The sequence below is a fragment of the Protopterus annectens genome, chromosome 3.part0 (genome assembly GCF_019279795.1).
Source record: "Protopterus annectens isolate FY-2018-M chromosome 3.part0, PAN1.0, whole genome shotgun sequence".
Lineage (NCBI taxonomy): Eukaryota > Metazoa > Chordata > Ceratodontiformes > Protopteridae > Protopterus > Protopterus annectens.
Window position 1 is genome coordinate 822,383,672 of NC_056731.1, and position 72,089 is coordinate 822,455,760.

The 72,089-nt window shown below is 38.0% G+C and overlaps 1 protein-coding gene across 2 annotated transcripts; it reads left to right on the top strand.

The window, feature by feature from the left end:
- Positions 1-23,367: 23,367 nt before the first annotated feature.
- FOXF2 (forkhead box F2) lies at positions 23,368-34,080 on the top strand. 2 transcript variants are annotated; one of them, XM_044065159.1, is made up of 2 exons: positions 23,368-24,988; positions 32,065-34,080. In XM_044065159.1, exons 1-2 carry the CDS (start codon positions 23,998-24,000, stop codon positions 32,235-32,237), a joined length of 1,164 nt encoding a protein of 387 aa, XP_043921094.1. In that variant the 5' UTR covers positions 23,368-23,997; the 3' UTR covers positions 32,238-34,080. The 2 variants fall into 2 exon arrangements, with proteins under 2 accessions (XP_043921094.1, XP_043921095.1); XM_044065160.1 differs by having other exon boundaries at positions 23,382-24,988; positions 32,068-34,080.
- Positions 34,081-72,089: the final 38,009 nt, after the last annotated feature.

Here is a 72,089-nt window from a genome sequence, read left to right on the forward strand (position 1 = left end):
CAGAATCTAAAAAAAAGAAGATCAAGAGTAGAATTATTGTGAGAATTAGCAGGAGTGCTTAGAAAATAAGACTAAAACATATATATAAATATAAATATATATATATAAATATATATATATACACATATGGTCACCATCCAGAAGGATGAAAAGTCATGTAAGAGAATGCTTACATACATACATACAAATATTACAAGCACAGTCATTAATGCCATTCTAGCTTACCAATATACCAAAACACTTGTTCCCATAATGTGTCCAGGCTGTTCTTAAAAATACTTAAACTAGTACTTGCTTTAATGTAATTTGGAAGTATGTTCCATGCATCAGATACTCTGTCAGTAAACCAATTAGTACACTTCTCATTCCTACAGAATCTTCTACATGGGTTATCTGATGATTCTCTAGTACTTTTTAATAACCCCAAACCGTCCCACAGATAGTTCTCTCTAAATGCCCTATATACCTGAATAAGGTCTCCTCTTAGATATCTATAAGAGACACTGCACAAGTTCAGATATTTTAGTCTTTAATAATAACTTACATTTTTACATCCATGGATGCTCTTGGTATATGTCTACTGTACTCCTTCCAGTTTACTCATATTTGTTTTATTATAGGGTTTCCATATTGTTATTCCATATTCAAGTTTGGGTCTAATGTAACTAACAAGCAATGACTTCATCACTTTTGATTTCCTAAACTTTATAAATCTTTTTATACAACCTATACTTCTATAACTATCATTAACCAATTGGTTGCTATGATTAGAAAAACTCATATCTGGATCTACCCATATACCCAGGTCCTTAAATGAATCTACAGTGTCAATTATTGTGTGCTGTATTAAATATTCACCTTTCAGTTTATGCTTACTAAAACTCATATGTTTAGTTTTTTTATGTATTTATCAGCATATTATTTTCCTGTGCCTAAATGGTCAATTTAGTCAAGTTATTTTGCAGACATGCCTTATCTGTAATACATGTAATCAATTTACCTAATTCCAGCTCATCTGCATATAGACTGTAGAATACCTCAGATGAAAAAGTTAGGTCTGAAAGATACAATCTAAACAAGTAAGGGCCCAGGACAGAGCCCTATGGGACACCCTGACTGTAACCAATGATTTCACCTATCCAGTTGCTGTATGATACTCGCCATGTCCTCTTTGTAATCCATACAGCTATCCATCTTATCAAGAGTACATCTAATTTATTGATCAATGTTTTGTTTATGCCCCTGTTAAATGCTGAAGTTAAATATATATAAATTACATCACAGCACAATTTTTCATTCATAGTTGTTATATTGTTATAGAACATCAGGTTACAGGTGGTAATAGTTAGTGATGAAAAAAGTGAATGCCTTTTATGAGTGAACATTCTCCTCAGTGGTAGTTCTGCTGACAGCTTTTGGTATGAGACTGCATTGCAATGGGGTAAGTGAAATTGTCCTTACCCCACTGTTGTGATCTCAGGGTTGATATATTTATAATTAGCAAGGGCGTAGTATGTGCAGGTGGGCTTGCCCCCTGCAAAAACATTGCTTTTAGTTTGTGCATTTTTTTGTTTGTTTTAAAGTTGCTCTAAAATTATCACTATTTTACGATTCACTCTTTGAAAGTTCAATATTTTTGAGGCAATTACACACACACACATTATATATATATATATATATATATATATATATATATATATATATATATATATATATATATATATATATATATATATATATATATATATATATCCTGCATATAAAAACAAAGAAAATATATGAGGACAATGAACAGGAGTTAAAAGCCTTTAAGGAACTACATAGAGAAATTTCTACCCAATAGGGACAGGTAGCAGAAGATATAGAATATATAGTGAATAGTCCTTTCCAGTAGTATGTAAAAATACCTAAAATAAAAGAGTACAATAGAAGGGTCTATATTAGATCACCGAACACTTAAAAAAATGAAAGTGATTAATCGACCCTATGTAAGCAAAAGCTTACAACGTTGAACTGTCAGAACAGTGATTTTTTTTTTTTCTAGGGAAAAAAATTGCAGTTCCAACCAAAAAAAATAAAAATAAAAAACAAAACACTTTAAACATTACATTAAGTGGGGGGCTTTGCCCCCCACCCCCCCCCCCAATTTAAATATACCAACTCCGAGACCACACTACAGTGCCAAAAATGGCAAAGTAATGAAGTGGCCAAGCAAATTATTTCCCAGGGAAAGAATTTGCTTAAAAGCCGCTTCGATATTTTGGCATTTCAGTCTTATTAAGTTAGACCAAGACGCATTTGAAAGAATGTATCTTCGGTCTTCTAATAGGAACCCCAACAGAATAGTTGAATAGAGTTAGTCATACCAATAACTAAAAAAAAATCAGTAAAGGGTCTCAAAGATTACAGAGCCTCAAAAATTAAAGGAATTGTGTTTTGATACATTAAATATACCAAAGGCCAAAGTGGCCCAATTTTTCATCTCATTTTCCTAGGAGACAATCAAATAGAAAGGATTTTTCCATGAATGTTTTTGCAAAAATCAAATTAATACTGGCAACAGATAAAATTCACTGGATCCCAACAACTGCAGATCAATATCTCTATTAAATTTAAATTTAAAAATATGAGAATAGATGGGCAAATATGATAAACATGACATGATTTTATTCTAGTAGCTCAGACAAGCCTCATGAAAGGCAAGCAGGTATCTGATCATTTTAGAAAAATAATATACAAAGTATATAGGCCAGAAAGATAGTAACAAGATGTCCATGCTTTACTGGGAGAACTGGATGCAGCAAAGGTATCTAGCACAGCTTCTTGAAGTTATATGTTGTGGTTGTTACAATAAAACCATCACTACAATTAATAAACAACCTAAAGGCTTTCTACCAAAATCCCACAGCACTGTTTCTATAAATGATAGGTTTCCCAGATATATAAAACTTATCAAAGGTACCAGGTATAAGATTCATAACAGTAGAAGGCTTATGGTCAGACAGTAATAGTTAGTGTAGGATGACCAGAAAAGAAGATACCCAAATGATAACAAATTGTACATGAACACTATTAACAAATTATCAGACACCTAGAAGTATGGAAAGCAAATGTAAAAAGTAAGACAAACACTGATAACAGTGAAATATGTGGAGCAGTAGAACACAAAAACTGTATCTATTATTACGTTGTCACAAGGCATTAACACTTTATTTCAGATACAGAAAGAAATTATAAGTAGTGAGTGGGTACTAAACTACCCAGAGATTTTACAGAGATCTATAAAATTAGTATGGCAGGCCACAGGAATAAATGTTAAATGGAACAAAATGAAATGAACTACTGTGATATTCATGTTGGCACGTATACTACACTTACATACAGTTGAGATTAAGGGAAATTGTGGTTGTATCAAAGGCGAGGAAGAGAGTTCAGATTTAGAAGACAAGTTCTGGAAATATTAAAATAATAAACATTTTCTGGAAAGACATATTGAACAAAGTGTTAAAATACCACAAACGGACAGTTTAAAGCAGAAATGCATCTTTTGGGGAAGGACTGGACTATCCGTATGTGGTAAGTTACCTAGACCCCTTAAGGATGTGTACCCAGAAATATTTTATAAGCTATTGCACAGCCACATCAATAAGGAGACAGATGGCAATGTTTGTTTTCTGAAGGGCTTGGTTGTTTACAATGAATGGTGCTGCAATACAGAATGCTAGGAGCTATAAAATATCATAATTTGTTCTGAATATATAACTATTTGTTCCACTATTTGGTTGCACCTGGAGTTGGAATAAATGTAGTCATTTCTCTCTCTCTTCTGTCAGTGCTTTCACTTTGTACTGTAATATTCAAATTTGGTTAATCGGATTACTTGCTGTTTGGTTGTCAGATGTTAACAATTTCTAACTCAAAAAGAAATTATTTGAATATTACTGATATAACTAGCTGCTTACAACAAACTGTATTTTTTGTGATGGTGCCTTTGTATAAGAAGTCATATCTTCTGATTTCAGTAGAGATTCCATGTACAATGAAAAAGCCAAAAAACAAATCCAAACCCACAGTCTGGAAGGAGAATCGAATGAAAACGCTGAAATGGAAAGAAATAGCGTAGTAAACCCTTTATTTCCGCTTTCGTCAACAGACTTCATCTGTTGACGAAAGCGGAAATAAAGGGTTTACTACGCTATTTCTTTCCATTTCAGCGTTTTCATTCGATTCTCCTTCCAGACTGTGGGTTTGGATTCCATGTACAATGCCAACAATTCTGTGAGTTTACATCACATTTTGACCTTTTCTCTAATGTCAGATGTAGTCCTGGTAAGGCAACAGCTGCCTAACATCATCATCATTCAGTTGTTTTATTAGTGAACAGACTGTCAGTGGGGGGATTGGTACCAGATGTCAACTTTAGAGGTGATATGGACTCATATTGAATAACAGGATCTAGAAGAGCAAGAAGGCAGCCACAACTGAAGTCTTGGGCCTAGAAAACAATTTATCTCACAAGAGTACTTACTACATAAACGTTTAATTCATAAAGAAGACTTGTACATTTCCTTGCATGGAATATGTTTATGAGAAAGCATACAACCATCCATGGGCAGAATCACTCCCTAAAAAACTGGTGTTGATGCCCTGATCACTGGAGCAAGAATAAATTGGTACAGCATACCTGAAAAACTAGGTGTGCCCTCGTAGAAGACCTTCCACTTTATAGCGACCTTCTTCTCCCCATAATGTTAGAGTCTGTAAGTAATAGCAGTAGCAGCCTAGCTCCCTCCATTTTGAATGATACACTATACAGTGGCTTTTGTGAAAGGGGGCTATTCCTACATATTTTGTTTGTATGCTTGCATTTATATAGTAGATCATCTTCAACTTAACAGAAAGACAGCTTTTGCCAGGAATAAGAATGGTAATTTTCTGTTGCTGTCCCTTGTGTTTCAGATCATTTTGACAACTATATCACAATCTGTATAATGCCATATTGCACCACAGAATAAAAAAATGTATAAGTCAACCCAGTACCCAAAACAATGTCTACTGCAAAATATTACAATGCCATATGGCTGATGTGTGGTGTTGGCAGTCCTCAGAGAAGATGTGGCCACTGGTATAGTTTGCTAACTCTGAATGTTGGGGCACTATGCATTACCTACAGGCTACTATCCACTACTTATTTGTTTCACTCACTCCATTGTATCCTGTTACAGCTATATTCATTCAAGAGATTTGGTGTGTGTGTGTGTGTGTGTGTGTGTGTGTGTGTGTGTGTGTGTGTGTGTGTGTGCGTGTGTGTGTGTGTGCGTGTGTGTGTGTGCGTGTGTGTGTGTGTGTGTGTGTGTGTGTGTGTGTGTGTGTGTGTGTGTGTGTGTGTGTGTGTGTGTGTGTGTGTGTGTGTGTCTGAGTGGGTTTCACTACACCCAAGGTGACAAAACTGATATAACTTCACAAGACAGTTGGCACCATACCTTAACCCCAAGCTCTCCCAGAGATTATACGGTTCGTTAGAGTAGTGTGTTGTGGAATCTCGTTATCTGTTCATGGTGGTGTAGATGTGTGGACAACATTTCTGCATATGGAGTTCCATGCAGGGTTCCATTATCAACTTCTTTTTTTTTTTTACATGGATTGGAGCAACGACTACATCCTTGCATTCTGGTAGGTAGTCTCTGCATCACTGACTGATCATTTTGGGTCCAGAGCTCAATCAAAACTTGAATTAGGACATTTGGACAGGTAAAATTTAAAGAACGAATGTTTAAAAACTGCCAAATTTGCATCAAGAATATTTCTTAGGAAGAATTTAAATTGTATTATCTGCCTGTTGCATACGTTTTGTAGATTTCCATGTGAAAAAGATGTTAGCAATGTCAGTTTCACTGAAAATGAGAAAGCTGCTTGAAATGTATTTATGGTGTCTTTAATGTGGAAAGCTTCTTCCTCTCTGCTGGTGAACACTGATACCACCATTTACAGCTTATGTCAAGCTCTTAGTAACAGAAATTAAGATGTGTAATAATTTTGCCATGTTTCCTATAGCTAATTTATTTCTGGATTTAAAATATGTGTTGGCTCCATACTTCTTTTGTCAGTCATCATTAAATCTTTTTAGTTAATAGTTCAGGAAGACTTTCAAAATAGTTTTGAATAAGTATCAAAATCTGTCATTTTTTCTGAAATACTGTTTTCAATTAATTATTCATTATGAGATCTTGGTTTCTGTTAAAAAGCAACATTTCATAGAACTGTCTGGACTGCCCCTGCTGTTACAGCTGTATGTAACGACATGTCCCTGCTACTCCATAACACATATTACTGTCCACAATAAATACTGAATTAAACCAGCGGCATTTGCCATTAGCAGCCAATTAAATGCAAAAGCACAAATACACAAAGTGCAGTTATCTTTTTTTAAATATACACTGAGCTTCTTCTTCTGGCTTTTTCCCGGTTAGGGGTCACCACAGTGGATCACCTGTCCACTCATGATTGGAAGTGGAGTTTTACAGTGTTTAGTTGCCAGCCTGGCACCAAACCTTCCACAGAAGGCACACACACTCATGCATGCACTCACTCCTAGGGCCAATTTAGAGTGTCCAATCCACCTACAGAATGTCTTTGGGATGTGGGAGGAAACTGGACCACCTGGAAGAAACCCACGTGACCACAGGGAGGACATGCAGACTCTGCACAGAAGGCACCCCAGCCAAGGATTGAACTAAAGAACCTCTTGCTGTGAGGGGGCAACACTAACTGCTGCACCATCGCGACCACCCTAAATATACACTGAGCTAATAATGATGAATACCATTATAAATGCAAATAACTCATTTTCATAAAACTGTACTACATCTAATATTTATTATTTTATCAGAAATAGCAAAATTATAATCACCCAAGCAAGAATATCAAACTGTAGTGATTAATACTGTTTAGTATGTTTTAACTTTACTGCAATTTCAATGATGTCTTGCTATGAGCTTGTTACATCTGAATAGTATGCATTTTTTTTTTCTAGCTGCTTCCTTTCATTTGTTATATTCATGCACAAACACTTTTATCCTTGGCTTATTTTTGCAATTGTGGGCATAGTAAAGGATTATAATAAAGCTATTCTTTTAATACCGTGTGTCTTTTGGCTTTTCCTGATTAGGGGTCACCACAGCATTACTCCGGTCTGCTAATGATTGGCAGTGGATTTTTACAGTGCTGAGTTGCCAGCCCAATGCCCAACCTTCAAAGAAGGTACACCCATTCATGCACACATCTACCTGCATGTCTCTAAATGTCACTTGATCGCAGGGAGGACACAGAAGGTGCTGCAGACAAGAATCAAACTGGAGAACCTCTTGCTGTGAGGCGACAATGCTAACCGGTGCACCACCACGATCTTCTACTTTTTTTAATACTAATAGTATATTATCATTTAAAATAGGAAATGTCTAGATAACAAGATGTCTTATGCATGGTTTTACAGTTACCTTTTTTATTATTATTTTCTGGAAGTCCAACACTAATGCTTGTGTCTGTACAGCAGTTCTCTCCAAGTGGATCTTATTCTACTGCATACTACATCTTATTTGGCGGGGGATAACTGTACTGACAATGCTTCTCTAAGGAAGGATGTGTCTTGACTTTTGACCTTTATGATTTGTAGTGTGTCATAACCCCATGACCCCCGATGAAACAATAAAAATTTTATAAACTTGGCACCTAGGGAACAATCTTCCAAATCCAAAGGAAGGAGACAGCAATTGTGATGGTCCTGCATAGACTTGCGATTACAAAACACTGGATGAAGAATATCACCTTATCTGCAAATAATGGGCAGACATTTTACAAGCAACAATAAAGTCAAAAGAAATATGAAGTAAACTGAATGTTAAAGGGAAATTTGGAGGGGACTAGGGTTAGAATGGATGACAAAAGTAAGAAAAGGAAATGATAAATCCTGAAACAACAGTTGCATATAGAAGATATCATCTGTAGGCAGAGAAGGAAAATGACTACAAAGAAGAAAACAAGCATGCTGTAAATAAAACTATATAAAATAGGCAAGATGAGAAAAGATTCAACATAATGAATGCTAAGCACATTACGGAAGAGTGCAATTTGTGAATTATAGGTAAAATATGAGTGAATACAGTACAATAAGCAATGGTCTTGTTTTCGGTGTTTTACCATAACAAACAATAATCAGATGTGCTAATGTAATCTGTCATGTAATGTGGATTTCCGTGAAATGTCTTACAAACAAATACAGTTATCTTATGCTTACTGCTGTCATTATAGGACAGACATGGAAGAGAAATCAAGTTTTCGTTTTTTTTTAATGGCAGGTGGGCCACAGTCCCGTATCTTATATTTAGATTGACTAAGAACATATTTAAATAAATACTAAAAATGATATATGGGAATATGAATATGGATGTCACAGTGGCACAACAGTTAGTGTGGCTCCCTCACAATGTTTTGCTCTCCAGTTTGATTCTCAGTTATGTTGTCTTCTCTGCAGAATTTGCATATCCTTATTTCAGTCAGGTGATCTGGTTATCTCCCACATCTCGAAGATGTTCCATTATGGAACTGGCATCCCTCTAAACAAATCGAAAATAGTGTGAGTAATACCGTGTGTGTGTGTGTGTGTGTGTGTGTGTGTGTGTGTGTGTGTGTGTGTGTGTATGTGTGCGGATCCTGCAATGGACTGGCACCCTGTTCAGGATTAGTTTTTCTGCCTTGTGCACTGCGAGTCCACCTCCCTTGCAACCATGAATTAGATTACACTACTAATCAGGGGATGAAAGAATAATGTTCATGACTCACACAAAATGTGTTTTTAAAAAGTTATGGAAATACAAGCATATGCATGACTTTTCCATCAGGCAATATATTTAAAAAGCTACTATTAAAAATATAGATAGATATATAGCTAGATAGATAGATAGATAGATAGATAGATAGATAGATAGATAGATAGATAGATAGACAGGTAGACAAATAGATCAATAAATAGAGATAGACATAGCTATAGGCATATAAATGCATGCATATATGATTTTTGCCACCAGAAACAGATTTCTATCTATTCATGTATCACTGTCCTAGTATGTAGTTAGCCCCTTAAATAACTTCTTCTGTTATCTGTTCTCTTCCCCTGCTTTATTATTACCATCCTCTAATTAGATGTTACCCTTTTCACTCATAGGAACCTCAGCTACTAACCAACAAGCCTCTAGTCAGACAGATTTTCCAATGCAAAGTATATCAGAGATTATCCTTTTATATCCTGTAATGATGTAACATAACTGGCAGTACCTTACTGTAATATTTGCTTACATGTAGCCTTTGCTCTACATGATTATGGTTAGCACATATGGGTGTGTGGTGGGGGTGGTGGGGGGGGGCTGAGAATACTATTTTGCAAGTTCAATCACTCTGAAAGGTAAATAACTGCCACTGTCTTCTGCTTTCTAGTGTTAACTTTATTATGAAAAATGATTCCATTTTCAGTAAAACATTATTTTACTCAAACATTTCTATATGTTCCTAATGCTCCATAACTTATCTTGCTTCATCTAGTCCTTCCATTTAGTGTAGCTTTTCAGTCCACAGCCTGTCTCCAGCACAGCTATTATTAACATGTTCAGTCTTCCCATTTGTGCAAGTAATGCCATTAAACAGCCTAATCTTCCCAGTTAAGTAAAATACAAGTCTGGTTAACATACAGTTTAGTCACTTCTGCTGTAGCTGGATACAAAAACTGATTAAAATGTGATGCACTTTTTTTTTTTTTTTTTCTTATTTCAGAATGCTGGCTCCTTTGTAAATCTGTATTTAAGTATTTATGTTCTGTAGTGTGCAATGTGTGTGCTTTCCATAGCATAAAAATATGTGTAACCTGTGAATGAAAGCAGGTGAGAGGCAAAAGAGAAATGCACGAAAGATGCATTTGAAACGTAAGTGTAACTTTCCAGTTTCTCATAAAGGACTCAGTTGTTTGCATATAATTACGTTATACATGAACTTGGAGACAGGTTCACAGGTTCATAGATCAATGTGTATTTACTTGGCATGGCATCCGGGAGACCACTAAGGAACCTAGTAGAAAAAATTTCCAATTATTCCAAAGCACTGTCTGTTTAAGTGACTTACTCAAGGACATAGAGTAAGCAAATGAAGGTAGACAAGAAAACCAAGGATCATAAAAATGAATCATAACATACTTCAAAGGGATAGCTGGCCAAAACTGAACAAGGAAATAGCTATTAATATGCAAAGAGTTAAGAGGTGTATCATAATTATTGTAAATCTGGACTAATGTAATCTGATGTATTACACCTGTAGTGATGAGCTGAAGCATATATGTACATATATATGTGTGTATATATTTTTCTGACTTAGAATGGTTAGGACCATTTTTTTCTGCAAGAAACAGCTGGGACCTTTATTTAGCAGTATATCAGATTTTATTTGAATATAATGTCCATAGAACTAACTTGCATGACTGGTATAGGGGAGAGATACCTGATATGATGGACAGAAGGAAGGTTGATATATTGTATGTGCAAGAGACCAGATGGAAGGGGAGTAAGGCCAAGTGTATCGGAGGTGGGTTCAAATTGTTCTATCATGGTGTGGATGGGAGGAGAAATGGGGTAGGACTTATTCTGAAGGAACAGTATACCAAGAGTGTTTTGGAGGTGAAAAGAGTATTGGATAGAGTGATGTTTATGAAGCTGGAAATTGATGGTGTAATGATGAATGTTGTTAGTGCATACGTTCTGAAAGTGGGATGTGCAGTGGATGAGAAAGAAAAATTTTGGAGTGAGTTGGATGAAGTGGTGATGATACCCAAGGGTGTGAGAGTGGTGATTGGAGCAGACATCAATGGGCATGTTGGTGAAGAGAACAGAGGGGATGAGGAGGTGATGGATACATATGGTGTTAAGGAGAGGAATGCAGAAGGTCAGATGGTAGTGGATTTTGTGAAAAGGATGGACATGGCTGTGGTGAATACGTATTTTAACAAGAGGGAGGAACATAGGGTGACATACAAGAGTGGAGGAAGATGCACACAGGTGGATTATATTCTATGCAGGAGGGACAGTTTGAAGGAGATTGGTGAGTGTAAAGTGGTGACAGGGGAAAGTGTAGCTAGGCAGCATAGAATGGTGGTCTGTAGGATGATGTTGGTGATCAAGAAGAAGAGGAGGAATGTGAAGGCAGAACCAAGGATCTAATGGTGGAAACTGAAAAAGGGTGATTGTGAAGTAGAGTTCAGGGGAAAGTTAAGACAGGCACTGGGTGGCAGTGAAGAGTTACCAAATAGGGGAACTACAACAGATCTAGTAAGGGAGATGGATAGAAATGTGCTTGGTATGATGCCTGGACAGAGGAAGGAGAACAAGGAGACCTGGTGGTGGAATGAGGAAGTACAGGAGAGTATACAGAGAATGAGGATGGTGAAGAAGAAGTGAGATTGTCAGAGAGATGAAGAAAGTAGGCATGAGTATAAGGAGATGAGGTGCATGGCAAAGAGAGAGATGGCAAAGGCTAAGGATAAGGCGTATAGAGTGTTGTATAAAAGGTTGGACACTAAGGAGGGAGAAAAGGAACTGTACCGATTGGCTAGACAGAGGGACCGAGTTAGGAAAGATGTCCAGCAGGTAAGGGTGATAAAGGATAATGAGGGAAACATGCTCACAAGCGAGGAGAGTGTGGTGAGCAGATGGAAAGAGTACTTTGAGGGGCTGATGAATGAAGAGAATGAGAGAGAGAGTGAATGTTGCATGATGTGGGGATAGTGAATCAGGAAGTGCAACAGATTAGCAAGGAGGACGTAAGGATAGCTATGAAGAGGATGAAGAACGGAAAGGCTGTTGGTCCAGATGACATACCCATGGAAGCATGGAGGTGTTTAGATGAAATGGCAGGGGAGTTCTTAACCAAATTGTTTAATGAAATCTTGGAAAGTGAGAGGATGTCTGAGGAGTGGAGAAAAAGTGTTTTGGTACCAGTTTTTAAGAATAAGGGTGATGTGCAGAGCTGTAGTAACTACAGAGAGATAAAATTGATCAGTTACAGTTTGAAGTTATAGGAAAGAGTAGCGGAAGCTAGGTTAAGAAGAGAGGTGATGATTAGTGATCAGCAGTATGGTTTCATGCCAGGAAAGAGCACTACAGATGCAATGTTTGCTCTGAGAGTGTTGATGGAGAAGTAAATAGAAGGTCAGAAGGAGTTGCATTGTGTCTTTGTGAACTTAGAGAAAGCATATGACAGGGTGCCTAGAGAGGAGTTGTGATATTGTATGAGGATGTTGGGAGTGGCAGAGAAGTATACAAGAGTGGTACAGGATATGTATGAGGGTAGTGTGACAATGGTGAGGTCTGCAGTGGGAGTGACGGATGCATTTAAGGTGGAGGTGGGATTACATCAAGGATCAGCTCTGAGCCCTTTCTTATTTGCAATGGTGATGGACAGGTTGACAGACGAGATCAGACAGGAGTCCCCTTGGACTATGATGTTTGCAGATGATATTGTGATCTGTAGTGAGTGTAGGGAACAGGTTGAGGAGACCCTGGACAGGTGGAGATATGCTCTAGAGAGAAGAGGAATGAAGGTCAGCAGGACTAATACAGAATATATGTGTGTGAATGAGAGGGAAGGATAGAGGAATGGTGAGGATGCAGGAAGTAGAGTTGGTGAAGGTGGATGAGTTTAAATACTTGGGATCAACAGTTCAGAGTAATGGTGAGTGTGGAAGAGAGGTGAAGAAGAGAGTACAGGCAGGATGGAGTGGGTGGAGAAGAGTGTCAGGAGTGATTTGTGACAGATGAGTATCAGTACGAGTGAAAAGGAAGGTCTACAAGAGGGTAGTGAGACCAGCTATGTTATATGGGTTGGAGACAGTGGCACTGACAAAAAGGCAGTAGTCAGAGCTGGACATGGCAGAGTTAAAGATGTTAAGATTTGTACTTGGTGTGACAAGAGTGGGCAGGATTACGAATAAGTATATGAGAGGGTCAGCCCAGGTTGGACGGTTCAGAGAAAAAGCCAGTGAGGCAAGATTGCTGTAGTTTGGACATGTGCTGAGGAGGGATGCTGGGTATATTGGGAAAAGGATGCTAAGGATGGAGCTGCCAGGTAAGAGGAAAAGTGGAAGGTCTAAGATAAGGTTTACGGATGTGGTGAGAGAGAACATGCAGGTGGTTGGTGTGACAGAGCAAGATGCAGAGGACAAGAAGAAATGGATGATCTGCTTTGGTGACCCCTAACGGGAGCAGCCGAAAGAACAAGAAGATGAATGTCCATAGAACTAGCTGTTATTTTTATTCTCTATGTGCATTCTGTTGACATTTGCATAGTTAAACCGTATCAGCATTGTCTTCACTGTTTAAGTTTAATTTATCCACTTTTTAAAATCTTGTGGCCAAATTATTTATTTATTTATTAATTAATTATTATTTAATATATGAGAAGAGGACATTATTATTTAGTACTGTAGGTTGGCAAAGCTGCTGTATTTACCTTCTGAAATAGCAGATTGCTTGACCATATTACCAGAATTAAATTTATTCAGGTCTATATTAGATGAGTGACTGCTCTGATGTTCGAATCATAGACGGTTGACATCATATGATTGAACGTCGGAAAGGTTGAAGGTAAAAGTCAATGGCTTTTCACTCCCAGAATGGGAGATTTTCCCTTTCTGCACTGAAGTGCGTTCTTGAAGTTGGTATATTTAAGTAGGGGGGTGTGAGGGGTGCAGGGGGGCTTGCCCCCCTGCTCAGAGCAGTAAGGTAGTTTTTTTTTTTAATTTTTTTTTTTTTTATTATTATATAGTCGATGTTTTGAACTTCGCTCATATGAGTTCACTCATGTGAGATTCAAAGTTTTGAAACTTCGACTATATAATATAGACCCAATTTATTCTATATTCAAGAGTAGTCAGGTAACTACTGTGGGTGGTCCCTAGCCAGATCTAGCGTGATGACAGTACTACCATGCCAGGAAGAATGCTGTGAGTAATTATGGAATTCTACCAGCATTCCCTGCAAAATTGTGTGTGTGTGTGTGTGTGTGTGTGTGTGTGTGTGTGTGTGTGTGTGTGTGTGTGTGTGTGTGTGTGAATAATTTGTTTGCAAAATAACTACCTTGTGTAAGGAGTACTGGAAGATGTTGTTGTTTACAGACAGAGTGGTGAGAAAGGGACTTGGGATGCTAGACCAAAGACTCAGTTCTGTAAATGATGAATGTACAGTCCTAGTGTGGATGCTTCAAGCTCATGCCCAGGACTACAGTACATATTCCCTCTATTCTCGTAGACCAGGTTACAGATGCCATTGTGGTACGGTGGTAGCGTTGTTACCTCACAGTAAGAGGTTCTCCCGTTCGATGCTTGGCTTGGGAGTGCCTTCTGTGTGGAGTCTGCATGTCCTCCTCGCGGTTAGGTAGCGTTTGAAAGACATGCTTGCATAAATGGGCGTGCCTTCGTTGAAGGTTTGGTGTCGAGCTGGCACCTCGACGTTTCGTAAAAATCTACTGCCAATCATTAGCAGACCGGAGTTCCGCTGTGGCGACCCCTTAGCGGGAAAAAGCCGAAAGACAAACAACAACAACTCGTGGACCAGGTTGCATCTGGTGAAGTGATTATTGAATCAGACTTCTGTGTATTTTTACTTTTCTATACTTTAATCTCTTGGGTTCCAATGGTTTGAGTCAAAAGACCAGCCCTTCAGTAGCCATCATATCTCTGGGACTGTAAAATGGATCCCAGGACCTTAGTCCTTTTCTTCTCAGACACCCAGGTGGCACACTAATTTCCAGTGGTAGGATTTAAACCCTCATCAGTGCTAGATATCCATCATGTATAGGTGGCAGTATCAGACCATCACTGATAGCTGCATGTAAAAGGTCATATCATGTTGAACAAAAAATAAATTAAGATAACATTTGCAGTACAGGTATAGCATGCAATTTGGTAAGATATTAACATCTGTTGATACACTCAAGTATGAAAACTTGCACGACTCCCACATCTCCTTTAATATTTCATAAACCAGACAACTTACATTAAACTGCATGATGCCAAGTGAAAGGACACACCATGATGGGCAAGTCTGCAAATTATACTGGATGGGGTTTAAAATCCCCTAATGTGTAACTCAAGAATTATGCTCTGTGTTGCAAAAGTAAAATGCATTGTATTTATAACATGTTGCACCTCATTAATATTAAAGATACCCACAGCACCTTATTAATATTTAAAAAGTACCCACTCCACCATAAATGTGTGTGACATAGTGGAATACTCCTTATATACTTCTTAATCCAAATAACTGCAGTACTGAAGAGTCTAGTTTCATTAAGCATTACTCAACACTTCAGGTACAATGCTTTCATGTGCTGCATTATGCAGATGGTTTGCATTATGTGGATTGCCATAGCATGGTACACCTTACATATTTGTATACAACTTGGAGGTATGTTGTTTGACAAGCATAATGAAGCTGCCAGGGTGGGACAATCACTGAAAAGAACACAGAAGTGAAGCTGCCCCCCTCCCTGTAACTCTATCCACAAAAAATTAATGGCATTACACATACAACAGCACAGGGGCCACTGGGCCTCTGGGACTGCATTACCTGACTCATTGTCATAATCCGATGGTTTGCAGTTGGCCTAGCACTATGTTTCTTCATTCATCAACTGCTGCTAAGCAATTTGTAGTGCAGTGTAATGCTCATTTTCATTCTATTGCGCAAAATTATATTATTATTAGTAGTAGTAGTAGTAGTAGCATTATTAGCATTAGGATTAGGGTTAGAAATTTTTTTTTCTACTTTTATTCTTTGAAAATCAAAGTAACTTCCTTACACTGATCTGTGTTGTGTAACATTAGTGATGGAAGGATATTAATGAATCACTGTCTTGGCACAAATGCTACTACTACGTAATGTAATCCACATAAAGGACTCTAGACAGTTTAAGTCGACTGATCTATAAAATAGCTTACAGTGTTACAGTCCGACTGTATGTGCCCTATGGCGGCCTGTTATTCCTTGCTCCTTATACAGCTTTTAATGGGAATGCGCATAATTTCTGTACGATATAAATATTTTAAGACGATGAAGCGACTTAAAATGGTATAGTATCCCAAGAAATGTGACATAGAGATAAATAACACTGTCGCCCCAACCTTGTAGGTATTATGTAAGTCTTTGGCGATAGGTGTTCTTAGGTCTATGTCTATTTATTACACTAAAAGATTCCCAAAACGTTATTAGTTTCAAGAAGTACAATTTGCAAAGTCGAACCGAGTTAGTTAAGAGAAAGGTAAAATCGTTCCTTCATTCAGTCATTTATTCTAAACTTACCAACTCTAATCCAATACTGGGTTTGTGGGGTGGGAGAGACACCAGAGCGTATCCCTACACTCTGTGGGTGCCAGGTATTGAACCACATTTGGCACGGGGTGCCAACCCATCGCAATATGTACACACCCACGCACAAACAAACATACTACAAGTTGTTCGTCCTTGAGATAGAAGAAACTTTCTGTAAACTTTAGTTCTTTCTCAATGCCGGCATTTATCTTTGTCTCTCTCTCTCTCTCTATCTATCTATCTATCTATCTATCTATCTGTCTCACACACACACACACACACACACACACACACACACACACACACACATATTTTTTAATACTTTATACACCCTCTAAATACTTCAAAACTAAAGGCCTTAAATTACTTAAATTGACATATTTTGAAATATCGCACTGTGCAATTAAAACTATCACTAATACAAAATATGTAGTACCTTGACGGATTTCCAAATTACTCTCGTGTTTTATATGACTATGAATAAAAAATAAGCTTATGCCCCTAATGTCATTAATATTTCGTATATCGGATGACTTAACAAGGATTTTCCTATGAAACGTCACCGTAGAATAAAATAGAAGCTGGAATTGAAGTATTCTAACCTTGTTATGGGTTTGAAGGTAGTAAAATTCTATATGCGATTTAAAAATAAATGGGGTGTTTTGTTACTGAAAAGTACTTGATAAATGTAGTAATAGCATTGCACTAGCCCTTTAGGCAAATGTATGTTTCCACAAATATCTGCATTTGAGTTGTTTGCGATATATTTATTATAACAATAATTCTGAGCTGATAGGTTCAGGGGGCACATGTACAGTCATGTACAATATACCTTGTACTAGCTCTCAACCTCTTACCTCCTGAATCAGGGACAATTTCAGAAATAATAATAAAGGGCAATAGGGGCACTTTTTAAAATAGTACTACTGTTAACATGAAAAGTTGAGAGAAGAAGAGAAGGTGAATTAGCATACATTCTCTGAAGTAAATAAGGGTTATAACTAATAATTGTCATTATATATTAAGTGTAGTCTAGCACCTCTTTTCTTGAAATCGACAGTTTTAGAGTGATTTAGGAGCCAACATCAAGGACGTCCCTGAAAATCCGGGACAGATGTGAATGAAAAGTAGAACTTGTGTTTAGCTTCTCGACAGAGGAGGAGCATTTTAGAAAGTCAACAATGTGTAAAGCTGCAGTGTGTCTCCAGCCCAAATTGAAACGCACCAGCGCAAGGAAGCGATTACAAAGCCTGAAATCAGTTGTCGTCTAACAGCCCTGCATGAGGAAAGTCTTGAACAAAACAGTCAAAGTGACTCCAAACTCAGAGTATGGGTTGTAGTTTAATAACTATCAATGGCTATCCATTTGGCCCAATCTTGGTGTCCATCTTTTAAAAACAGTATATTGAAAATATCAAGGTTATTTTTAACTGAGAAAACAATGCAAATGAATTCAACAGAAAAGAGTGCTTTCACCGCTACTGACATATAACGGTTTTAACATACTAAGTTCATTTTTACTGGATATAGGGCTTAATAATGGTACATTATTTTCTGCTAAGGTATGAATGGTGCAGTTGTTCACACTTCACTGTGATTTCATCTGCCCAGTCTGAGGTCATAATACTCTGGTGTGACACCACAGACTTGCGATAACAGTAGTAATGCAAAAACCATTAACGTGTGACCCGGGTTTCAGGGAGCTCACGGTCAGAGGTAGATCCATTCGACAGGAAATAATATATGTTTTAATAAGCTGACTTTTTTCGTGAATAATATGAAATTGGAGTGCGGTTGTTATGGTAGGATACAAGCATGTTTATGCATGTGTTGGTTTGTTTTCTCATGTTAACTGGGGTGATCCCTTGAGACCCACTTGACCATGGCTGATCTACAATGTAAAATGTGATACAATGGAGGCTGCACCGTGCAGTAAGAACGCACAACATATACAATAGACACCTCTGATAGAACTGGTGCTACCGTGTTGACTGTGATACAGCACATTAGAAGAATGCAGACTTCCACATGCTGGTATTTATGGTTATTCGGGGCAGTTGCAAACTATCAGCAAAGAGAACTGTAGACAAAGTGTTTGCTCGGGAACTTGGATAAGTCAAATATAGGCTCTTGTGGCTAGACCCGGAGAGAGGTTATTGCAGAGCTAGTTGCGCAACTGGTAGCACATGCGCAGTTGAACCATTGTATTCCTATTCCAGGTAGACAGATTGCATAAGTGAGTGCTGCACTCTTGAGTGTAACGTCATTCATATGAGGCATTAAACTGAAGCCTTATCTGTTTGAGTGGGTAATAGTTTAACTGGATATAAAAGATCCCACAGCACCTGCCGGAGTAGGGGAAGTTACCCAATGTCCTTGTGAAGTTTTCCCTAGTAATATACATGCTGCCTTGGGCCTGCCCATAAAAAGACATAACAACAGACTGGAGACCGATGATGGCGGTGAAGGCTTTCACCATCTGCTTGTTTGTGGGTAGGGATGGACAGCTATATGTTGACAGTTAATGAGAGTAGAGGCTTGAATGCACTGTACTGTAATGTGTAATGTTGTTCAGAAGAATCTGACGTAAGCAGAACACCAGCATGCTTGACTGATGCTGTTTTTATCATCTTAGAAGATATTTTAGTTTGCTTTCTCAGAATGCTGCTGAACAAATCCACTTGAATAAAGTATAACAAGCAAATGCGTTGAAACAGATCAAGTAACAGAATGTGTTTAGAAAAAAGAAGAAATACCCACTCCATAATAGTAGCAACAGTAATAATAATAAATAATAATAATAACGACAATAATATTTCGTTGATAATAAGTTTTAAAAAGCAACGCAGAAGGAGATCTGAAGAAATGACAAGTTGTCTATTGGCATCTACAGTGCATGGATGTTTACTGGATGTATGCATGCAAGCAAACATATATGTAGGCATCTACAAATTTGTAGAAATAATGTTATATCGCTTCCTCATCTAGGTGCACTTGAACAAAACAAAAATGGTTGTTTCAAATCCTGTTGCAACAGCACACACAAAACCTGAAAATAACGCATGTAACACCAGTGGTGAACACTGCAGTCAGTAAGAACAGCAGGAGTTTCAAAGTACTTAGGCTGATTTTTTTTTTCTTTCTTTACAGGCGTTATAAGTGTACTCTATTTCTGCTGTCAGTGAAGCAGCAGCACAAACTAGAAATGGAAAAAAATTATAGCGAGGATGTGGAACCCTACCAGGAAAAAGCATGAACTCGCCCTATTAAATAGGACCCGTTTATTTCATTTTAAATATGTGTATAGTCTATGTCAGCCTGGTAATAAATTACCATTAAGCCCCTATTTTGGAAGGAAAAGAGAGCTTTGGCCAGTTAACTAATTCAGATGTTCACAGCTCTCGACCTCTTACCCCGGAATAAGGGCCAAAGCTAAAAATAATCAGGGTAATTAGCCACGCTTTTTAAACATGAATAGTATTAACATGAAAAGATGACAGCATAAGAGAAAGTGAATAAACATCTATTTTCTGAAGTAAATAAGTCAGTAAATCTAATTAATATTACTGTTTATTAAGTGTAATCCACCGCCTCTTCTCCGAAGCTTGCTATTTTTTAGGGGAATTAGGAGGGGCAGAGCAAAATGCTGAGCCAAAATCAGGGACATCTCAGAAAATTAGGGACAGTTAAAACGGATGTAGAAAGCCACAGTAGACGCCCAGACATAAATGGGAAAAGAGATTAAAGAGGGTTGCAGGCAACTTGACAGTGAAGAGCAAAATATATCTCAAATTAAGAACAATAATACTTTCTTAGAGTATGTACTGCATTAAAATGGGATAGACCAACACAGAAAGGTATAAAAATCTCTGGAAGATTGATGTTGAGATATTAGTGCTGCAAGTTGGAATGTTAAAGACAGCAATTCAAGCAAGTATCAAGCAAAAGTTGTTTAGAAACAGCAAATAGACTTCAGAACATATGCGCGCGCGCGCACACACACACACACACACACACACACACACACACACACACACAATTTCCCCTCGAGCAGCAGTTATTGATGCTACGGAGACGTTCAAGCCAAGGTTTTAAACAAAGTGACCCACCAGGACATGCCAGTCTCCGGATTGCATTTAACCTGTGTGTGTGTGTGTGTGTGTGTGTGTAATTAGAGGTTAATCGAACCCTTGGAACTAATGTAATTATGCTTTGCATTTTCCTGCACATAACTGCAAAAGCACTTACTGGCCACCGAAGCACAGAAATTTACAAAGGTGCAACAAAATAGACGCTGCCTCTGAGGTGGTCTTGCCTGAACAAATAAATCAAAAGAGGAAAGGGGATTACTGAGCAGAAAAAGCTAAAAAAAAGTATACATAGTAATCTACTGTGAGAGTGGAGATATGACAGCAATGTTATCAACAAAATGCTTAAAAGTTCGCACAAAACGTTCCTGTCATTCAGTAAAGCAATTAATCACTGTGCAACAATATGCATTATACAGCATATTAGCATCTACAGACTGCACTTATATCATGTAAAATCTTTCAACACACCACATTCCTATATCAGTCCATAGAAGGACCCTCCACACCGTTTAACTGCAAGGGTATCTCGGACTGCTAAAAAGCCACATTGTTCAACTCAGTAATCCCTTTTGCTAAATGAAGTTGGTACACAGCGAACCTTGGCACGTACTCATCTGCATTTAGGACACCGAATGACCATAAATATGTGCCTTTTCTACTGGTATGAATATGTGCAGTACTGCAGATTGCTGAGAATATCATTTAATTCCTATTTCTTCCACCAAAAATCATGTTTCAAAAAGTCATGGGCAATAACTAAACGCTAGCTTAGTCAAATAAATATAAGAGAGAAAACAAATAATTGATAAATGTTTGAAATTGCAGGTGCGTGTCGCAAAGTCGTTCGTTATTCAGTGATTGTAATACTCGACTCCTTGTTATTGATTGTTTTTCATACCTCTTAACTATACAATTTTTGCAGACTGCCCAGTTTTTTTGCCTCATCCTTTTGCTCTGTTCCTCGTAAAATTCCTGTTTTTCTGTCAAAGATTGAAGCCATTTCAGACTTCATATCCTTCAGAAAATGCACCGTATGCAACGCTTGTTATTTATCATTTTTTTAACTTTGAAGAGAAATATTTAAAATCGTTCTCTGATCTAGGTCCTTTGCGCCCCAACGCACGGGTGAGCGCGCACACACGCTCACACACACACACACGAACTTACGCATTATTTTGGCTTTGTCCAGATTTCTTAGAATCGGTTCATCTGCCCACAAGCCCATCAATAACCAAAGCATTGCATATAAAATTGAGAAATTGCACTAAGCAGCTAGTAACCATCATTTTATTTGGAGCGGGGAGTCTAATGTTGTGGTAAGATCCAAAGAACTGATAACATATTATTTATGAGGTTTATAGTCAGTAATATGTCATCCCTTACCGAGTTAAAGACACATTATTTAGAATAATTCAGTGCAACCCTCTCAACCTCTTTGACCTAGAAATCAGGATAAACAATGGGGGAACAAAAGTACAAAATAGAGACAGATTTAAAATATTGTTTTTATAAACTTAGAAAGTTGTTAGAATAATAAGATGTGAGTTAGTGTGCATTTTCTGAAGAATATGAAGTCTGAAACTCAAAAGTGTATGTCGTGATTTTAGTGACTTCACTCGTAAATGATTGGCCATAAAACCATAAATCTGATGACGGACAGAGCGAAAATATGTGGCGAAAACCTGGGCAGTTGGCAGGTATGATCCGTGTGATGTGAATATGGGTTTGAAATAAAGTCCCGCATCTGACAAGCATAATAATGAATAATGTAGCCTTCCTATACGTTGGGACACAAGCCAAAATGAATTGTCCTTGCTGTTTTGTTTTCAAGTAAAACAAAACTAGGAATGAAGAAAGGTTAAAGCTCCAGCAGCAATGCAGAGATTCTATTTTTGTGTTCTATAGACATATATCGACTTGTGACTGCTTAATTACGGTGTTCTTTAAGTCTAATTACTGGAGAGCAGTGGGACAAGCAGCTGGGCAGAGGGCAGTAAACTGACACCGCAACGTTGTGGGTGGTATATGCTGCAGGATGGAAGAAGGCAACACTTGATGGAAAAAGTCTGCTTTTACTCAACGGCAGAACCCTGGGGCTCTACACTATGCCATACCCAAATCAGCATTAAGAGAAAAGGATGCACATAAGTACTTCAAGTATAGTTTGCCACACTTCACCTCTCAAAAGTGTCTTGACCGTTATCCTTCAGCAATAACATTACATACTTATTAGCTGTCTCACCAGAGACGCCCCCCCCCTTCCAATTTATTAATTCCACACAATCACTATTCAAAATGTTCAGTTAGAGCGAATGCATTTCTTTTTCCTTTTTTTTTATCCGACAGACAAACCTCAGTTTGAGATCAATACCACCACAGGTCTTTCTGCTAATTCAACAAAAGGTGCGCATAGCTAACAAGTGTTTATTGTGTAGGAAAACTCCATGGTAGCAAGTACATGTACCTTATTTTATCATTTTTGTAGTGATAAGGAATCCGACAGTCATCTCCTATTGGGTCAGAGAGTACGTATACAGAGAACATCATAGACCTAGAGCAGACTACAGACATCAATACTCAGAAAGCTAAACGGTATGCAGCTTCTATTAACCCGCAGACTTGGATCTTAAAGATTACTGTGCTCCACAAAAGAAGCGCACAAAGTAACCACTATTGCATTAGGCTGGCTCTAGCATAACTGCAGAATGCCACATTATATTCCCCAGTCTGTTAGAAAATTGCATAAAATATCCCTTTGTATGAACGCCATACTTGCTGGATGATGTAGAACAACAGGGCACGTTACCTTGGCCATTTTGGCAAAGAAGCGTGTGCCTCTTGACTGGCCTGTCTCAGTGAGCTTGACAAATGGTGTTATTGCGTGTATGAGAGATGGCAGATACAGAAAACTTCTACTAAAGCTGCTGTGACTGCGCCTCCTGCCCAGATGACGAGTGGACAAAGAAGCATGAAAGGGGTGGTCTCTGACTGGTGCTGAGTTCTTTCATGGATCTGGGGGTCTGCAGTGCAGACAGATTTACTAACTGATAGGTGGTCGCGTTTTGTTTGGCGGGGCAGCTCTCTTGTAAAAATATTGCAGTGAAACCCTTATAGTGCTTCCTCTTTACAGGACTGAGGGGAAGACATGGCTTCCATGTAGTCCAAGGCTGCAGAGGCTGCAGAGAGAGAAAGAAGGAGCCATACCGAACAAGTAATTACGAGGTGATGAACTGGAGACAAGACAAAGTCTAGCATTCCTCTACCTACAGCATCTGTACCCAAGCTGCAAAGTCAGGAGAAAGGAGAACTGCGCAAGCCCTGAAGGAAGTTACCAAAGCCTTCCCCTTATATCTCTTTCCTTGAGCGCAGGAGGTACGCCACCCAGGAGACGCGTCTAAGCCGCTGTGGAATGCGTCTGCCTGTGGTCAAGTGGAGTTAGGTAAAAGGGACCCTTCCGAAGACCTTGCTTCCTTGTGTTTTATACAGTGGCCCTGCCTTTTCTTACGATGACCACTGAACCACCGCAGCCACAGCTGGAGCCCCCAGCGACACTCAGATCGAGTCCGACACCTGGAGCCCTGCAGTCTGTGCTGCTAAGCCAACAGTCCACAGCAATGGACACGTCGGCGTCCTCGAAGGGCAAAAAGAACAGCTCTGGGCTGAGGCGCCCAGAGAAGCCTCCCTATTCGTACATTGCTCTCATCGTGATGGCCATTCAAAGTTCTCCCACTAAACGGCTGACTCTGAGCGAGATCTACCAGTTCCTCCAGGCCAGATTCCCTTTCTTCAGGGGTTCATACCAAGGCTGGAAAAATTCCGTACGCCACAATCTTTCCTTGAACGAGTGCTTTATCAAGTTGCCCAAGGGGCTTGGCCGACCAGGAAAGGGACACTACTGGACTATTGATCCGGCGAGTGAATTCATGTTTGAAGAGGGCTCGTTTCGCAGGCGACCTCGAGGCTTCAGACGAAAGTGTCAGGCTCTGAAGCCCATGTATCGGATGATGAATGGCATCGGCTTTGGCACCTCCATCATACCCCAGAGTTTCGATTTTCAGTCTCCTTCAGCCTCATTAGCTTGCCACACAAATGGGTACAATCTGGATATGATGAGTAGTTCCATGGCGGGCACATATGATGGACTTAGTAGTGGCCACCATGGACTTAGCAGTGGCCACCACGTTCCCCACATGTCTCCTAACCCTGGCTCTACTTATATGGCGAGCTGCCCCGTGTCTTCGAGTGGTGACTACGGTCCAGATAGCAGTAGTAGTCCTGTACCTTCCTCTCCAGCCATGGCTAGTGCCATCGAGTGTCATTCGCCCTATACCAGCCCTCCAGCCCATTGGACGTCCACTGGAGGTACTCCATATATTAAACAACAGGCACTGACAGGTAATAACCCATCATCGTCCAGCATCCACTCCAGCATGCCCTCCTATTCAATTGAGCAGCCGTACCTCCATCAAAACACAAGGGAGCCACCAGACTTGCCAGGTAAGGGAGATGTTATCACATCTACGCTATTACCGTGTAGGCAATGTATATGGGGGGGGGGGGTGGACTTGCCTAAAAATTACGATTAAAGTGCTATTTTTGTTTTTATTTTGGTATGCAAATTTTGTAAAAAAAATGCTATCGTTTAAAAAATAAATTTCTACAGTTAGTTCTGCATTAAATGATAACATCTTAACCTGCGGATTCAGAGATGTCAGCATAGATAATTTAACAAATCCTCAATACGTAAAAGGTTTAGTATTTCCACATTTATGTACTGAGCGTAAATGTGAACAAGCAAGGAGAATACTGTATAACAACTGAGTACTATTAACAAGTGGTCTTACTCACTTTGAAATTTAAATATTACTAGTGATTCGGTGCTACTAAACGTAGCCGTTTACTCAAAATATTTTGGACAAAAATTCTTAATAACACGATAATAGCGAGTTAAAGATTTTTGCATGAACAGCGGATGCAACATTCACTTATTTTTTTGTTCTGCAAGGGAACTAAAAGCGTGGGTCGGAGAGGTTAACTAAACAAAGACTGTCTCGGCAGGACCACACGGAAAAAGGATTTTAGGCTTGCTTAACGCTATGAGAACAGCACCTTGTTAACATTTTATGAGAACTGAGAAGAGGAAGACAGGCCTCTGTTTTATTTTGTTTTGTTAACTGCCAATTATACTGCCGGGAGCGCGCACAGATCTCTCTCTCCACACACACACACACACACACACACACACACACACACACACACACACACGCACACACACACACGAGAGAGAGAGAGAGAGAGCAGTAGTTTCCTGACAAAAAATGTAAAAAAAAGTAACCATATAAAAGTACACCGAAATATTCAGTGATTTACTGAAGTGCTGTTAATCTATTTGACACCTGTACATATTTTCCAATATTAAGTGAAGTCTCACTAATGCCTACACCTCTGAGCTGTACCTTATTTATGACTCTCAACCAGTCGGTGACCAATGTCAACAGAATCCGGGACAAATCCTAAAATAATCAGGGACAATCAGAGACACTTTTAAAATACTAGTGCTATTAACTTGAGACGTTGACATAATTAGAGAATGTGAAATATACATTTTCTGAAGTAAAATAAGTCTATAACTCTAATTATTGCAATTATTTATAAAATATAATTCAGCATTTTCTTCTACAAAAGTCACCAGTTTTAGGAGGGATTAAGAGGGACAGGGCTAAAATTTGAGTCAAAAGGGACGTCCCTTAAAATCAGATACAGTTGAGGGGTATGAACTTGTTATCAGAAACGTTATTTTGAGTCTTAAAATGTTACATTCCACAATGTTCCAAACTGAAAGGGTGCGCCACACATTCATTTGCATTTTTTACAAACTTCCGTAGTAAATGATTCTGAATAGTATTAATTCATCAAACGAGCTTTGTTAAATATAAACTAAGAATTTCTTCAAATAGTGTCAATGTTATTTCAGCATTTGACAGAAAGGCTTATACTTCTTGCTGATACCACAGTCATTCTTAGGAAAGACTTGTCTAGTTTATGGGGCTACAAAGGGTACAAGTAGTCTGAAAATTCTTATACCTCAATAAATCAAGCAGTCCAGCTAACACTAGTAACAGAGATCTAAATCTACTCCAATAAATAAATACGACTAAAACAAGAGATAGATGTGTTACGCAGTGCCTACCCCCTTCCCTGGAACAAACTCCCTCTCCAAGTTAAGCTGTGAGACACATTGTATGCATTTAAAAAGGAGCCGGACAACTGGATGGATGTTTATAAATTCATACATTATATGACTTGCCTGGCCTCCATGAAATAAGAGGCAATGCTTAGGGTATTTACAAGTCAGAAATAGCCTCGAGGCTCAGTTGCCATTTAACCCCAATGATGCTATGATCCTATTCTGTAATCCCCACATTTAAGTAGGGCTATTCTGTTATGAAACTGCCCAAGCTGCATGTGCAGCTTCCCTACTCAGTTTTGTTCAGTGCACCGTTGTGCAAAGTACTTGGTAATGTATTAGGTTTTCCCCCAGACAAGCTTCATATTTAGTCAAAATCACAAATGACTGAGCCAGACAAATAAAGGAAATACAGTCCTTTTACTGTCATATCCTCTTGTTTGCTCAATCCTAGTTTAAACTATGAGCCAGTCAAATCCAGCTAAAGCACGCAGTTAACTGAATCTATGACCCGGGATTGCTTTTTATATACCGATTAATGTCAAGGAAATTTGAGGTCACCAAAGAACATGTGTGGGAGTTTCAATGTTTCACGCAAAGAAGAGGTGTGTGTGTGTGTGTGTGTGTGCGCGCGTGTATGTGTGTTGGGGGGGAGTGAAACTAACCGTCAGCAAATCTAAATGTTCACTTTTTAATAAATCAATCAACATACAAATATGACAACAAGAGCAATTATATTTAGAAGGTTTTCCATGTCTAGCCACTTTAGCTATAATATATGCAATGATTTCAAGAAAGATAAGTAACAGGACAGAAGGCAGGCAGTGTGTTTAGTATCTTCATAATCAGCAAAAATTACTGTGACCTTGGAATAATATAAGTCCAAGAGCAGATGCATAAAACCCTGCCAGAAAGACCCTAACAATACACAGAACCATGCACAAAGGCATCTGAGAACCTGCCTTCCTCCAGGCATCATTAAGATACATGTATTCCCATTGTTAAGGGAAAAAGGACTCAAGAAAATTAATAACCCTGCTTTAACTTATGGCATATAACATTGCCTCCACACCATACCGCTGCAATTAAAACAGGCTCAGTAAAAAAAGCCTTTCACTTGTAAACAGTATATGAAATGCAGAACTGCAACAATCGAAGCTTACTATTTACACATACATAAAAGAATAGCATAGCCAGCCATTGTAACCCATACGATAGGCCTGTGTTTAAATATTTTTTAAAGATAACATTTTAGTACTGATAAACATACATAGTCGGTGGTTTACATAAACATGTTCAACATGGTGCTATGGATTATTAAATAAACGATGAGGCTCTCGGTAATAATTGTATTCTTTAATATTTCTTAAAGTTTCAAATTTCCACACATCACTAAATATTAAGCGCTCAGCCCATTCTGTATTGTTTTCCTGTTTTTTTTTTATGTTAACCACCAATAATGCAGTCACTGAGTATTATTATTATTAGTAGTATTAGTATTATTATTACTATCATTATTATTATTATTATCATCAGCATTGTTATTGTTGTTACTACTATTATTATAAGCGACTAGAAGACAAAATTATTCCCATTAGGCAAGTTTAATATAGAAGAATACGACAGTGGAAATTGCCGTGTAGCTGCAAAATCAAATAACTGACATTATAACATGAAACTAATCCTAGTGTCAAAGAATGCCATGGCTCCCAAATGACAAAAAGTGGGCAAGAGATGGGTAGCAAACAGGCAGACATCCAAACAAAAGTTGTCTAGTACCATATTCAACCAACCGGGGGAAAAACTGCCTTATCTATCAGGTGGTTAGAATTCACCGGTATTGTATACAACTGACCACTGAACTAAGACATTTACTAGTAGGTTCACAGCAAACTTGCGCTGGCAGCAAGTTCTTCTATGCACTGTCATTATTACAAAAATAATAGCGTGAGTTCTGCTAACCACACACTAAAAACATACTACACGATTGTCAAGACTGTCCATTCTTTCCATTATAAATAGTGATAAAACAGCGAATATCACTTGCATCGATCTCAGACTCGGAGGTTTGGATACTTCTTAGTTTTCACAAATGCATGTAAACATAAATTGTAGTAATCTGTCAAGTAGGACTGCAGCCTATATATTGCAAATGATCCGTGAGCTGAGGAATTTGCACCCGTTATTTTAAGCATGATTTTGATTATTTTAACAACATCAATATTTTATTGATGATAACATTGAGAAGTGGTTAAAATAAGCATTTGTGAGTTATAACATCTAGCTAAGAAGTAAAAAAGTTTAAAAGAAGTTTCAAAATGGGTGATTAAGGGAAAGAGACATAGTCACTGGAAACTATTAAACTGCTGCCTCAGAAACGCCATAAATAAACCTGTTAAATGTGTTGTTGACTTAGTTAAGCATATTGCACGAAATAAATAGGCCCCTGAGGCAGTACACGCGACTTAAATGCAAAAAGAAGAAAAGTTGTTCTCAACACTTTTAGTAAAAACTTCCAACAAAGTGAAAAAAGAAAGGCGAAACAATAAAAAAACAGAACAAAATGTCAAAGTGGTGCAATGCTAAATTATCTTGAAGTCTGTGTGTTGCAGTATGCAATCCAGCAACTACACTCATAAGATTATTGCTTTAAAGCGGGTGCTTTGAAGGTAATAGCGACATCTTACTTGTAGCTTTGTCTACCTTACCTGTCCATAAACATTTATGCATTTTTCTGTGACCATTTAACGTGGTATACTAGAGTTCAAGGGTGAGTTTTGTTAGCAAACTGCACTTATACAATTTTGTTTAAAGTCATAAATGCATTTTTATATCTATTTAGTTTATGTATTTTTACATTTGATAACCAGTTAAGTACCTGATCCAAGGATCCATTTCAGGTACGACTTGGGCAGTGGTGACACAACTATAACACAGAAAGCAAGGCGCACAATGCATATAAACAAATCAATAACAATTAATCAACAATAAGTATTGATGCATGTAACCAGAGCTAAAGGAAAGTTATAGTGCCAGCGGTGAAGCGTGTAATAGATTAGGATAAATCATTTTAAAGTATGGAAAAGAAAAAAAAAGTAATAAAACAAAGCGAAGCTGGAACAAATATGCTTAGTAGGAACAGGACATTAAAATACTAGCTTCATTGATTAATATATTTCTAATTATTACTTACATCAGTATGCCAGCACTGAAAAGCCTCATTAAGTAGGATTGCATGCGGTAAATTATAGCTATGCAATTTAACCTGTTGAGTCAAAGCACAAGTACCTATAGATAAGGTGCTCAGTGCATTATTTTCATGTGTGCGATTAATATGCTAAGCATATAATCATTAAAGGACAAAGCCGTGATCATAATAAAATATTCTTAAATGTATTTGATTAAAAGGTTAAAACTGGGATTAAAAAAACTAGTGTTCCTTCTATATGACTTGCTAACCTTTTAAATTGTATTTGTTTATATTATTTAAGTTTCAGTGTATTCATTTTATTTTTGATTTCCCTGAAATGCAATGTGTTTTGCCAGTCCAAGAGAAAACTACAAGCCGAGGTGGCCTTTGCATTCAGAACATGCATATTAAAAATAATAATAAAAAGTCAGTCTCTCCTCGGTTATGAAACGCCCTTTCTAATTTGTTCGGAATCCTTTTTGCTTAACCAATGTTTTGTTGGAAAATAGGTGTGATGTTACTATCAAAGATATGTTCACCTAGCTATGAGCGCCTTGCAACTTGAGTGTTAGATGACTTTACAGAAGGCAGGGGAATGATCCAGAAATATGCACACTGTCCCCAAAGACTGTCGAGTTTTATAGGGAGAATAAAACGTTTAGCAATTTTGATTCTGACGTCACTGCCTTGTACAGTTAGATATGTATTCACATTATTTACTACAGGGTACAAACAATAAACAAAAATGCATTTTTTCCTGCTAGTTAAACATAGGCGTACTAACTGGGTTTGATATTCTGGTACACATCACATTGCCCAAAGCTAAAATTAGCTGACAACCTTCTCTCTCCAAAATGTGGACCACAGCCTCTCACAATGTGGAACAAGTGGGCAAATGTGGAACATTTACTAAGAGCTTACTAACAACTTCAACAAGGAAGCTCATCGGGAGGTTAAAATATGTTACTTTAATTTATGAACATTTTTTTTTTATTAATTAATATGATCTAGTATTGTTTGCTGTGGATATCAGTTTGAAAAATGCTAAACTGAATGTGACAGATCCTTTCTATGTGGAACAATAAAGAACGAAGATTTTCTAACACTGAAACTGAGGAACATTCTTTATAATACTGTAAACTTGAGAAGCATTGGAAAAGAAAATGTGTGACCAAGCAACAACTTTCTTATGTAAATCATCATTCCATGTGTTATTGAGATGGCCTGTGAATTATAGTACATACTTACTATAACACTGGAAAAATGTATTGAATTGTCGCATTCAACATATACGTTCCTACATTTTAAGCAAGCATTCTTGGATTCACTGTTAGTGTTCCATTCGATCCATATCTGTGCAGTTTATGTCTCTTATCTGATATCTTTCGTTTTTTTTTTTTTGTTTTTTTTTTATTTTCTCCCACAGAGTATTTTGTTTATACTGCAAATTTGTTTAATAAGATGATGATGATGTTCAAATAGTTTCTCCAGCGCTACAAGTGTGTCTCTTTGCTCAACATTGACAGAACCACTTATAGATTTCGGAGCCTATTACTGCTTCTTTATGTTGCTGTATTGGCCGGGATCGTGGCTGAAAATGATCTTTTACATCAGCTCATCCATGTACTGAAAGATGGCTCCATTCAGTCTGACGACCATTTGTCAAAGCATTGCATTGCCTGGGCCGCAAAGCTTCAGCTTCTGTTTACAGTGCGTAACAAATAAAAATGTAGTTAGGATTTAACGCATTTGCCCAGATTTTTGCAGAATGCCCAGATTTGTTACTCACATTTTTACTCCACTCCTCGTAAAATCTGTCGTTTTCTAGAAATTCTCTGAGGACTGAAGTCATTAAATAACGACATACATTTGAGATTCAAACTTCAGATCCTCCAGAAAATGCATACCAGTGGAAAACCTATTACTTTTAATTTTCTAATATAAAGCTGTCCCATTTTGGGCCTTTGCCCCCACACCCCATCTCCGTTATTTTTGCCTTTGGACAGATTTCTTGTGCTAAGAGGTACTGTTTGTTAATTTACGTATGATTCAAATAGAAATTAGATACTTGTCTTTAAGAGAATAAAAAAGTGTGAGGAGAGAGTGAATCATCGAAGTTTGTAACATGTCTGTTACTGTGCATTGGCAATGTATTGTTATCACTTGTATCTAACTCGCAGTTTCTGTTTGTCCTAGTAGGTTTGCCTCGTTATCAGCACCACGCTCCATCTATGTGCGACAGGAAGGATTTTGTACTCAATTTTAATGGCATCTCCTCCTTCCACCCTTCTGCCGGCGGATCTTACTACCATCATCACCATCATCACCATCAAAGTGTCTGCCAGGACATCAAACCTTGTGTGATGTGATTCAGTGACTCAGATAACTGACTCACTTGACTAGCTATAGGGAGTTAAACCTGAATGCCCACTTACAGCAGCAAGAACAGCAGGACCTGCCACCCCGGGGCAAGCAGAGATTTGTAACATTATCTCCTCAAAAGAGAAGCATCATAGCCATGGCATCTAATGGACTTATTTCTCCTGAGTTTTGCGGTCCTATAATCTGGCCATATGGTTTGTGGTCAGCACTAGTTCTGGAACTAGTCATTAGCGTTGCCTGCATCATGGCACTGGGAAGATGTCCTACTAGAAATCCGTATTCCTGGACTACTAGCAGATATTATAACAATTAGCTGTGGCAATATTCGGATCTGCTCTCCGAAATGCTTTAGTCCAGTCTTACAACCCCTGAGGATTAATATGATCAGCTCTTTATCTATATAAATGCTGGAACTACTGAGGCTTCTGTGAATAAAATAATCATGGAAAAATCAAGTTGATCTTCATTATAATTCTGGGACTAATTCTTCCTGCTACTGGCCAGTGGACATAATGTACACGTGTACTTAGTTCTGCTATCAGTATTTTTGCCTGTGAGTATCGGGTCAGTTGTACTGAAAATCAGGGTCACTGTTTTGGAACTAATCCGATCTTCTGAGGGCCTATGAACAATCTCTGTTTTGACTGAAAAGTATAATTATTAAAGCAGACATGTTGGGACTAGTTGTGATCCTGAAAAATAATAATAATAACACGGTGTTAGAACTTGCTCGTTATCAAAACATCAAAACAAATATCTTCCGGTCAACGTTATACCCAGTAAACTCCAGTAAGGCGCAGTAGCAAACCAGTAACTAGAAGTCAGATCAGTTATGTCTGGTACTTAATCGTGGAAAATCAGATTTGCAGTACTGTAATGCATTATCGCTGCACTGGAGCTATCAGATGCGATGGAATGAATGGAATATAGGGCTGGAGATAAAGCGCGCATAGTGACCCAACAATACTGATTCATTTGTGCATTTGACAAAAAAATGACATACTGACCCAACAATAATAATTCATATTGTGAGTTTGCACTGTGTGAGGGAGTGTTTAAAATGGTCGTCATTCCTCATTGTCGAAATGTCTTTCCCAGTTTTACTGAACAAATGCAAGGAATCACAGTGATTAAAAAAACAACTGAAACTAACCATAGGCAAGGTTTCATATTAACTTCTGATAAAAGTACATTTTTCAGCCATATTTGTCCAGTTCATATTACATTGTTATAAGTTAGGATAAAAGTGACTTTCTCCAGCCATACTTGTCCATTTCATATTTCATTGATATAAAGCATATTAGTCTGTAACAGTATTAACTATACTTTTTTTAAGTAGAGTGCATTTTCAGTTTCATTCTTGTATGAACAAGCCCACCTTTTTGTATCAGCACACTTAACGCTTTTATCTTGCAGTTTGGGTATATTTGCACTTAAGTACTATTTTTGTCAAACTATTTTGATGTACAAAATTGACAATAAATTTGTATCTGAAAGTTAAAAGTTTTGTATTCCCTTTCAGTTTAGTCTGTAGATTAACGCTTGAGTGCTGTATACTTACATAGATCTCTCCCCCCTCTCTCAACTGACCCGTTCTTACTTTCAGGCCTGATTTAGGAGTCCTTATTTTTGGAGATGCACCCCTATTTTCAGGCTTGATTTATGCCTTCGCACAATTTTCTAAATCCCTGTCATCACTTGTGATTTTGAAGCAATCATTAAAAAAAGAGGACACACATTTTACATCTCCCTTTTCATAAATAAAAATAAATGACTTTGTGTTGGTGGAATGTTATGGTACAGTTGATTAAAGTACAGATTTTAAACGGACACATTGATAATGTGCTTGTATTTTTTCAGTCATTCTTGTCACTTTTTTAAAGCGTTTCTGAATATTATCCCTCATTCCTATCGTAAACGGGAAGAATTATGTGCTATTTGGTTTTCACAATATGCTAATTAGGCGTTCACATTTTTAGCTGGATGTTACTATTTTTCAAAGGCTTTTGTTCCTTTTTTCAGTGTCTGCAGGCCATATCCTTCAACCTCTTAGCGCAAGAAATCTGGACGAAACCTAAATAATGGGGGACAAAGGTCCTCAAACAGGGACAGATTTAAAATATTGTTCTTATAAACTTAGAGAGTTGCTTAGCATGCATTTTCGGAATATATGTCATCATTTAGTGATTTTAATCCTCAGAGGTTTACTAGATAACCACATAGTATATGAGGAGCAAAGCAAAAAATGAGGCAAAAATCTGGACATTCTCCGAAAATCTGGACAGTTAAGAGGTATGCTGCTGGCTGAGAGGTATGCATTTACAGAAAATGTCCTGTGTACAAAAAAACATCTTTTCGGAGTTTAGGTGTAAAGGATGTGTAGGAGAGGGGTACCAGGCGTTCGATTCATTTTGTCATGGAGGGGTTGGTTTAATATTTCATAGGACCTCGACATATTAGGATAAATTTAATGACTCTCAGTAAGACTGATAAACTTGGATTAATCCACGTTTATTAAATAATGCAAAATTCAAAAAGAACAACGTGTAATATTGAAATCAAAGAACTGTAATAATAAAACACATTATATTAAGAAAAAAACACGTTTAAAACATAAATCTTGTACGAAGTATATGAACAATAACAAGTATATTAAATTAGAAAATCCTTAGTCTGTTGGGCCTCCCATGTCTCAAAGCTCTGACCATTTTAATTGAATCTACAACAGTAAAATCACACCAAACGGCGCTCTAGGGGCGAATGAGATTTTCAGTACAAAGGCTAGCATCCATTGTTGAAAAAACCCGCAGCACCTGCCTTAAAATTTATGAACTAACGTCTCGTGTCCCGCTTTGGGCACCCTGTTGTGTTTGCGCACGCGCCCGTGTTGGGGGGGGGGGGTTTGAGGTGGCAGTCATACAAGGGCTCTGATTTAAGCCCAACGCTGCAATTAAGCCCTACGTTTACAGTGTCCTTTATAAAGTCAGACGTCTACATGAACGCATACTTTATTAAATAAATTAAGCCCATATAAAGATTCCCTACATTAAAGTATATAAAATGTAATTTGTGAAGACCTTCTATTTTGAAGGATAAAAAAGTGCACTTATTTATGACCCTATTATGTTTCTGACTGATTTTTTTATGTGGTCAGACTTTATGATGTAAAAGTATGATGGCATAGCCTCGCGTTCTCTGGCAACAAAAAATGACCTTGAGTACAAAAACTAAAATAGGTCATCAAACGAGGAAAAGTTAGGGTTGCCACCCTTTCAAATGTCCAAAGTGGGACTTTTTCGGGGCAAACAGATTTTACAGGCCAACACATACCCACGGTCAGTACAAAGGACAGAACTTAACTTTTTTGCCTAAATAATAGCTTATTCTTGTAGCATTTTAGTTGCTTATTCTGTTTCTTATAACATTTAGGTATTTTAGATACAGAATAACTGTTTTATGCAACTATTACATACAATATAGGACAAAATTATGTCCTACAATCTCAGGACATTTGCCATTTTTAATATTTTTTATCAGGGCACAACTGCCCAAAGAGGGACTGTCCCTCGCAAAGTGGGACAGGTGGTAACCCTAGGAAAAGCAGTGGGTGAGAAAGTAACATTTTCAGTAACTAAAACCGCACTTTCAACTAATAAATTCAAGCACCAAAGTTAGCTACTTCGCGGACAAATTCTAGACGTCTTTTTTTTTTTTTTTTTTGCATATTTCAAAGCTTTAGGTCAGTCTAAAATATTAACCAGTCCTTATAACTTGTGTCTAGAAGTCAAACAAAATGCACCTTTCCTTGCTGGCTATGTGAGTCCCATAGTTAGAAACAAAATCTCTTAGGTGTTTAAATATTTTAAATGTCCAATTATCGATCTTTATTGTAGCCATAGCTAGTCACTGTAGTAACCATTTGAAATGTCGTGACCTGCTAAAGCGTGTCCAGAAAGACAGAGACTGGATAGCCGAAAAACTGACATATTAAAACTGAGATGGCCATTTCCCGGAATATTCCCCTTTCCCCAAAGTTTAGCGATCTCGGAGTTGGTGTGTGTATATGTGTCTATCTATAAAAAAATTGGGTGATGTTGGGGTTTGTCTCCCACATCAGGGGTGTGTGGGGGCCTGTCCCCCACTAAAAATGAAATTTTAAAAGAGAAGAGCAATCTTCGATATGTGTTATTTTCCTTGTCGCCCTAATTTAGCAGAATAGCCATAATTTTGGCTCACATTTTTGTCCTGCCCTTAGAATGTTTTTGATTTCTTGACAAATTACTGAGAATTGCAGCCAGTCAATAATGGCAGGCATCAGTGCTTCATACTTAGTTTTCAAATGCATGTGATTGCAAATTCTGTTTGGTCTGTTAAGTTTCTAAGGGAATGGGAGTAATATTTAAACATCGCGACCATAGCTCTCAACCTCTACCTACAAAATGAGGAATACTAACTTTAATAATGTGGAGCAAATGGGCAATATGTGGAACACATGCTAGTGGCATACTAACAACTTCATCTGGGAAGATCATAAGATGATTAAAACATGCTGATTTTACTTATCTTTTAATGAATTATTATGATTCATTTCTATTTACCATGGATATCAGTTAAAAAATGCCTAACACTGAATGTGTGACCAACCCTTTCTATGTGGAACTTCGAGGAACATGAACGTTTTAAGACCCCAAATGTGGTACGTTCCTCATAATGAGGTACACTTGAGAGGTATGTGACTGATTGTGGGTCTTTGACCATCATTTTTTTTTTTGGCTTTAGTTTTTGTTTCTTGAGCAAAAGAAGTCTTGAGTCGTGATGACAGCGTCTTCATCAGGACCCGCGTTTACTAATGTAAATACGAAAAAAGGTCATGCATAGAGATGTGTGTGTGTCTGTATGTGTGTGCGCGCGTGTGTGGATAAGATACAGCAACATATATCGATAGTAGGCACACGCATATCGTTCTCTCTGTGTATATCTATGTGTGTGTGTGTGTGTGTGTGCGCGCGCTAGGCTTAGCTCGTAAAATAGACTTGTATTAACATATTTTTGTGATTAACATAGCTGTATTTTTTTGCCATTTTTTAACGTCTCTAAGCTTCTTTGTTTGTCCATATCGCACATTTTACGGGGGACAGTGTGTGTGTGTAAAATGTTGCAATTAAATATTAAAAGACTTTCGGATTTTCCCTGTTAAGGGTCGCCACAGCGAACTCCGGTCCGCTCATGATGGGCAGTAGATTTTTCGGGTGCCGAGTCGGCAGCCCGACGCCTAACCTTCAAAGAAGGCACGCACATTCACGCTCGCACCTACCTGCATGTCTTTAACGTCACTCGACCGCGGGGAGGACATGCAGACTCCGCACAGAAGGCGCTCCAGCCGAGAATCGAACGGGAGAACCTCTTGCTGTGCATTTAACACTAACCGCTGCACTGCCGTAGCTACATTGCAGTAAAATAAATAAACGAATGTACTGTCCTTAAATACCAAGCTAATTTGTATCTCCAGTGGTGCTTCGAAGCTTTACTATAAGCACTTTGCCCCAAACATAAACTCAGGGTATAGTAGAAGGGAAAACGAGTAGATAGAGAATGAAGCAGGGTGGTTTACTGTGAATTCTTGTCCTGTTCAATCGACATGCAACTTTTGAGATCAGAACAATATTTTGGAAGATCGCTACCCTAAGCATACTTTTTTATCATTTTTTTGTCAAACAGGCTGAACGTTTTTAAGTTGACATCGTGCAGGGGCCAGGGCAGCATACCATCCCCACCCTTTACTTTCCTCTGGGGTGTAAAGAGTAGGCATAGTTGCAGGGTAACATTTCCCTTCCTCTTTGCTTGAAGCACTTCCTGTTTTCGTTGTCACAGGACAGTCTCGTACTGACTAGACGGAAATGAACTGATGTTCATCAGCGAAAAGGGGAAAGAAATGAAGCACAGTGGGAATGCCTAAACACGTTAGAAGTGGTAACAAAAGTGCAGAAATTCAAGTATAAGAAAATATTAACAGTTCATAGATAAAACATATTACAACTCATAAAATAGGAATAATCTGGAGCGTTAGGACGTAAGGGCATACTTATTTTCTTGGAGTCCTGATGTTTTAGTAAACTAGTTAACTGCATCATATATTGTGATCAAAGACTTGGTTTAAAAATATGTATTACTTTACTTACAATTTATTAAACGGTTGGTTGTCACTCGTGGTAGGGATGGACCTTAACAAAAATGCATGCCTGCTTCTTTCCAGGCTCAGAATAGCCTCTATGTTTTATTCATCCTCAACCCCTTTTCCCATGTTTGCACATGAGGTTGGGGTGTCGTAGGTTTATAGGTAAGTACTAGGCTATCGGCCTTGGGGCCTATACAAGCCCAGCCAAAAAGGTACCCTGGCTTTTGCCACCCAAGAAAATTATTTTCCTGTGCCACTGTCGACCAGAGCCACAGTGACAATCATCTAGAGTCAATGTTTACACCGCCGGGTGGCTAGTCCCTCCCGCTGTGCTAACTCATTCGTACCACACACTGACACTTAGACATGTTGAAAAGTCAGTGCATTACAGGTATATGTTAATTAAAGACCACTACAGTCTATTTATTTATTTATTGGTAAGGGGTGTTTGACTATTAAGACTGCGCTTCGCGTTAAAAAATATATATGTACAAGCACTATTTGAACTCTCCAGTTCACCCTGTTTCAAAACGTGACCATGGGAGTTATTTGCCATTTCACACAATCTGAATAATGTGTGTCCTAACTACATATAGCTCTCACCCCTCCTAATTTCCTACAACTGGCGATTTTAGGAGAAACGATCACATTTAATAAATAACAACAATCATTGGAGTTATAGACTCTTTTTTTCCCTGCGAATAATGCACGCGAATTCACTTCCTATTAAATTGTTAGTTTTCAAGTTATTAGTACTAACACATTTCTAAACTGTCCTCAGATTAGTTTTTCTGGAAATGAGAGGTTGAGAGCTATGCGTGCACATTGCCACCTTACGTGTCTCTGTGATCGCAGTCATCACAAGAATTGTTACTCCATTTTATCAGTATAATTATATTTTTTTTATAAAGGAAATGTTTATCTGCAATAACAAGCGTTAAGCGGCTGTAGCTGGTAAGTTATACATGGACATTTACATGTTGTGTGGTTTATCTGACTCTTGGGGTTATCTGAAGTTACTGACAACAACACAATAAATTGAAACACACATCTTTATACACACTTCAGTGTAAAATTGCAAGGTAAGTATTGCTAATTACGTTTTCAGCCAACGTGTCCACTTGTTTTATTGTAGACAGAATATAGGTGTGTGTTTGTGTGTGTGTGTATAAAATGTTGCAGTAAAATATTGTGGTAAAATAAATAAACAAATGTACTGTTCTTAAATACCAAGCTAATTTGTATCTCCAGTGGTGCTTCGAAGCTTTACTATAAGCACTTTGCCCCAAACATAAACTCAGCAGCAATGCAAATCTAACTTTTGATTCTTGAACTAACGGCCCTCTGTTGCCATGGACATAGTTAATCAAGCAGTGGGACAAGCAAATGCTTGGAATAACGCGCATAACATTAAGACATTGAGCATGAAAAACAAAATATATTCACTGGTGTGGAGTTTGTTTCTCACATCTTCAGTGTATGACTAAGCAAGTTTCTTTACCTACAGTCCTTCTGGGGTGAGACTGAAAAAGGCCCAGGGAGGTAAGTGCTCTCTACCCTGGTTAACAAAAAAAGATAAGATTTGTAACTCTGGTAGCACGTTTTTTATACTTATTTGCGTACAGCCAGGCTTGTGTGCGTGTGTGTGTGCATGTTAGGGGTTACCGTCATACATGTCAAATGTCCCGATTTTCGCAGAATGTCCAGATTTTTGTCGCATGGTTTGATCTGTTCATCATAAAATTTGTGTTTTTCTGGAAAATCACTGAGGATTGAAGTCACTAAATAATGACAAACATTGAATTTAAGGCTTATATCTTTCAGAAAGCGCATATTAATGCAATAATGCTATTCTAGCGACTTTCTAAGTTTATTAGAGCAATAGTTAAAATTTGTCCCTATTTTGGGTCTTTATCCTTCCATTATTTTGGCTCTGTCCGGATTTCTTACGCTATGAATTTGAGAAGTATATGGACTCTGTAACCACATGGTGCATACGTCTGCTGTAATTTACATCCATCTTATTTTTTCCTAAGTAACTGGAATGCGTACAATGCTTCTGCACTAACCATGAATGTATTCATTTTTAACTTCTGCAGTGAGGAGGCTGATGGACAGTCCAGGTCGCTGCAGCCATCATCACTGAGACATTGGCTCGCTTTCTATCTCTTCATCCTCTCTTGACGGGAGACCTGCTCTCGGTTGCCTGGCTCTTGACAGCAGCCTGCTATAAATTAAAAAGTCAGCGAGCAGTTTGCTCCGACCACAGGGCTCTGTTTACATTCCTTGTGAGGCAAGACTTCATGGTCGTAATTTATATCCTAAACACTAGCCCGTAACGTGTTTATACAGAAAATGACAGGACCTCTGAGTAGAATCTTGCTCTGTGGGATTCTTGGGCCATATGCGATCTCAGAGTGCCCTCTACTGTTCAAATCTGATTTTTCACGCAAGCTGGTGCAGTGGGCATTAAAAAAAACATAGAGTGGGCCTTTACGTATTTAAATCACTGTTTTCATGCATAAGGAAGCGAGTGCTGATGTAGCTAACTAAGGTGGCTGCCCCAGAAGTCGATCCCTTGACATGTAGATTTATCCTCCACCCCCAAAGTGCAAGAGAGGACCATTCCGCTAAACATGTTAAGATGCGTTTGTCACACAACCAAATTCCACTTTTGACCTGTGAAGTTTTGAAACTGTAGTCTGAAAAAAAAGGACTTGGTCTCCTTAAAACTGTCAAATGAAGAGACTAGCCCCCCCCCCCCCTTCCCCCCGGTCTGTTTTAAGGAAGGTTCAAGCAAGTCTGAAAATGTTGTATAGTTAAAATATTAACCAGTCCGTGTTCATTTTATGCGAGGTTAGACTACTTGTAGAAGAATAGTGGTTGATTGATGTGTCAAAATATTACAAACCTGTAGGATGATAATAACACCGTACTATTAAAAATCTTGACTATTTAAACTGTAGCCTGTTTCTGTACCCTAAAATATATGCTTTTTGTGAGGGGAGGCCCAAAATACTTTTGATGTATACAGGACAGCTGCAAAGTCTTTTCTGTGGTGTGCCTTGAGGAAGGCCAGCAGCTCCGGAGTCCCAGATCAGCTATAGTAGTATATGTAGTAGAACCAAATACGAGTGCAAATTATAGAAAAAGAAAGTCATAGTATCCACCCCTACGCCCTACCACACACACACACACACACACACACACACACACATACATACATATACACACTGGTGGAAACTGCAGAGAGATAAAATCCCCTTATACCCCCTACACACACACACACACACGCACGCACGCACACACACACACACACACACACACACACACACACACACACACACACGTCGATAAGCCTGAATGCATAACCTGGCAGGATGTGTCAGGAATCCCTTGGGTAAAAGGAAGAAGCAATATAATAAATACATACACTATAAACACAAGAAAACATCATTATTTGAAACACAAATGATGACTGTAATGAAGTGAGCATAGAAGGAAATCATAAAGTGATTTGGGATGATGCATTTCTCATATATAACATCAGTTCATTTTCTTTGTCAATAATACATGGCAGGACTGTGAGTTATAGTGACATTTACTCAAAAAATGTCTTCACCCAAGTGTTCAAAGCAGTCAAGTCAGGAATGGGCAAATCCCACCATGTTTTATTACTATTATTATTTATTTTAATTGAGAAGGAAAATTATATAGAAACATGTAATCCAGCTTGGTTAATGAATGTTCTATCCTGAGGTGAGCAGGATTTGCTCCCGGTTAAAAATGTTCTTGGACCAGTCGCATTGTGTTATATTTTTCAGCTACTCCTATCACTGCATAATTCAGAATTAATAGATGTTCAAGGTGTTACTTATGGTCTGCTCACAGGGCACTGTTACCAAGCACAGTGACAGCATATATGAGTATATTCCAGCATAGCTATCTAGCAGAAGTGCAAGATACAGAAGTATATGTCTTGACATTTTGAGAAAAACTAACTGCAATTCAAGTGGGAAATGATGAACCATGAAGCATGCTATTACATTTTGCAAGGGGTTTTGCTGGGAACATCATCTTCCTGCACTTATTTGCATGTTGCATTGTGCCTTCCATACCCTTGCAACTTAAATATTATGAGTAACTGCTCCATCTCAGAATGAGGGAAAAACTCTAAGATACTACAAATTTAAAATTAATGTACACCCATGATTTGCAGTTGTTATTTAGTTCTAAATATCACATCTAGTATCCTAGTACTTTCAACATGCACCATCCCATTGTAAACCACACCATGGCCTCTTTTGCCATTTATTATTTCCTTTCTACAGTGGTTAACTAATTATTGCTTTTAAATTGTTTACGATACTTTGTAAATGATGACAGGCTGCAATGCAGTGTTCAACACACACACACACACGCACGCACACACACACACACACACACACACACACACACACACACACACACACACACACACACACACACACACACACACACACACACACACACTTACTTTAAATTTAATTTACTTGAAATGTTATTTTACTTTTTACTTTATTTCTTACTAATCTTCTATACAGTACAGTATATAAGTCTTCAGTTTCTATTGAAATACACATCTCAAAATAGAACATATTTCAAGTAGTTCGGCATGAACATACATTCAACATTAAAGCCCCTTTCAATAATATCCATTACCGTCTGTTCACTACCTTTATATGTCCAGATCATACCAGACTCCACCCCATCTTCATAGTATTCTACAGAGATGCTTTCCTGTGCTAGTTCCCCACTTTTTCTGTCTAACTCCTCCTAGACCTGTCTGCCATATACTCCTACCCATTTTGTCACCTATAGCTAAATATCCTGTTCTTAGCTTCTTCGTCCATTTTTGTAGACTTCCCATCACCGTAGGTAACTGACTCACACCCTCCAGCCTTTTGCAGTATATTACTTTTAAACCAGCCCATCATCAGTAGTCCCTTTCCTTAAACCCTGTGCTACCCAAACAAGTAAAACTGTGACCTATAATTTAACAGTCATTCTCTCCAACACCTTCTTTTTCCCATCTGAGAACACGTTGATCTCTGAGCAAGCCCATTACATATGTAAAACACCACTCCCATCTGCCTCATACCTCTAATGTTTACTATCACCCTTTCATTCTACACTAAACTTAATGGATAAAAATGCACCACTGATGCAGGATTTGCATTGTTTAGTCAAATATAAAACAAAACCTCTCAATTTAATGTAGACATATACCCCCTTCCCTAACACTTAATCTGTCTGACCTATATCATCCTTCTCCAAGCCCTTCTTCTGCCTGTCAGTCCTCCATATTTGTGCCTTCTCCTTAATTTCCTATGAATCCATCCTACTTGCTCTTTCCAAATTACTCCCCCCCCCCACACACACACATACATAAAACTGTAGGCTGCTTTGCCTGTTTCTTTCAGGTGTTGCCCCCCACTTTTCAATAATCTTAATTTTTATCCCTTCATATCATAGCCATTCTCCAATACAAGCTTTCCTTCTCTCTTAGTAATTCACCCATTTTCACATGCACATTTTCACCCTCCATCCTGTTCATACTTTATTCCACCTTTCTGGACTGCTTTCTCGTGTCCTTCCTCCAGTTCTGCCCTCATGTCCCAAATTCCCCCAGTGCCCTTCCTCATTTATCAGTTCAATTCTTACTATCTTTCTTTGCTATTCACATGTATTGCTTCTAATCTATCCATCTGTCATTTGCAGACAAATTCACAATCCACTGATATACTCTGTTCCACTTCCACAGCTTTAGCAGAATATTCTCTAATGCAGAAGTTTAGTATGTTGTGTTCTTTCACCTGCAAATTATTATCTGTGTAAACTGCCAACCCGTGTCTTTTTGCTGCTTTTGACCACATTTCTGGTATTGCCTACGTGTTACTTTTAATGCATTTGGGCATACACGAGTCATGAGTTATTTTTTGCTCGATTTTGGTTATATTAGGAAAAAAAGGCTTCTCTGGAATAAAAAGATAAGATGGGTGTATATACAGGAATCATGCCATAGCTATTTTTGCAGGACCTCTCACCATGTTCAGTTCTTAAAAAGAGTTATTAAATATTGCATACAGCAATACCTCTTTTTAAAATTATTCTGCAGTTTATGTAGCTATGTTGTTGTTGAGTTGGTTGTCTGTGTAATACATTCCAGTGTTTTAAAGCTTCCAGAGAAATATATCAAATTACAAGACTTTTTATGCTGGTACATAGCTAGGAAAAATCATAGATGGCATTTCTTTTTCCTTGCCAAGTAATAATAGTTGGTATGTCGGGAAAGTATTAAAGGAGTTCTCCTTGGGTTATGCACTTATGTCACCTTTATTTTAGATCTCCAATTGGTTTTCTAGATTGCATAAAACACCATTGTATAACAGATAACAGAGCTGCTGTCACTTCCTGCTGGAACACTGCACAGAACAATAAAGCTCCAATAAATTAAACGATAAAGCTCCAATAAATTATTGTCTGTAACATTAATATGATACAGTGAAAGCTTAGATCAGGAACATCGGCTATGGCCAAACTATGGCCAGGATCTCTTATGAATGAAGGAGTAACAAGGATAGAGAAAATATATATCATTTATAGTTTAAGTAGCTTATTACCTTTTATAGTTAATGCCAAAACTGGTCTATGGCAAAAGAAAGCAACTACAAAGGGGTTTTAAATCTATTTCACTTTCACACCAAATCACTGAACAGAAGATGAGAGGAAACATTAGTACGTCTGGTGTCCTAGTCCTTAATATATGACATCAAAAGCCTTTCTGGTCCTATATGTTCAAAGGTCATACAGTCTAACTGAGTTACAGTAAATTAAGAAGAACATGAACATTGTGTACTGATGATTGGAAAATTCAGTCTTTCTAGACATCATCAAAATGTGGAAAAATACAAATGGAGCTCTTTCCTTTTTGTCAGTATTTCATCACATACAATAGGAAGATATCCTGTCCCACTTCTACTCTACTGTGTCACTTCATTGTGGATGCTGAATGCTGTATCTAGTCCTGATGAAGGGCAGAAAGCTCCAAGCACAGGTTCCAAGCAAAATTATGAAGGAATGCCATGGTTTAGCCTCCAGGAACTCACCCTGGAGAACAGGCAAGATAGGGAGAGGTATAACTGAACCCTTTTATTATCTTCAAGGTTGATGTAGCAAACCTGACAACTTATGTATAATCTTAGAATACCTGGCCTTGGATAACATGGGATGGCAGTTCATAATAACTGAGCCCCAGAACTTTTTCATACCTTACTCTCAGCATCAGGGCCACTGATCAGTTAATATATTCTGAAGTGTATTGTATAGAATAGGGTGTGAGGGGGTTAACAACATTATTAAATAAAAACAGCATTTTGGTGGGTAAATCCCACTTGCAATGTCTTCTTTTCCAAAGTAGTCTTAGAAGGCTATCAGGTTATAACTCACTGACTTCAAGTTTGTATATCTGTTTACAAAGTAGTACAAAGTAACATGTGAACTCTGATAATGTTGGTCTGTCCCTTTTCAGCTATTACCTTTGTTAATTTTGAGACACCTATTTTTCCACTAATTAATTAATTTTAATTAAGTAGCTGCTTTACAAATTAAATCTGCTGAATGAGATGGTAATAACAATAAAACCTAACCCAGTGGTATCAGACAGTTAACTATGTTGTAAGTCTAGACTCCGGCTGTTGATATCTAAGTTAAAGAGAGAAGTGAAACAGAGCATGATGCCTGTGGCTAAGGTTTTGGTTTTATTTTTATTTATTTATTTACACTTTTTTGACTGGGTTAGTCCCACTAGGCCAGTAACGTATTTTCAAGGGAGACACAAGATGGTATTCCTAGTATAGATGTCAACACTATGTTAGTTGTTAGCAAATGTCAAGTCAGTTTTTAACTGTTACACAATACAATAATCACCTTTTTAAAGTTAGTTTTCTATCATCTGCTCACTGATTAAATTTTTGAGTAAACATCTGTATGGATGTAAGGAAGCACAGCACAGTGAAAACTCGGTGTAGTCTAAATGTTACAGTAATAAAGTGTGAAAGAACCAAGTGCATTCAGCAGGAACTTTGGATTTAATTCTTACAGTCACCACGTTCATACTCTGTAACACTAAATAGGTAACATAGTCCCACAGAAGAAGCTACAAAGGCTACACTTATCAGGAGGCTCTGTTTGTGAGCAACATAACACTTGTGGTTTGAATCTGTGTAGTGGTACTCATTTCGGTCATGATTTTGTCACATACTGTCTCAGGCAAAAGGCGTGTTCTGCATTCTGCAGTTTTGATATCCATGATTACCAGACCAAAATCCATAATAATGGTTTATTAGAACATTTAGACTGCAGTCAACTGCACAGTCATTTTAATCAAATAACAACATAGCAGATGGCTAATAATAATTACAGATTTAGACGGCTGTTTATATTTATCAAGGAAATGAAACATAAAAGTTGTCTGATGAAACATTTAGTTTTAGGTTTTGTAGTTGTTTCATTGACACAAAGGTACTTAATTATGAAGCAGACCACTATTCCCTCCAGTTAATAGAATATTAGAAATATTCATAATATATTCAAAGCAAATGCAGTATTTGTGGTTTTAAGCAGGAGCAGTGCGCATCAGAAAAAAAAGCTTATTTTGTATGTGATTTGGCATTAGATGTTCTTCTTTTTATCTCTTAAGAAGTCAATTGCTATAAATGGAAATATTCCTTCCACTAGATTCACTGCAACTCATACGCTAAAACCTAAGGAGTATATCCGTAGCATTTCTGAATAGACCTATCCATCCCTTGTAGACAGAACTATTCACTGTGGGGAAGGTTACTATTTCATTCAGCTGATGTAAGCTTTACAATAATAAGAAAGTGTACTCAGCTGTGTTTGGCTCACTGAATTCCAAAAACAAAGTGTCAGGATACTGTAGTGCTATGCCAAGATGTATTTTATTATTACATCCACAGATAGCTAGACTCTTGAGGTACCTTTAAAAGAACTACCCGTGACCTTCAGATTATAACTGGTAATGTTCATGAATGTCTTATTTTATGCGTAATATTAAGGCATGCAGACACACGACACATTCAAATGGAAATATTTTGCATTTTGGTGAAATAGTATGCAGGCTACTCGGATATGACCATACATAAATGAACACAGGAAAAACAGAGCATGTAACAATGTAAACAGAGATATGTCATTTGAAAAGCATTTGTTGAGACCGATAGCACAATTTCTGCATATACTTGTTCTCTAACTTTACCAACGCACTACTTCAAAATATTAACAGCAGTGCACAACATCTACAACCAGAAGCATTCATTTCAGACAGGATATTTATCAGTTGTTATTTATTTATTTACTTCTTTTATCAGTTATTATTTGTTTGTTTGTTTGTTTGTTTGTTTGTTTGTTTGTTTGTAAAGCAGTTTTATTGAAGAAAGGAGAAGTTAAACAGCCATGACATCCAAATCTGACAATATAGATAAACATTTTTATATTACCAACCAAGAAAACTATTAGAAACCTATACGATCTGTTTTATTGAAACAAGGAGATATTGACCAGCAGTTATTACACCCAGATATAAACACAATACATTAACAAGCTAATAATCTATTACTAATAAGCATAATGCTCTAATGTCTCAGAGGGTGCTATTGAATCATAGCATCCTTTAACAGTTTTCACTTAAAAAGCAAAAAAGTCGAATCTGAAAACTGACGTTGCCCCTATACAAGAGGCATCCTTCTCCTTGTGTGAAGAAACATCATTGATAGCAATAACTCAGAAATGTGGTGGAGACTCGTATCTTTGAACACATGATATATACCCACATCGTGGAATGCATAAGTTGTTAAGGTCTCCATAGTAATCTTAGTAGTATATTTTCAATAATTAGTGAAACACAGAAGTGGCTTATTAAGTGTCTGTATTTTCTGTGAATCTAAGGAGAGTGGTGAGCTAAATCTAATGAAAGAAAAGACATGGATACAGGAAGTCTGAATCACAAAAATAGTAATCAGACTGGAAAAAAAATATTATTTACATGGCAGGGGGCATAAAAAAAAGCCCACAGGATAAAAGCAATTGCTGGGAGGTTACCTAAGTAAGCTTACTGTTCCACCATGGGCATGTAGTAGAGACAGCTGTGGCTCTAGAGTCAGAGCGGTGTGTTTTTACCTAATGCCCAAACTCTCTGCTGAAACAAACCCAGTGAGATATGGTTTGTGTCTGCTATGGAAGATGGACAACTGTCATGAGCAAACTTTTTAACAGAGCATCAACTGTATGTTGCATTCTTATCATATGCATGCAATTTATATAATACTGAGTCTATATCAGAAGCTGGAAGTGTAAAAAGAGTGAACACTCTTTAATCAACACCAAATACGCGAAGTCCCTTAAAGCCGAACAGCCGGATCAGCGATTTTTTTCCCAGGGAAAACAATCGCTGGGCCATTCTCGGGACTTTGCTGTTTCCTCCACTGTGGTGCGATCTCGGAGTTGGTATATTTAAGTAGGGGTGTGTGGGGGCACAGCCCCCCCACATCGGGGATTGGGGGGGCAAAACCCCCCACTTTATATTGTATTTTTTTTTTTTTGGAACAGTGATTTTTTTCCCCCTGGGAAAAAAAAACACTGTTCTGCACATTTGACTTTTTGGGATTTCGCATATTTGGTGTCAATTAAAGAGCATTTGCTCTTTTTATACTTTGAGCTTCTGATATAGACCCTATAATACCATGCTTCATTTTGACATAAAAAATTACAGACATTTCTGTTCCGTTAACACTCATCTGCAAAATTAATGAGCAATAACACAGACCAAACTATCACCTCTTTATAATAGGTAAGTGATCCTGCAAGCACAGATGTAAGTTACAAAAAGCACCATGTCTTAGAGAGTTGAATACACACACATGCATGTGCACACACACACATGTGCACACACACACACACATGTGCACACACACACACACACACACACACACACACACACACACACACACACACACACACACACACACACACACACACACACAGTCAAGTATGACTGTATATGTGTATGCATGTATATACTCATACACATACATATACATGCATGCATGCATATTATGTACAAACGCGTGTATGAGCTATCATTTCTTTGACATGTTTGTGGTTAAAATACCTGAACAATGTACATATTTCTGAATTTATCATTTTAATCTGTAGTATTTACACTAATTATTTGTTGAAACAGTAACATATAATTTTTAAATAAACATCAGTTCCACTGCTCTCCAGAAGGTGACTTACAGAAAGTTGAGATACTCAGTATTTGTATTTAGATATTAACATTTTAGGGCATTGCTGAACGTTTATTCCACAAAAAGCAGTCAGGTATCTAAATCAACCAAGAAGCAATGTACAAAAACTGTAGATGTAGTTATGACCACCGAAAACTGTCATATAGATGAAAGACTGATGTCAGGAGCAATGGAGGTAATGATGTGAACAGGTACCAAGTAGCCAGATCCAGAAATGGCAACTCCTTGCATTTATAATTTATTAGGCTTTGTCTTTGGTTTTAGCTCTCCGAGCAATTTCTAGTACACATGCACATACCATATCTATTCTTCATTGTCGGAGGCAATAATTACTTTTTTTAGGATTATGTTATTAGGAAGCTTACAAAACTAATGTTTTAAAATGATTCTGCATTACTTGATATTTACCTTCTAGATGATAGTTGACTGCAATCTTTTCCACTAAAAAAAAAAAAAAACTTGGTTATTGTACCCCCCTCTTACAATAAAATGCATTCATGAATCTTATATAGCTGGAGTGAGACACTTATATAAAACCTGTCTCAAGTGAAATGATATAAAGGTGGATTTCCTGAATAGCTACTGCTCTGCAATCCTCATCCACCTGTACATTATGGTTAGACCGAATACCTTTTAGCAGAAGGTCTGTCAGAGCACATCAGGCAGTTCTAGAATATGACCCAGCCATTACCCCGTGCCAAAAGTTGATACCTACCAGTAGTCTGTCACTGCATGGATCCCACCTTTACCATGACCCCTAAAATGGACAAATATGATCGTCAACCCCATCTCTTCTGCAATAGTTATTGAAGGTATTCCTGCAACACTCCCATTTGTCACTGATTGGATTCCCTGGGTCAACCTCCTCCCCACCCCAACAACCAGCAATCTGAGTCCTGTTAGCAGACTATTATTAATTCCTTTCCCTGGCCAAACTTACAAATATATCAAACCTATGATGCCTCATTTTTACTAGCCTCACCTTCCATAAGTGATTAGTGATCATTGCTGGTTACTTCACCTGCCAGAGCTTCAGCACCACAGTTCACCTGTTTGTGTTCAGTGTCCACAGACTCCACCCACTGATTTGTCAGTACTAAGTACTGTAACTTTCCTCCACTACACTTTTAGTGACAAAAGTCCTTAAATTATCACGTATGCTGACCGCAGCTGGTATAGACATCTGAAACCTTAGTTCTCTTCCAGTGGTAGGTGGAAGACCAAGAATTCTGCTGGTCTGCCATGAAGACTCATGTCAACAATCCATAAAGGCCTTATCTTGTCCCAGTGGAATCCCACATATAGTAAATCATGCCGGCCACAGCAGGAGACCTAATTCAATACCACTGAGGTGTGTAGTGATTCTCTCAGAGGATCATTTCTTAGTGACATAGTAGTCAGTATTTCCTTTGATGTACAACACCACACCCTCACATTATACTTTCATTATGACTTCCCTTTCTTTTTGCCTCCTAGAACTACTCCACTATGCTCTCTGGAGCCTGCAGCATGGTGAGGCCAGGTTCTACTGTGCTATGACAGTGTCTGTGTAAGTCTTGTCATTGCAATTATTAGTGAGATGTTATTCCATCTGTCTTCGTGTAGACTGTAGACTTTTACAAGCTTATTAGAGATTAATAAATTGTCTTAATATTGGGATGTGCATATTTATTTCATTATTATAGAAAAAGATCAGCAACATCTGTAACTCTGCTGCTTTATCAGTAAATTTGCAGATTATTTATCATTTATCAGATGTTAGAATGTACTGACTGACAGTAGGAACATGTAATGTGAGTATCACAGACAAGCACACACTTATACACATATGCACGGGCATGCACGCTCATACACACATTTTGCACACACACACACACACACACACACACACACACACACACACACACACACACACACACACGCACACACGCAGAAAAGTGTCAAAGTAGCATAGGCATAGAAGATATTACATGTCACTTCACAAAAAAAAATAAATAAATAAATAACTAGTAAGAGCAAGCAAAATAGTTATTTCAAAGCCATAAACTAGTAACTTACTCTTTAATGAAGATTTCTAAATTTTATTACAAAAATGCTGGTTTTGTAAGATTCACATTTTATAAATATAATCATTTCTTAAATTGTCAAAATGCCTGTCTAAGATCTGAACAAATCTATTTGAAATTGTACCTCACCTATATGATACTAGAGAGAGTAAATTTGCTAGCTTCACCTTGTAAAGCATCACCAGTCCAGAAAAGTTAACTAGCACTTGTATAATGTAAGTATTCAGACTGCAAATGATCTGTTTAAAAGATAATTAGCATGTAAAGTAAAATATGCATATGTTAGATATCTTTAAAGAAGTTATTTGCCAAAAAGAAAATAAAAGTAGACTAGTTCATGAAAAGGCATTATGGTTTAAGAGCAGCTGTTAATTATTATCTAAACAAAAAAATGTATAGATTATTAATACAAGCTCTTTTACTGAAATAAAGTATACAAAGGGAAAACAATTTACTTAATAAATAACAATATAATAATGTTTCTATTTTGGGTTATTGCAAAAAAAAAATTCAGTTTCATAAGTGTAGTAATACATGCTAGGGAATGCACCATACAGATGTTACCCTAAAGTGACGCCTGTAAGGTGTTCACAATACCTTGGGTGTGGGTAAGACCTGTGCCACAAACATTTCCCAGCAAGTCATATTCATTTGTTAAATTTATAAGCATACTAGGTACAAACGTGTTTATTCATTTATTATTTTATTTTTTCATTTTTATTTTTTGACTGGAGAATTATAAATAAGCAGAATCTGTTTCCATGGACACCTGGAGACAAAATCCCCAAATACCTAAAAAGTAAAACAATAGTACATGCAAGCAACACAATAGTGGAGAATTTACAGCTATTACAAATTATGACTACAAGAACATAGATTATTTCTGTAATATCATGCACATTATGTAGAAGTTTAAGGGCGTGAGTAGGTACTACTGAGACACTCGTGAGCAGTACAATATATTGTCTTACAGAAAATAGTAAGACCGATATTCTACAAATGCAACATGGCTCTTGCACAAGGCCGAACCTGAAATGGTCTGAGTAACAAAAAGGTCGCTTAGAGCAGAGTTACTAAAATGCAGCCATGCAGTACAGTAAATTTCAGATAGTGTAAGAAGAGAATTGTTTATGCATCACTTTTCTAATTGATGGAGTTATATAGAAATAACATGTACTGAAAAGCTTCATCTTACAAGACAAAGGAAGTCACACAAATCCAAAGGTAATTTATTAATAATGGTGCACACACTGCGAGGCAGCAGGAGTGAAAAGCAAAGGTGAAACTATGTGATGCTAGATTTAAACAGAACAACAGAAGATTGACATTAGAAGTTACTGGGTAAGGAATAGAACAACAAGATAATATTAAGAAAGAGGAAAGAAAGTGAAGGATTTAGAAGGAATGCGTATTGATGAAACTTTGATATTTTTCAAGGATTGGAAGGAGCTGGTTCAGTAGCTGAAAGTGAGGGAAGGAGTAGTTTTAAGCTGAGAAATGAGACATAGACAATTTGTAAGGGTATATAGAGGAAAACATAAGTATTACCTTTGGACTAATTGTCTAGTGAACTATTTATCTATCTACCTGGATCTAGTTGACATGATTGAATGGCCAGAATATCGAAACCCACTTTGTTGAGACCACAACATTGAGCATTACATTTGTCAAAAGCTGACACAATCGAAGTTCAACTCATTGAATACCATGGTAGGCCACCAGCTCAGACATCCACTCATACTACTATTTAAATACACTGTGCTAACTAGATAAATAGTATACATACATGCCTTTATACACGGGGGCATCTGAGCTGCTGGCCTACCATGGTGTTTGAGGGTCTATGTTTAGGCATCAAACAAAAAGTTAATCAAGCGGCTGTTCAATGAACACTAATCCTCAAACATCCCTTTTACTGAATAGTCAGATCATCGCAAAGACAAAGACATTCATCCAACTGTAGTAGCCGGCCAACAAGAAGGAAGTAACACACTACATAATGTAAACTAAACAAAACCTGCTGCAACTCACCAAGGTAGGGGGTTGCACCCCCACACTCCCTGAAGTGGGGTGCTGCTCCCCTACCCCCCAACTGTATATAGCAACTCCAAGATCACACTACAGTGGGGAAAAGGGCAAATTTATAAAACAGTTTGTTTGATTTACGTCATGCAGTGAAGTACTTTCTTCTTGGTGGCCAACTATTACAGTTCGATGAATGTCTTTACAATGCTTTGACTGTTTGATAAAAGGGACGTTTGAGGCTTAGTGTTCATTGAATAGCCATTCAATTAACTTTTCGTTCGATGGGTAAACATAGACCCGGTTTTTGATGGGTTGAACTTCAATCATGTTGGCATTCGACAAATGCAATGTTCATCATTGCAGTCTCAACGGGGTGGGTTTTGACACTGTGTCCATTCAATCAAGTCAACTACATCTATTTAGTATCTACCTATCCATCGTCTATCTTCTATGTAGCCATCTGTTTAACATACTTTTAGGTAATGCATAATATAAACTGATATTATCTGAGCTATTTTTAAAAATGTTTATTTGACAAATTATAAAGTCAGCAGCACTTCCCAGGTGAATAAATACAGACTACATTTAAAAGATACAATGACAGTTTATTTAGCTAGAAAAGCTTAGCCAAAGTACTGCCTTAATTTCACTGGGTGGGCTTAATGTTAGTCAGTTTAAGAAAAGCTTGACTTAAGCACTGACAGTTTAGATGGTTTATAGCAGTACGTCAGAATGGCTAAAAATTATAATTTGTATAATGCTTTTGTTCAATACGTAACAATAAAAGACAGGATTTAAAGCTTTGTGCGTGTGTGTGTGTGTGTGTGTGTGTGTGTGTGTGTGTGTGTGTGTGTGTGTGTGTGTGTGTGTGTGTGTGCATGTGTGTCTGTGTGTGTGTCTACAGGTGTATATGTGTTCAGGTGTCTCCATCTCTCTGCCTATCAATTAAGCCTGTCTGTGTCAAAGGCTCTTTGTCAAAGGTAGTTGCTTAACTTTCTGGCAACATACAGCTGAAAAGTATAAGGAGGCACTCTTGTAAGAAGCAAATGTAATTTTTAGATTTTGTGAACATATGGGGCTAGATGTATCTAACACTTTAATACTTTGTGAACATCAAACTTAGAAAGAAATAATTCAAGCTCATGTAGTGTATACCTTGAGAACAGAAGCATCGGTTCACAAATTCTTCAGAAGATGTCTCCAAAAACAGGAACAACTGAATGTTGATAAAATATTTATTTATTAAATCATCAGAACAATGCTATCACATCTGAGTCAGTTTAAACAGCTTTTCAGTCACATGTTTACCTTATCCAATAAAAAAACTGAAGCCATTGATTAAAATCATTAACTAAAATTCAGTGATTAAAATGAAGATGGTGTTGTGATGACAATAAGATATCAAACCATTTTTCAAAACATATAAGATATACAATGCATGATAAAAATCTTGTTGTTATAAACAGTTTAAAAACAATATAAGAAAGTTTGTTTAGAAAAGTCTTTAAATAGGCTCTCAGTTTTAATATTGAAGCTATAGAGACTTGGTCATTAAGTCCCAGATCATGTATTCCAGATTCTACATAGGGAAAACAGAAAGGGAATTTAGGAAAAGAATATACAAATATACATATACAGTCTTGAAAAGTAACCAAAATAATGCCCTGTACAAACATACTTTAGTTTGTGAAAATTCCAAATTCATGTTTGCACTCTTGGAAGTAGTTTCCCCTAACATAAGGGGTGGCTCATGGGAGACAAAGTTGCAGCATAGGGAGTTGATATGGCAATTTTAGCTAGGTGCAACATATAGGTCCAATATTAAAATTGAGGACCAGCGCCATTTAAAGTCTCTTCTAAGCAAATGTTCTTATATTGTTTTTAAGTTTTTATAACACCAAGATTTTTATTATTCATTGTGTATTTTGTATGTTTTGAAAAATAGTTTGATATCTAATTGTTCTCACAAGATCATCTTCATTTTAATCACTGCACTTTAATTAATGATTTTAATCAATGGTTTCAGTTTTCTTACTGGATAAAGGTTAACGTGACTGTTTGAAAAGGATATTTAAATTGACTCAGATGTGATAGCATTGTTCTGATGAAGTCCTATATTGTATTAGGGATGAAAGAACTCAACCTGTATTTTAATATTTAATAAAATGAACATTTTATCAGCATTCAGTTGTTCCTGTTTTTGGAGACATCTTCTGAAGAATTTGTGCTCCAATAGTTCTGTTCTCAAGGTATACATTATGTGAGCCTGAATTATTTCTTTCTAAGTAGTACTTTGGGTTACTTTGTGAACATATTTTATGCATATTAGTTATTTCTCTATAAAAAAAATAATAGTGCATAGTGGTTACACATTTGTTTGCTTTGTCACTTCCAAGTTGCAGTATTTATTAATCAATAATTTATTTTTAATTTTTAGTATGTCTGGCTAAATAGTCAATCAAAGTAAATTAATCTATTACACATTCTCCCCAACGTTAGGCTCGTATGATCTAATACTCCATGATGCTTGATTGTTTTTCACATTCAAATAAATGGTTTTAATAAAGATTACCTAAATATGATTTTATATCCCTGATTTCAATCAGTGCAATTATGAACTTGCATGGATGTGTGGAAATATAGTCTTGCTTCATTTTATAAAGCATATATTTTTGTTCAATGTTTCACTGTAATTGTTTTTAGTGGCAACTTATTTGTGACACACATTTTTAACTTTCACTCAACATGCATTTGTTCACTTCTGATAGTTGAATTGCATATGGAAGTACATCAGGTTTAACCCAGGTGCATACATATTTGCCAGGGCCTTTGTCAAGATGCAGTATAGCTGTATTGCAGATATATAAATATTTGCTAAGTGTTTTGGAAAATGCAGATTAATAACAAAGCAGAATATGCAACCATATTTAATATTATTACAGAACAGTATGGCTATGAACTTTATTGTATTTTTTCTGGCCTCATACTCTGAAAATATAACTTTATTAACAGCCCTTTTGCTCTGATGATACCTTGTCTGAAATTTTGTAAAGGCTGCACTCATATTACAATTCTCTCTGTAGTGTATACCGCTAAAGACTGCTGTGAAACATACCAACTAATAGTGTGTGTGTGTGTGTGTGTGTGTGTGTGTGTGTGTGTGTGTGTGTGTGTGTGTGTGTGTGTGTGTGTGTGTGTGTGTGTGTTATACCTCTCAACTGTACAGATTTTCAATTTCACAGAATGTCCAGATTTTTGCCTCAAATATTTGACCTGTTCTTCATAAAATCTGTTGTTTTCTGACAAATTACAGAGGATTGAAGTCACTAAATAATGACCAAATAATGACATACATTTGAGTTTCAGACTTCATAACCTTCAGAAAATGTATGCTAACACAAATCCTGTTATTCTAGCAGCTTTCTAAGTTTGTAAGAGCAATATTTAAAATCTGTCCTTATTTTTGGTCCTTTGTCTAGATTTCTTGCATTAAGAGGTTGAGAGGTATGGTGTGTGTGTGTGTGTGTGTGTGTGTGTGTGTGTGTGTGTGTGTGTGTGTGTGTGTGCGTGCACGCGCATGCATATGTGTGTGTGTGTGTGTGTGTGTGTGTGTGTGTGTGTGTGTGTGTGTGTGTGTGTGTGTGTGAGTGTAAATATTTGCATTTGTGAATGACAGTTTGTGTGTGGGGTGGTGGGAGTGTATGTATTATAGTATCCATGTTTTTGAATCCCACACAGATGCACACTTTCCAAAAATGCAGAACTGAGCTGTTATCAATTTAGGTGCCCTTTGTCCGGTCATTGACTGCTGCAACCCAAACTAAAATCTATTTACTAAAAATAATCCAAGATCTGATCTGTTATGCTTTTTTCTTTGTTCTTTTCTTTGACATAAAGAAACATAAGAAAGATTACTGATAGATGTTCTTTCAAACAGAGCATGACAACAAAGTATAAATAGCCAGCTAGGTTGCACACAAACCCTGTGACTGGCACAATACATACCGTTTCGCAGTACATCTAGCTAATCTCAACTGCTTTTCTCTGCTTTTTTCCTAAGTCAAGATAAATTCCACGGCAGTGCAACAATCCTTTTCCAGTTCCAAAGCAGAGGGCCATTATGCCTGGCACTAATTAGCTTCAAGTTACACAAGTCCCTGAAACTTTGACTGTCTGGCATGTTCATTCACAGAGTATACAGACTTGCGTCATTCATAGCTAACTCATGTAATGGCAGAAGAATACCAGTACACAAGCATTAAAACATAAACAATGTTTATTGTGACATTCAGTTCATGTTCTGTGAGCTCTAAGGCTGTAAGACAGAACAAGATGTACTTTAGAATAATGGTGAAACAGCTGGATGTTTCAGGAGTGTCATTTGGCACTGATGAGGAATCTCAGAGACAGATTATTTTGTTAAAATTATACATCCTGGCATGTAATACTTTTCTATGCAATTGTGGTAAAATATCTGGTTTGAATGAAAAAGAAGCTATTTTAAAAATATACAATTGTGTCATTTTATTATTGAATTTTATATGAGAACAAAAATAAATATGCCATTAAACGGAAGAGGCTGGGGTAGACAAAACAGAAAAAAAGCATCCTGAAAACTAAACGTAACATGTAGTATCGTAACACAAAATAACATAAAGCACGCTGATGTGCCTTTATGTCTGTGTAAAACCTTTAATCCAAGTACAGCAATGTGAAATACGTGAAATAGAGAGCATTTCAACTGCTCTGCAAAGTGAGACTTCTGCTTTTTTGTTTTGTTTTACATCTTTGAGAAGAGTATGAATTTTGCAGTAAAAAATACATTTTATACAGAAAACGTTTTGTATGGACTTGCTATTATAGCAATTTCCTAGCTTTTTTTGACAGCCTACAAGACACTGTTTACTTTCTTTAACCCGTGTCATCCTGCTTTCCTAAATGTCACCACAAGGAATGTTCTGCCCAAAACTCCAACATTCAAATTAACTTAAGATCTTCTGGCATACTGCAAAATTACTGCAACTAGAACACAATAAGCAACATTTTGTGAAAAGAAATACACAGTGTAGAAGTTATGCACTGTATCAAAGTTGCATACTAAAGCTACAATGCAACACAGTTAGGCATGTTGGCAAGACAGACAGTGATCTTTTCTTGAAGTAAAACTAGCCCTCCCATCAATGAGACAATGTTAGTACCATGGTTATGACTCCACCCACATACACACAGCCACACACATACACACGCACACACACTCAAACACACACACACACACACACACACACACACACACACACACACACACACGCACACACACACGCACTGCGCTGCACACGCACACGCACACACACACACACACACACACACACACACACACACACACACACACACACACACTAGGTATATCATGCTGCAGTCTCCTATATATACTATACCTATTGCAGATGTACAGTTGCAGCCACATACCTTCACTAGTATGTATCTGTCACCTTCATTGACACCTGTATCATTCCAGTGATCCAGGACTCTGTACTATGTAATAGCAATCATGGAAGAAAAAGCCCAAGTGATGACTCGATATTACAGGAATGGGCTGTGAGCACAATCCAGTTGTCATACATTTCTGAATGGCAGTGCACATGTTACATACTAGTCTAGTCCCAATGGTCCATATTGTGTTCTCCCATCACCCCTCCCCCTCTCATGATGTATGGTGCCACATTGCACCCATATGGCAGGCCACACTGGCACTTATGGCATTAAAATGAGGTAAAGTACACAGTACTGTGTGCTCTGCATTCACGTTTTAAATTGTTCCTTTCACGCTTTACATATGCTGGAGTTATATGGTGCTCAGTGATCCCTTACTGCGCACCATACCTTTAACATTTTTGACCCCCTACAAGATGTTTTATGCACTATCCGGTTATAGGGCACACAGTACTCCTTGCTGTGTGCTCTAACATTACACAGTGCAGGGATATAGAACATTTATTTCAGCCAAACAGAATCATCCATTCACTTTTCATCAAGGATGTTACTTCCCTATAACATCCATAATGAAAGGCTGAGTACTGGAAGTGTTGCTCTCCTGTACAAGCATGCTAGTCCTGCAAAGCTGACTACCCAGTAACAAAGATGTTTTAACACCTTTGAATGCAATATGTGCATACACACACACACACACACACACACACACACACACACACATACACACACACACACACGCACACACACTAAGAGGAAGTGGCTGTGCACAACTTTAACTTTAAAAAGTCTGCAGACTCCTGTTCTCTTTTACAGATGTCCAGTTGCACTGCTGTTTGCCAAAGAGAAATTCAGTATGGTGAATTTTACTAAACTGTTTGATATCCAAAAATAATGATGGAGTGATACAATTAAATATAACAGCAGCAGTGGGTGTCCTTTGAAAGTGTAGGGGCCATGACTGTGACTTGCAGAACTGTAGAAGAAGAAGCATAAATTATAGAATCGGTCCAAGTTTGCAATACCTTGTAGCAAGTATAAGTAAAAGGGTTGTGGGATACAGCACCCCATGACAGAGAGTGCAGGAGATACAGCCACCCCCAACACAGATGGTGCAGGGGCTCTGACTGAATCACAGTTCTATGAGCTGAAATTGGCAGTAGCAAGTTTCACTTTTAATAGGTTCCAAAAAGATTGACCTGTACACAAGTTTAAACAGTCTAATCTCTACTCATTGCCAAGACTTATTGTTTCATTGCTACTATATGAAAACATCCGCAGGATGAATTTTATTTCACAGTTTAATTCACACAGACTTTCAAAAATCATGCATTCAAATGGAACTTTAAGCAAGTAGTAGTCATGTGGCTGAAAAAGCAGTGGACGAATGTACAGCAGAAAAGCTAATTAAAATAATTTAAGTAGTTTAACTGTATTATAGGACAAACGTCCTGGAGAACTGGGGGGTTGTGATGGAGATTAATTCCTTCTAGACTGAGTGTTTGTTTGATACCTTATGCTTTGCTCTCAGGATCAAATGTGGCCAGTCAGGATTAAATTTCTCCATAACTCCCACCTCTCTAGGGCATTAACTCCCACTCCTCTAGGGCATTATTATTTCCTGCATTATGCGCTGTGGAATAGTTTACACTAGTGGGTTGTAGGGATCACAGACACACCCTATTGTGAACCCTACATTGTGCTGTGGGGGGGGGGCATGCAAATTTGCATCAGCAATGCTCAATGTGCTGTTGACATAAAACATGCCCACAGCAGCTATGCTGTGCATAATTCATTCCTCTACTTGGAGTGCACTCTGCTCCGAAATGTCAGATGCACAATTCAGAAACAGACATTTCTGAAATTGATGGCTGTCAGCTTGGTGTATGACTCACCATCTAGTCTCTGCCTCTTGTATAATGTGGACAGGACTGAAACTTGCTCGCTGTGTCTCTGTGTGGTCTTTTCATACAACAAATTCTTTTTGTCAATAAAGAAATTTAGCTGTATAATTGTTAGGGCAACCTGGATTTTTTTCCTGGTAAGTAGGTAAAGACACAAGTGAAGGTAGCTCATTGTCAAACAAACATTTGTGATGACATCTAAGAACAATACCGTCTGGTTCTGATTTACTTAATGAGTGCAAATATAGTTCTGTTTTTGTTCAAAGTAACTGCATCCTTAAAACTACGCTGGTAGCATTCATTTTTGTCATGGCATAATGGCTGCAGCAGTATTTGCAGTGGACAGTCAGCTCTGGCTTTGGAGTGACTAATTGCCTCACTGTATGAAAGAACTACTACCAAACCAAGTCATGTTTAAAAGAAGGCTGGATCTGTATTTTGTCTTAATCATAGTCATCAGACTAGTTTCATCTAATAAGCATTCTTCATTTTTAGGCCCACTTCATAACAGAAGAAAGAAGTATACATTTTAATAGCATGTAAAAACCATATGACTCACATAGTCTTCCCATTGTTTATATGGAAAACTACAGTCCTGTTTCGCAAACAGCTTAAAACCACTGCCCCTTATAAGGATTTTCTTTTCAATATATTTGTCAGTGCAATGCTCTTCTGAATCATGTCAGTTATTCCCCCTGCTGCATCTTTTGGAAAACTGATCCAGTCACCCACAAATCTTTCAGTGAAATAATCCTTTCTCGTATTTCCTCTCAGCTGCACATCTTGTATCTTTATATGTGACCTTCATTTTAATATATCTGTGTTGTTTTTTTGCTTTTTTTGTTTGCCTCTTTTGTTTTTATAGAGCACATTTAATATCTTAAGGTACTCAAAAGTTTCTAATATACTTTCTGACTGGCTGTTTTTTCTTAAAACTATAAATGTTAGCATCGTTATCAGTTATTGTATATTTTTTGATGAAAAACATACACTAGTTGTGTCACACTGTTCTAAACTGTCTGTATCCTATCATTGTCCTTACAATGACAAGTTTTCTTAACTGCACATGGCATGTTAGGTAAGGGGTGTGGAAGTCATAGGCATTTGCTGTGCATCTGTGAAGTGCTTGTGTAAGAAAGCAGCATTGCAGTGTATGAGAAATTTTAATTATAAATGTATATGTAGCCAGTAGGACTTCTGAGCAATCATCACTGCTCAACTCACATATGCTGAAAAACAGCACTAAAATGGAGCCCCTGTAGCAAGCTCCATCACATTTATGATAAGAGATAGAGTAACTCAGTGAGAACATAAGTCCAGTTAGTTCTCCGTTATACACTTGAGACTGAGGTCTTAAAATATAAAAATAAATGAAATGGAGAGTATGAATGAAAGAAATGAGGGTTGCTGAAGTATTCTGAATACTGAAATATAGTTTAGTATGTTTCTCTATTGACATGATACCCAGCTTTGAAGTACAGTTTGTGAATAATCCTTAGGTGGCCAAAGTCATATAGCTGCAAAACACAGCAAAAAAAAAAGAGGTGGGAAGGGACGTGTAGAAAAGAGAGTAGGACCAATCAGAGGGAAACACACAAGGGGAACACACAGGAAAGTGCAAGGTGGGGTGGGAAGGTAGGGTAAATTTTGTTTCAGGATAGAGACCTATTGTTTTTCTATATAAAGAGAGAAGGTATAGGGTAAGGCATGCAAGGGGAAAAGTGGGCGTGGACAGAGGGTATAGTATAGTTTGTGAGAGCAGACAGACTGAAACAATACAGACAAATGGGTGGATAACAATGGGTGGGCACAGGCATACAAATGGTGAACACATGATGATTGAGAAGGTTGGAATATACACAAGGAACGGGGCATGATAAACAAAGAAGATGTTCCTACAAGGCAGGGGATTAAGGTGAGATGCTCACTGTGGGTAGGCTGCTGGATGGCCAAGAGGTCAACCTACTTTGAACTGTCACCAACTGATGATACCATGTAAATAATGTCCAAAGCTTGCCAGCCCTCCAGTGGTCTGTCTCTCCAGTGAATCTACCATTTGCTGCAGGAGGAACTTGCCGATGCCAAGATGTTGCCCCCCTAGCCCTCCACTACTGCCTCAATCAACTGTTGCAGCTGTTCCTGGTCCGCAGATGGTGGGACATGGATACCCACCTGAAAAGGATCCTCACCCATCCCCAGTGAGACAACCACATCTCTAGCATGATCCGACCACTACAAGCTACATCAGTGGGCGATGATGATGAAGGTTCCTGGATCCTCTCATCTTTGTTTTGTGCTCCCAGCATGATCCAACCACTACAAGCTACATCAGTGGGAGATGATGATGAAGGTTCCTGGATCCTCTCATCTTTGTTTTGTGCTCCCAGCATGATCCAACCACTACAAGCTACATCAGTGGGAGATGATGATGAAGGTTCCTGGATCCTCTCATCTTTGTTTTGTGCTCCCAGCATGATCCAACCACTACAAGCTACATCAGTGGGAGATGATGATGAAGGTTCCTGGATCCTCTCATCTTTGTTTTGTGCTCCCAGTATGATCCAACCACTACAAGCTACATCAGTGGGAGATGATGATGAAGGTTCCTGGATCCTCTCATCTTTGTGTTGTGCTCCCAGCATGATCCAACCACTACAAGCTACATCAGTGGGAGATGATGATGAAGGTTCCTGGATCCTCACATCTTTGTTTTGTTCTCCCAGCATGATCCAACCACTACAAGCTACATCAGTGGGAGATGATGATGAAGGTTCCTGGATCCTCTCATCTTTGTTTTGTGCTCAGACCATGATCCAACCACTACAAGCTACATCAGTGGGAGATGATGATGAAGGTTCCTGGATCCTCTCATCTTTGTTTTGTGCTCCTATCCTGCATATGAGAAAGTTTCCTCAAGTGTGACATGCATTGAAAATACAGTTAGCTCTAAAACAGGTAACAATCTTATGTACCTTACCTTGCAGCCAGCCTCCTGTGACAGCCCCCCCCAGATTAAAATGTATCTGTTTATCAGCTGAAAGAGGAAAGTGCACACAATAAAACTGTCTTATTAACTGGTATGCATTTATAGGAACAAAATCATTATAAAAAATACAGTACATATGCAGGCATTGTCTTTGTACCTCTACTTCCCACTCTTGTAGCACATTTGGCATGGAGCACATGAGGTTAACACGACAGTGTCATGCAGGCACTCTCTTTGTACCTCTACTTCCCACTCCTGTAGCACGTTTGGCATGGAGCACATGAGGTTAACATGACAGTGTCATGCAGGCACTGTCTTTGTACCTCTACTTCCCACTCCTGTAGCACGTTTGGCATGGAGCACATGAGGTTAACATGACAGTGTCATGCAGGCACTGTCTTTGTACCTCTACTTCCCACTCCTGTAGCACGTTTGGCATGGAGCACATGAGGTTAACATGACAGTGTCATGCAGGCACTCTCTTTGTACCTCTACTTCCCACTCCTGTAGCACGTTTGGCATGGAGCACATGAGGTTAACATAACAGTGTCTGCACTACTCAGCAGACCACAGAATGCCAGTAACTCTAAAGGCTTCCGGCACAGGTTGTGCCAGGGATCCACCTTCCTGAAAGGTCCATCATAATGACTCAATAGCTGCTTCCTGTAGTGCCTGTGAAGGAAATAAAGAAAAAAAATCTTCATCTCCTTCACACACCATGAAGAATCTTTACACCTTGAAGGACTAGAAGTCAGTTCTGCCTTACAGGATAATCAAATCCTAAAAGTAAATGAAAAGAGAAGACACCTGTGTACATACACCTGTTCAAGATTCCCATTCCTCACAACCATTTAGTAACCAGCTCTACAGTGTTCATGCATGTGCTGCTCTCACACAGCTGCCTTGGGACTCCATGTTACAGATAAGGCTGTTGTGTGAAAAAGTTCTGGTACATAAAAAAAGAATAGTGTAGCTCACAGATATTAATGATATGAAGCCTTATTTGCCTACCTAGTACATAAACTGGATGGGTCTATATTATAACATCGAAGTCTTAAAACTTCAAATGTTATAATATCGAACCCTATGCACCGAATGCTGAAAATAGTGAAGCTGCAAAATATCGAATACTTTCCTATGGGAAGTATTCGGTGGGCCGTTTCTGCAGCTTCGCTATTTCCTCAACTGTGGAGCGAAGGTTATGGTCCTGGTTAAGGTAACTGTGCGAACAAAGGTGAGTGTGCAATAGGGACCTTAGGGTTAGGGAGTGGGTAAGGTGAGCATGCGATAGGGGCTTTAGGGTTAGGGAGCGGGTAAGGTGAGTGTGCGATAGGGACTTTAGGGTTAGGGAGCGGGTAAGGTGAGTGTGCGGTAGTTACGGACCTTAGGGTTAGGGTTGGGTTAAGGTAAGTGGATAGCTAGTAGTGTATGTATGGTTTAGTGTAAGGTTTTGTGAAGTGCATGTGTGTGGATTACTTATTTTGGTGTGCTTGTGTTGTGCGTATGTTTGTTGGAACAGCAAATTTTTTCCCTGGGAAAATTCGCTATTCTGACTGTTCAGTTTTATGGTTTTTCGATCGAATGGGTTCGATATTATAACATTCAAAAGTTTTAAGACTTCGATGTTATAATATAGACCCAACTGGACATACCCCTGCAGAATTTGGAATCTAATCACCATTGTATTTGCATTCATTTGGCAAAACATGGAATACCTTGCAGGTCTTTTCTGAAAGTTTTGCTCTCACTAAATATCTGGATTTTGCTGGTAAGGTGTAACAATGGTCTCATACATCAGGGTCAAGCCAGAACAGTAGGCATGTTACATAGGATTTTCTGTATATGTGTTAGCAGAATGGCAAATTATATTTACCCTGGCTGCCTAAATGTCTTAGTGTCTGCAACTGCACCTAATGAACTTTAGGAGGTCTTACCATCCCATGCCTTGTCAGTGGACCATTTCACAGGCTAACCTCTGTGAAGAAGTATCATGGTATACTACAGTGAAACTTATAGGGACTGTGTGATGTGAATATATGTTTCTGCTGAACAGATGTATTCTCAGTACCTGTAAATGTATCCTTATCAATATGTATTCATATATTCCCTATGTCTAAAGAGGAGTCAGCATGTCCACAAGGCAAAACAGCTTGAGGCTTAAGGTGTTCTAATGCAGGCACTCAGAACTACACCTAATGGCTAAAAAGTGATACAGACTAACCATTGAGGGATCAGATGTGTCAGTCCATGCTGTGGATTATTAACTTGGTAGTGGACAGAATTGCACATTTGGCCAGTGTTGCCTTCACATATCCAGTATGGCTAGCTATGGAAGATATATGCAAATTATGTAAAATACCAGAATGCACCCCCCAACACAAACACACACACACACACACACACACACACACACACACACACACACACACACACACACACACACACACATGGGAAAACATCTCCTATTCATAGCTAGCAGCATGATATTAGGTAACTTACTGAGTACTGCAGAGGTATATGCCTGCAAAATACCCACAGTGTCTCCAGCGGGTCAATAAAAATCCCTGCAGTTAATATGGAAAGTGCTGCATAAACCTTGGTATACGTGGGACTAGGAAGACCATTAATTCCCATATACATTCTGTAGTGATCCACTATTTGGTCTTCAGTCAGGATATGGTACATTAGTCACTGACTGTCTTGTTTCTGAGCCCTAATCCTGAGAAGACTCATAACCCAATCAGCAATGGTGACAGCTAAAGAAAATCAAATCAAATTGCTGCAGCTGTGAGGATGACTACAACAGACTGCAGTCCCAAAATGTTATTATGCTATCCCTCCATATAAAGCCATGCAATAAGTTGAGCAAACACATGTGCTGGTATCTATAAATCGATTTTTTTAACTCAGTTAATTTAAATTTCATTATTCACCCATTTCCTTGCACTAGTTCATTTCTACATGCATGTATGCACTGATCTGCATGGACTATATATTGTGCTGTGCAAGGTGTTGCATAACTTCGCAATTAATGTCTATCCCTAGCATTCATTAACAATCATGTAGGCTTTGTGCTAAGCCTACACATTTTAAGCATGTTAGCAGTATGAGCAGCAGTGCTAATCAGATATGCATGCTGCTCATTGCACCTACATGTTTGCAAGCACCTTTTCATGGCCAGCAATAGTGTTCGCAGCCATGGAAAGGTTTTTGTAGGCATGAACACTGAATGAAAACAATTGGCTCACCTATAGACCATCCTAAGATACAAGCACACACTGTAGCCCAGAAATATTAAGGCCAAGTACAATGAAAGAATTCTGAAGGAGGGGAAGTAAAATGGAGGAATTGTGCACAAATAATGTTTTTTTACTGCATAAGTGTATAATAGAGAAGGGGAATGGGTAAAGTGTACTCATATAACTGCAGACAAACATGCTGACATGTCAAAGAAACATTTTAACATAAATCCTGCAATACTGATGTAAAGACAATTAATGTCAATGACAATACCAGAGTTATGCACATAAGTAAAAGCTGGCTTGCTAGCAAAGGATGTGATAGGGATAACAAAGGGGAGTTAAAATGTGGTATGCATGTTAGTAAAATGTTGAGTTGAGATAACAGTTAGGAAGGATAGAAGATGCATTATGAGATGAATGCATAGACTGCCATAAGTATGCAAGCCAACACCACTGCTGCATTCTCTACCGCGGCATGTATACGGCAAAAAAATGAACCTTGCAGTTGTATCATACACATCAAAAAGGGATATATTTTTGCAAATAACTTACTAGCACCCATAGGAAAGGGGTTTATCACCTATAAACATGTAATAGACAAGCAAGGTTGTATAGTCATCTAAATGCTAAATGGTAATATAACACAACATACATAAGTGACAATTGACAACATAGATCAGATGGCATTTCATAATTTCAAATTTTCCATTGGTAATTTGCAATCATCCCATACATTGTTATACTGGGCATGCTCATGTGGCCATACAGGTAACAGTAACATAACAACAATTCAACTGCACCAACACACAAGAGAGTGTCATAACAGAGGGCCAGTCATAGTTTCTGATGGTCTGGCAGCATGCCATACAGGAAGACAAATTTATTGAAGTTCTCATTTGCCATTAAGCTGTATAGTGCAATGAAAGCAATTGCAGTAATAATGAAATGTCTGGCTGAAGATATGCAATACAGAGTGTAATTATTTTGGAAATAGGTAATGGCTGTGAGCAATGAATGACATAGTAAGCATCGGCATTATGTCATTTGTGGACACATGCCAGGACAGATATCAGAGCAATGCATACTAATCATGGATGCTACAGAAATAATCATATTGGTTATCACATGAAGAATACCCTTGACGGGCTTACAGCATTTTACTATCATAAGGGGTATGGATTCCCGGACAAAACTTTAAAAAGGTAACTCCCTGAGTGTCCCATAACTATTGTCTGTGTGCGTAAGCCACTACTGTTTGACAAACAAATGTTACCAGATTCAAACCCCTGCCTATAATACTAGGTTCCCTATAGACCTCTGTATTGACTGCATGTGCCACAGCAGATATCAGTGGAGGGTGTCACAAATAACTGAAATCAATGTGTGCATTAAGAAAGGAGTTACAAATATAATATGAGCAATCTGATTTAGTCAGAATGATAAAACGAAGGTGCACATGTTACTGTCCGAAAAACAGTGAGCGGTTCAATATCCATGCTTCTTTGACAAGGAAGCTGTTTCCTTTGTGTAGTACACACACTGTCCCAGAACTGAGCCTCAGTGTATCTGTGTAGGTATGCTATACAATGCAGTAATCAATGCACATGCTACAGGAGCCTTCACAGTATGACCTGCCCAGAATACCCATTTCACTGCCATGCAGTCACAACCCGTGATGATATGTCATCGTCCATCATAAAGAAGGATAAGAATGACAACATAAAATTGTGTTTGTGTAATGTCATTACATTCATAAAATGTTGCCCTTTCAGGAATTGAACAGCAAGCAGTGTGACTCTACCAACTAATGACATGTGGGTGAACCACAAGCACCTCAGTGGAAATCTTAGCACATGTATGAAACTCCACCTATGCTAACTTATTACATCATACATATGTGTTCTAAATAATCTGTTTGAGATAAAAGGGATGGTGGAGGCCTCTCCCACTGTAAATGGACACATTATAACTGTGGTGAATGCCATTCATGCATTTCAGTATAAGGCACAACGATGCTAACAGGCAATGAATGTGGATGTTGAACACATGAGCATTTGACTATAGATAATTCATAATATTATAGAGAATGAATGTGCCATGGTAGAATTGCCATCACAATCGTGAGATATGTCGGTACGTTAAGGCCTTACATCATTACTGCAAGGGATGCATGTGCCTGTAATTGCGGTACTAAAGCAACAACAATAAGAATGTTGTCTTATTCACTCATGCCAGAGGATAATGCTTGCTACATATGTTATGTAAGGAAAATATAACCACGTCATCTTTACTTTGAATAAAAGCATTGCTATGTGAGAACTTATCTTGTAAGAGGAATCAGCATCTATTCGTGTGCACATCCCATGTGTTAACCAACAGTGTTAGCAATATGTACAATCACAATAAGACTGACAAACATAGTCTGAGCAGTAATGACTGAATTTGAACTAACTACCCACAATCACAAGCTATGGATCAGTGCCTGAACTGCAAGCACCACCACATGTTGAGGTACAACTGGGACAGTTCACAGTTGAATGGATGAAACAGCCACTGTTTATTAGCTGGATGTTTGTTCTAAAAAGTTGTCAAAGTGCACAATAACTCTGTGCAGTTACACATTATATATGTCTATGCAGAATTGTATACACAGTATGAGAGCGAACGATGCACTGACAACTGGACTCAAACATCATATGTATGTAGTTACACAATGTACACAGCTCAGCATCAAAGTCAATAAATACAATAAAAGTCACACACCGACTGTGAGTTGCTGCATTATGTCATTACTATGTGGCCAGAAATATATTTTCCTGGGGATGCCAGGATTCACTAGCACTGTATCACTGTCAATCCATATCACAAGTGGAAGTGTACATAAAGGGGTTATGAGGTTGCCAACAGTATATAACAGTAATCACAATCATGCTAGTTAAGCAGTGATGAACTCCAACCATGTACTTATCTAGTTACACAGTCTATACAGCACATTAGCAGCAGCCATCACTACAAGAGAAGACTGAGTCCAAGTGAGACATACAGCATCTATGAAGGGATGACATCAGCAGTGTACTGCAAAGGAGGCCTGTGTGGTAAAATGATTTTTACAGCCATTTGAACTTGTAAACCTTGCCACTACAAATGTGTGCAAAGCAATCCTGAATTCATTTACAGTCTTTCACACACACTAGAGAATAGTGTAAGAAATGCAAGTGCCACAGAAGAAGTTTGACATTTAAGTGCAACAACTCACTTTAGAAATAATGACCTCAACAGTGGGTTGTACCAGGGTTGTAGCCAGAGAATATAATTTCATAATCATATGCTCTTATCGCTACACCCCAACCTACCCGTCATTAAAAAAGTTGAAAGCCCCCCCCCATTACTTAACAAATGTTTGTATTATTTCCCTCTAAAAACATTAAGTATACATTTTTTCAATCTATGAAACTCTTATTTGAGGTATTAATTTAGACAGTTTTGGACATAGTATGGCCTAAAAAAAGCCATGGATCCTCTAGCCAATGTGCAGAAAATTGTACTCAGTAGAGTACAAAGAGTATGCCTAGCTATACACCCTTGTGTTGCAAATAAGTTGTGGTCATGAAAGGTAAGATAAGGGGATGGTGGAGTCATCTAGCAATTTAAAATATTTCTCCAGAGTAGAAGTTGATTGATCATAGCTGTGTTGGAGGGTATGCTCACGTAAATCTAAACACTCCCCCCCCCCCCACACACACACATAAGCACAAGTTCCCCATAGTGGCTCTTGAACCTCCTACCTATCTAGTTACACAATATAGAGAGCACAGTGTTAGTCACAAGCACCACAAAAGAAGCCTGATTCATAAGGGAAAGAGTGCACTTTTGTCAAGCTGGCCTTCTTAGAAGGTTGCAGATAGGATGTTTCTATAAAAGGTGGGATAAGGGAGCTGTGTGCAAATTTAAATGCATTTCCGTCAAGAGAAGTGGATACAGCACCAAGCATTACACACACGCACACACACACACACACACACACACACACACACACACACACACACACACACACACACACACACACACACACACACTTCCCATGTTGAGTATTAAAATTCCTACTTATCTAGTTACCCACTTGGGAGACATCAATATTATTCACAAGCACCACAGGAGAAGACTGACTTTAAGGATGTGAAAAGCACATTTGTACTTCTTGAAAATTCACTGTTTGGAACAAATGGGGCTGTATATCACATGTTTTATAACAAATACATATGTGTGCACAGGACAATGTAACATCACTACGATTTTCCCATTACATACATCTCTACTAACATTTATATACTGTACTTCATTTACATTACATTACATTACTGTGGGGGACATCATCATGTTTCACACTATGGGATGCCAAAGAAATTCACAATTCTAAATGAGTAGATTATCAATCAGATTTTCCTGCCACTTTATGCCAGGATGATTGCACACTTGTCTTGTCTCATACTTGGCAATTAAACAAACTACGTCTGGGAAAGAAACGGTACCAAGATATTTAAAATCACCACTTTTAATTTAACTTTAAAAGTGACCACAAACCATG

What these genes read in the sequence shown, in the direction of transcription:
- FOXF2 (XM_044065159.1), top strand. Translation starts at nt 23,998, where the DNA reads ATGACCACTGAACCACCGCAGCCACAGCTGGAGCCCCCAGCGACACTC. An exon ending in GGAGCCACCAGACTTGCCAG is followed by an intron (nt 24,989 to 32,064) that starts GTAAGGGAGATG and finishes TGTTTGTCCTAG; the next exon opens with TAGGTTTGCCTCGTTATCAG.